The 50,696-nt window shown below is 43.6% G+C and overlaps 3 protein-coding genes across 3 annotated transcripts; 2 read left to right on the top strand and 1 right to left on the bottom strand.

Moving 5' to 3' along the window:
* Window positions 1-10,371: 10,371 nt before the first annotated feature.
* Window positions 10,372-14,923, top strand: LOC135557814 (N-alpha-acetyltransferase 30-like). The gene is made up of 4 exons (XM_064991446.1): window positions 10,372-11,436; window positions 12,512-12,635; window positions 12,806-12,861; window positions 13,172-14,923. Exons 1-4 carry the CDS (start codon window positions 10,579-10,581, stop codon window positions 13,307-13,309), a joined length of 1,176 nt encoding a protein of 391 aa, XP_064847518.1. The 5' UTR covers window positions 10,372-10,578; the 3' UTR covers window positions 13,310-14,923.
* A 6,748-nt stretch (window positions 14,924-21,671) lies between these two features.
* On the bottom strand, window positions 21,672-32,225 carry LOC135557812 (armadillo-like helical domain-containing protein 4). Its single transcript, XM_064991445.1, has 9 exons — window positions 32,036-32,225; window positions 28,802-28,869; window positions 27,158-28,356; window positions 24,734-25,096; window positions 24,402-24,557; window positions 24,155-24,298; window positions 23,951-23,982; window positions 23,518-23,670; window positions 21,672-23,230 (listed from the first exon to the last, which is right to left on the bottom strand). The coding sequence occupies exons 3-9, from the start codon at window positions 28,251-28,253 to the stop codon at window positions 23,156-23,158; spliced, it is 2,019 nt and encodes a 672-aa protein (XP_064847517.1). The 5' UTR covers window positions 28,254-28,356; window positions 28,802-28,869; window positions 32,036-32,225; the 3' UTR covers window positions 21,672-23,155.
* A 538-nt stretch (window positions 32,226-32,763) lies between these two features.
* On the top strand, window positions 32,764-49,412 carry LOC135557811 (actin-related protein 10-like). Its single transcript, XM_064991444.1, has 12 exons — window positions 32,764-32,935; window positions 33,337-33,409; window positions 43,296-43,378; window positions 43,540-43,648; window positions 44,092-44,267; window positions 44,506-44,585; window positions 45,466-45,501; window positions 45,712-45,791; window positions 45,973-46,046; window positions 46,452-46,533; window positions 48,045-48,246; window positions 48,379-49,412. The coding sequence occupies exons 1-12, from the start codon at window positions 32,859-32,861 to the stop codon at window positions 48,534-48,536; spliced, it is 1,230 nt and encodes a 409-aa protein (XP_064847516.1). The 5' UTR covers window positions 32,764-32,858; the 3' UTR covers window positions 48,537-49,412.
* Window positions 49,413-50,696: the final 1,284 nt, after the last annotated feature.

Raw genomic sequence — 50,696 nt, 5'->3', positions numbered from 1 at the left:
CTGCTTTTGTTCCGGTCCAACCCCCTAACTTTTCCCCCTTAATTAACCCAACAGAAACTAATTAAACCCAGCTCTTCTGGACCAGGCACCAAACAAAGGGAGCGAGGGAAGGAGGGATGAGAGTGGAGCGGAGGTAGAGAGAAAGCAGGGAGCAAGCCAAAGTAACAGACAGGAGTGGAGAAACGGAAACAGTGGTCCCACTGAGGCCCTGGCCCCTAAAAAAGACTGGAGAAAGGGAGGGTGAGAGAGAGCTGTAGGTTATTGTTTTCTGAGGAAAGGTGCAGGATGTTACACAGTTAGCCTAGAATGGAAAGAGGGATAGAGAGGCGAATAGAGAGGGAGAGAGGGAAGAAAAGAGAGAGGAGGGTGGGAGAGAGGGGGAGGAAAAGAGAGAGAAGGAGAGCGGGAGAGAGGGTTTGACAGAGAGAGGTGCTCAGGGTTTGAAAGGAGATGCATTTTTTCCTTTGGGAGAGCTAAGGTGTAGCAAAGGGATGGGAGGAGCGGAGTAAATGCACTTGGCAGTGGCTGGCGTCTCTAGGCAGAGGAGGCAGGCTTTCTCTGGAGGCTTTGTGTGAAACTCATTGTTTTTTAATTACTGTGTTCTGAACACACAGTTGCTTACAGAGTGGTGTGTGGAGAAGCTAATTTTCTGCAGCCCATTCAGCATGCAGCCATGCACGATTGGCCTCTTAAGAGCAGATGATTGCTTTGTTTGGGAGGGGGAGACACTGCATTTACGCCACCAATCTAACCCCTTACCTATACAGTCAGAATATGATGCAGCTTTTGCAAGGCAGGAGAGACGGAATAAGTGAGAGAGAGTGGAAAGATGGAGAAACAGTGAGACAGACAGATAGATAGAGATGGCGGATGGTAGTACTGGCTGTGACCCTGCTATAGAAGATATAGAAGGTAATTAAGAGCAGAATGTTGAAGTAGATGGGTCTGGAAAGGAGATTTAAGAGGGGAACTGATTGTGCATGTCTGATTCCAGCTCTTCAGAGAGTTCTCAGTCCCAAGGCTTATAGCTTTCAAAGGACTGGTTCTCTCTCTCTCTTTCTCTCTCTCGCTCTCTCTCTCTCTGTTTTCTTTTCTAAATCCAAACCACTTTATTCATACTTGTTACAGATACTAAGAAAGAGGGTCACTGTTTGCCTCGCTCAGATGCTTTCTCTGGTGAAATAGATTCAGCCTCTTGCGAGTTGAACTAAAGGTATGAAACGATAGACACGAATGAGAAATAACTTGTATATGTTTTTTTTTTTAATGTAAACATTTTGTTGGTAAGCCTGGCTTCCCTTGCCATGCAGGAATACACACCACTTTATAGGTTGAATGTCACTACACTTATGGTGTTTGTAATAGATGTCCCATTCCATTCAAATGGGGGGCACTAATCGGATGCTGGACTTATTTTAGAGTAGAAGAACGTATGCAGGTAACCTACTTAACCTACTTTTTTTAAGTGAATTGTTTGACAACCAGATGACAACATCATGACTGGTTGTGTTCATGACACATTAAAAGGTCATACATTTTTACAGTTAAATTACATGTCTTTACTATAAAACATTTCACACATAGGGAGGTCCCGTTGAAAAAGTTGAGACTCCCAAATGACATCATGAAGTGCTTTGAAAGACTAGTTAAGGATCATATCAACTCTACCTTCTCTGACACCCTAGACCCACTTCAATCTGTTTACCGCCCCAATAGATCCACAGATGATCGCAATCACACTGCACACCGCCCTATTCCATCTGTACAAGAGGAATACATATGTCAGAATGCTGTTCATTGACTATAGCTCAGCCTTCAACACCATAGTACCCTCCAAGCTCATCATTAAGCTCGGGGCCCTGGGTCTGAACCCCGCCCTGTGCAACTGGGTCCTGGACTTCCTGACTGGCCGCCCCAAGGGGGTGAAAGTAGGAAACAACACCTTTACTTCGCTAATCCTCAACACAGGGGCCCCATGCTCAGCCTCCTCCTGTACTCCCTGTTTATCCTGTCGGGCTGTATCAATGCCTGGTAAGGCAACTGCACTGCCCACAACTGCAGGGCTCTCCAGAGGGTGGTGCGGTCTGCCCAATGCATCACCGGGGGCACACTGCCTGCCCTCTAGTACACCTACAGCACCCGATGTCACAGGAAGGCAAAAAAGATCATCAAGGACATCCACCACCTGAGCCACGGCCTGACCACCACTCTATCATCCAGAAGGTGAGGTCAGAACAGGTGCATCAAAGCTGGGACCGATAGACTGAAAAACAGCTTATATCTCAAGGCCATCAGACTGTTCAATAACCATCACCAGACGACTACCACTCAACCCCTGCACCTTAGAGACTGCTACGATATAAAGTTGAAGTTTACAGAGTTTACATACACCTTTAGCCAAATACATTTAAACACAGTTTTTCACAATTCCTGACATTTAGTCCTAGTAAAAACTCCCTGTCTTAGGTCAGTTAGGATCACCACTTTATTTTAAGAATGTCAAATGTCAGAATAATAGTAGAGAGAATGATTTATTTCAGCTATAATTTCTTTCATCACATTCCCAGTGGGTCAGAAGTTTACATACACTCAATTAGTATTTGGTCGCATTGCCTGTAAATTGTTTAACTTGTGTCAAACATTTTGGGCAGCCTTCCACAAGCTTCCCACAACAAGTTGAGTGAATTTTGACCCATTCCTCCTGACAGAGCTGGTGTAACTGAGTCAGGTTTGTAGGCCACCTTGCTTGCACATGCTTTTTCAGTTCTGCCCACTAATTTTCTACGGGATTGAGGTCAGGGCTTTGTGATGGCCACTCCAATACCTTGACTTTGTTGTCCTTAAGCCATTTTTGCCACAACTTTGGAAGTATGCTTGGGGTCATTGTTCATTTGGAAGACTCATTTGCGACCAAGCTTTAACTTCCTGACTGATGTCTTGAGATGTTTCTTCAATATATCCACAATTTTTCCACCTCATGATGCCATCAATTTTGTGAAGTGCACCAGTCCCCCTGCAGCAAAGCACCCCCACAACAAGATGCTGCCACACCCATGCTTCATGGTTGGGATGGTGTTCTTCGGCTTGCAAGCATCCCCCTTTTTCCTCCAATCTTAACAATGGGCATTATGGCCAAACAGTTCTGTTTGTTTCATCAGACCAGAGGACATTTCTCCAAAAAGTATGACCTTTGTCCCCATGTGCAAACCGTAGTCTGGCTTTTTTAATGGCAGTTTCGGAGCAGTGGCTTCTTCCTTGCTGAGCGGCCTTTCAGGTTATGGCGTTATAGGACTCATTTTTACTGTGGATATAGATAATTTTGTACCTGATCCTCCAGCATCTTCACAAGGTCCTTTGCTGTTGTACTGGGATTGATTTGCACTTTTCGCACCAAAGTACGATCATCTCTAGGAGACAGAATACGTCTCCTTTCTGAGCGGTATGACAGTTGCGTGGTCCCATGGTGTTTATACTTGCGTACTATTGTTTGTACAGATGAAAGTGGTACCTTCAGGCATTTGGAAATTGCTCCCAAGGATGAACCAGACTTGTGGAGGTCCACAATTTTCTTTGAGGTCTTGAGTGATTTCTTTTGATTTTTCCATGATATCAAGCAAAGAAGCACTCAAATGATGTCAATTAGCCTATCAGAAGCTTCTAAAGCCATGACAAGATTTTCTGGAATTTTCCAAGCTGTTTAAAGGCGCAGTCAACTTAGTGTAAGTTAACTTCTGATCCAACGGAATTGTGATATAATTCATTGTAAGTGATATAATCTGTCTGCAAACAATTGTTGGAAAAATGACTTGTGTCATGCACAAAGTAGATGTCCTAACCGACTTGCCAAAACTATAGTTTGTTTTAACAAGAAATGTGTGGAGTGGTTGAAAATCGAGCTTTAATGACTCTAACCTAAGTGGATGTAGACTTCCAACTTCAACTGTATGTAACAATAATCCATCAGAAATGCAGCAATTTGCTTCAATAGCCTTTATTTGTTCTCTATCTTTGCATATAATAATTTACTTGTGAAAAACAAAAAGCTGAAACAAAACAAATTCCAGGGCTGCAATAATTGAAAAAACCCATCAACAACATGTATAGTAGAATCACTCATACTGTACGGTACTGTGAGTGTTCTAGTTCTCCCTCTCTCCTGCATTTGACCACAAGTTCTCATCAACATCACATCTTATATTTTCTCTGGGGAAGTATCATCTGGAATATCATATCCAACCCGGGAAGTCTTCAGGAGAAGTGTCTCCACACCTTGCATTCATGGCATCCAGTAAGGGCATCTGGTCATGTGGATGGTGTTCACTGCACTGCTGGAGCTAGAAACACAAGCATTTAGCTAGATACTACTGCACTGCTGGAGCTAGGAACACACACATTTAGCTAGATATTACTGCACTGCTGGAGCTAGGAACACACACATTTAGCTAGATACTACTTCACTGCTGGAGCTAGGAACACAAGCATCGAGTCAGATACTACTTCACTGCTAGAGCTAGGAACACACACATTTAGTTAGATACTACTGCACTGCTGGAGCTAGGAACACACGCATTTAGCTAGATACTACTGCACTGCTGGAGCTAGGAACACACGCATTTAGCTAGATACTACTGCACTGCTGGAGCTAGGAACACACACATTTAGCTAGATATTACTGCACTGCTGGAGCTAGGAACACACACATTTAGCTAGATACTACTTCACTGCTGGAGCTAGGAACACAAGCATCAAGTCAGATACTACTTCACTGCTAGAGCTAGGAACACACACATTTAGTTAGATACTACTGCACTGCTGGAGCTAGGAACACACGCATTTAGCTAGATATTACTGCACTGTTGGAGCTAGGAACACACGCATTTAGCTAGATATTACTGCACTGCTGGAGCTAGGAACACACGCATTTAGCTAGATACCACTGCACTGCTGGAGCTAGGAACACACACATTTAGCTAGATACTACTTCACTGCTGGAGCTAGGAACACAAGCATCGAGTCAGATACTACTTCACTGCTAGAGCTAGGAACACACACATTTAGTTAGATACTACTGCACTGCTGGAGCTAGGAACACACGCATTTAGCTAGATATTACTGCACTGTTGGAGCTAGGAACACACGCATTTAGCTAGATATTACTGCACTGCTGGAGCTAGGAACACACGCATTTAGCTAGATACCACTGCACTGCTGGAGCTAGGAACACACACATTTAGCTAGATACTACTTCACTGCTGGAGCTAGGAACACAAGCATGTAGTAAGATACCACTGCACTGCTGGAGCTAGGAACACACACATTTAGCTAGATGCTACTGCACTGCTGGAGCTAGGAACACAAGCATGTAGTAAGATACCACTGCACTGCTGGTGCTAGAAACACAAGCATTTAGCTAGATGCTACTGCACTGCTGGAGCTAGGAACACAAGCATGTAGTAAGATACCACTGCACTGCTGGAGCTAGGAACACACGCATTTAGCTAGATGCTACTGCACTGCTGGAGCTAGGAACACAAGCATGTAGTAAGATACCACTGCACTGCTGGAGCTAGGAACACACGCATTTAGCTAGATGCTACTGCACTGCTGGAGCTAGGAACACAAGCATGTAGTAAGATACCACTGCACTGCTGGAGCTAGAAACACAAGCATTTGGCTAGATTCTAGCTCCAGCAGTGAAGTAGTAACACACGCATTTGGCTAGATACTACTGCACTGCAGGAGCTAGGAACACACACATCTAGCTAGATACTACTGCACTGCAGGAGCTAGGAACACAAGCATGTAGTAAGATACTACTGCACTGCTGGAGCTAGAAACACACGCATTTAGCTAGATACTACTGCACTGCTGGAGCTAGGAACACACGCATTTAGCTAGATACTACTGCACTGCTGGAGCTAGGAACACAAGCATTTAGCTAGATACTACTGCACTGCTGGAGCTAGAAACACAAGCATGTAGTAAGATACTACTGCACTGCTGGAGCTAGAAACACACGCATTTGGCTAGATGTTACTGCACTGCTGGAGCTAGAAACACACGCATTTGGCTAGATATTACTGCACTGCTGGAGCTAGAAACACACGCATTTGGCTAGATACTACTGCACTGCTGGAGCTAGAAACACACGCATTTAGTTAGATACTACTGCACTGCTGGAGCTAGAAACACAGGCATTTAGCTAGATACTACAGCACTGCTGGAGCTAGGAACACAAGCATTTAGTTCATACTAATGCACTGCTGGAGCTAGGAACACAAGCATTTAGTTAGATACTACTGCACTGCTGTAGCCAGGAACACAAGCATTTAGTTAGATATTACAGCACTGCTGGAGCTAGGAACACAAGCATTGAGTTAGATACTACTGCACTGTTGGAGCTAGGAACACACACATTTCGCTACTCCCGCTATAACATCTGCTAAATGTGTACTGTGTATGTGACCAATAATATTTGATTAGATTTTAATTCACACTCTCGTAGGCACTTTCAAGTGAATTAGCTGCTGTTTGCTAATAGCTTTTCATTAAATCCTGACCTTGCATGCAATGACCGTAATTGGACTTTTTGAACAAGGAAAAGTACCAAACCTAAGCTGAAGAGGGAACGACAATACCTCTTCCCCTCAGGAGGCTGAAAAGATTTGGGATAGTCCCTCAGATCCTTTAAAATTCTACAACTGCACCATTGAGAGCATCTTGACTGGCTGCATCACCTCATAATATGTCAACTTCTTCGCATCCAACCGCAAGGCATCACTGGGACCGAACTCCATGTCATCCAGGACTTCTATAACAGGCAGTGTCAGGGAAAGGCCCTAAAAATTGTAAAACACTCCAGCCACCCAAGTCTGTTCTCTCTGCTACCGCACAACAAGCAGTACGGATGCACCAAGTCTGGAACCAACAGGACCCTGAACAGCTTCTACTCCCAAGCCATAAGACTGCTAAATGGGTGTTTAAATAGTTAACCAAATAGCTACCCGGAATATCTAAATTGACGCTATTTGCACTAACGTTTTTGACTCATCACATAAACTGCTGCTACTGTTTATTATCAGTCACTTTATTCCTAGTTATACAGTTGAAGTCGGAAGTTTACATACACTTAGATTGTCGTCATTAAAACTCGTTTTTCAACCACTCCACAAATTTCTTGCTAACAAACTATAGTTTTGGCAAGTCGGTTAGGACATCTACTTTGTGCATGACACAAGTCATTTTTTCAACAATTGTTTACAGACAGATTATTTCACTTACAATTCATTGTATCACAATTCCAGTGGGTCAGAAGTTCACAAACTCTAAGTTGACTGTGCCTTTAAACAGCTTGGAAAATTCCAGAAAATGTTGTCATGCCTTTAGTATCTTTTGATAGGCTAATTGACATAATTTGAGTCAATTGGAGGTGTACCTGTGGATGTATTTCAAGGCCTACCTTCAAACTCAATGCCACTTTGCTTGACATGGGAAAATCAAAAGAAATTATCCAATACCTCAGAAAAAACATTGTAGCCCTCCACAAGTCTGGTTCATCCTTGGGAGCAATTTCCAAATGCATTTTAATCTGTAAAATCAATAATATGCAAGAATAAACACCATGGGATCATGCAGTCGTCATACCGCTCAAGAAGGAGACTCGTTCTGTCTCCTAGAGATGAACGTACTTTGGTGTGAAAAGTGCAAATCAATCCCAGAACAACAGCAAAGGACCTTGTGAAGATGCTTGAGGAAACAGGTACAAAGGTATCTATATCCACAGTAAATTGAGTCCTATATCGACATAACCTGAAAGGCCGCTCATCAAGGAAGAAGCCAGTGCTCCAAAACTGCCATAAAATTGCCAGACTACGTTTTGCAACTGCACATGGGGACAAAGATCGTACTTTTTGGAGAAATGTCTCTGGTCTGATGAAACAAAAATAGAACTGTTTGGCCATAATGACCATTGTTTTGTTTGGAGGAAAAAGGGGAGGCTTGCAAGCCGAAGAACACCATCCCAACCGTGAAGCACGGGGGTGGCAGCATCTTGTTGTGGGGGTGCTTTGCTGCAGGAGGGACTGGTGAACTTCACAAAATAGATGACATCATCAGGGAGGAAAATTATGTGGATATATTGAAGCAACATCTCAAGACATCAGTCAGGAAGTTAAAGCTTGGTCGCAAATGGGTCTTGCAAATGGACAATGACCCCAAGCATACTTCCAAAGTTGTGGCAAAATGGCTTAAAGACAACAGAGTCAAGGTGTTGGAGTAGCTATCACAAACCCTGACCTCAATCCTATAGAGAATGTGTGGGCAAAACTGAAAAAGTGTGTGCGAGCAAGGAGGCCAACAAACCTGACTCCGTTACACCAGCTCTGTCAGGAGGAATGGGACAAAATTCACCCAACTTATTGTGGGAAGCTTGTGGAAGGCTACCTGAAACGTTTGACCCAAGTTAAACAATTTACAGGCAATGCGACCAAATACTAATTGAGTGTATGTAAACTTCTGACCCACTGGGAATGTGATGAAATAAATAATTCTCTCTACTATTATTCTGACGTTTCACATTCTTAAAATAAGGTGGTGATCCTAACTGAACTAAGACAGGACATTTTTACTTGGATTAAATGTCAGGAATTGTGAAAAACTGAGTTTAAATGTATTTGGCTACTGTGTATGTAAACTTCCAACTTCAACTGTATGTACATATCCATAGCCCCAGTACGTGGCTGCTGGAGAGATTGCTTCAGATAGGACTTGACAAAGTTATAGGGCAACACTGCCACCTTTCTATTTTAAAAGAGCACTACACAAACCAGTTAGTAAGTGCATGTGTGTGCCTGTACCAGAGTTGATGTCAACACAATCTAATTTCCATTCAATTCTAGAGTTGAATTATTTTCCTGCAGAGAATTCCATGTCCAATTCATCTGACAGGAATTCAGCTGAATGGAACTCTGGTTGTGTGTGTTTACATCATAATCTGGTGAACCCTTATCCAGCCTCTCCAGTTCATCTAATCCCTCCACCTGCTCAAACACCCAAACAGTCCAGGCCACACCCCCACCCCCTAAACACACATACGCCTCCCAGCTTCCCCCTTATTGCCCTCGGCTGGGAGTGCTCCATCCCCCTCTGATGCCCAGTTGGGCTCTGCCACCCCCTAACCGTGCTCCAGCTGGAGTGTGTACCCCGTTCCCTTTTACTACATCCACTCTGTGCCCCGTCTGCTGCCTAGCATTGCCAAGGTCTTCCCCGGTGTTAGGAGTCCAGCAGTGTGTGTATGCACATAGAGTCACTGTCTGTCAATGAAAATGATAAGTCGCTCTGGATAAGAGCGTCTGCTAAATGACTTAAATGTAAATGTAAATATTACAAGCAGTTGTGATTAGGGTTAACGCATTTGCAGAGATATTACTTTTGTTTATTATTTTTCACCTGTATATTATAGTACTCTCTCCGTTACACACTTGATCAGTGCTTGACTTTGGCAGGAGCTCACTGGAGCTGAGTACCGGCACCTCAAATGTTCTACTGCTTGAGCTCCTGATCTTCTTATTGAATATTAGCTCAAAGATATTATGGAGCAGCTCCTGCACTTAAATACTATATAAATGGTACAGGCACCCAAAATTAGCACCGGAACCTATTTTAGTCCAAGTCAAGCACTACATTTGACATTACTTCACCATTAGAGCCTAATGCATAATACTTGGGGAGAAACTGGACATTTGCACCATATTGCAATGTACATAACAGTAGCACCCTCTGCTGGCAAGAGAGTATTGGATCCGGAGATGGCCTGCGTAATTTATGAATTTGACTTAAAGGTGTGAAAGGGAATACATTTGTAAAACGTCAAAATTATAGATTTTTTATTTGGTCACTATTTACTTTGGTAATAGCCAGCCCATTCATAATTTTGATAGATTTACAGAGGTTTGAATTGTCTATTTATGCCTAAAACTGCGGTCTCTAGATACACCAAATAATGCACCGTCGATTAACTCAAATTCATTTGTGAGCTTCGCTGATGCTCGAGGAGGGAGAGACACAAAAAAGTTGTGCAAACCGCGCATAGATTATGCTTCTCATCACTGTCGTAAAGCGGCACCCGCTTTCAGGGTAGTCACTACTTATCACAGCCACAAATTCATAATTTTGTCTAAACCCCGCCTATTTCTACAATTTAGCTTCTTAAAATAAAATCTGAAACCTTAACCATACTGTTAACTGTATTCCTAAACCTAACCTTAAATGAATACCAAAAAGCAAAATTTTGTTTTCATTAATTTTTACGTTAAATCCAATTCTGACTTTGTGACTGTAGTAAGTAATGACAACCATCTTTCGGCTGCAATGGCGTTTGCTGCGACAGCACTTTCCGGCAGCGGGGAAACGGAGGAGAAAGCAACGACAGGCGTTGGAAGTAAAGACGAAATTGTTTCGGAAACCCTTGGATTTATACAAATATCGCCTAAGTGAAGTGAGCTTTGTTTATAAACCCGTTGACGAAATTATATTTAGAGGTTTTTTTTCTAACGTGCGTTGCCCCCTTGATGAGGTGGGATGGCTGCAGTGCCGACTGGGCCTAGCAGCGCATTGCCAGCATCCCCGGCTGAAATTTCTCCCTTCCCCGGGGAAGGGGAGCAGCCCGGCTGCGGTTGGGAGGGCTCTGTAACACGACAGGAGCAGCGGGTCAGCGAGGACAAACGGCCAAGTAAGAAAAAACAGAAAAACATGCTATCGCATGCTAACCCGGCTGCGCTACACCTCAAAACGCAGGCCCAACAGGAACAGCAGCTGAACGGGTTGGTCAGTCCATCTGAAGACGGTGAGATCTACAACCACACAACGGAAAACCGATCCGACAATCCGAGACCGTCCATGGAGCTCTGTGACAGCAGCAGTTTTGGAGACGACCCGAGTGACAAAAATAATAGCGACCATTGCTGGCAACATGAGGACCACAGTCCGTGTTCGAAAGGCAGCCACCACCCTCACTTGAACAACAATGGCATGAACGGTATGTTGACTATCACAAGAACTGAGGCTTTCCAAAGCCACACTGTAACCGGACACAGCCCCGGTGGTAACGTTAGGAAAAGGGAATGTGACCCCACAGAAGCCCCTCGACCACCGAGCCAGCCACCCCCAGACTGCGAAGGCCTTGGCGAGCACCGGGCTGGAGTAGAAAGTGAACCCGAAGTCATACACCAGCCGCCGGTGTCAGAATTAGCGAGGCTGGATCTGAACTGTTCGCCTGACCGAGAAGCGGAAGAGAGCCAGGGGATTCATTATGTCCGCTACGAGTCCGAGTTACAGATGCCAGGAATCATGAGGTTAATCACCAAGGACTTGTCTGAGCCGTATTCCATTTATACCTATAGGTACTTCATCCACAACTGGCCTCAGCTCTGCTTTCTGGTGAGTATGACATAGCACTATCTAGTAAAACACCTTCTTGACTTGGTTTTGGTTCGTGAACATTAGCAAAATTAAAAGAGGCCAGTAGCTTCTGGGGCAACAACGCGAGTTTGTTGGGGGTGTTGGGGGTGTTGCCACTGACCCTAAGAGGCCAGTAGCTTCTGGGGCAACAACGCGAGTTTGTTGGGAGTGTTGGGGGTGTTGCCACTGACCCTAAGAGGCCAGTATTGTCTCTTACCACCGTTTTGATTTAGGCCTAGATACTGTTACAGTGTCTGCTTCAATTGTTTTTTTCCTATCTTTCTGTATAGCAGACCTGCTCATTTGATGTTCCTAAAGTTCTAGGTAAAGGGTAGGCTTCTCTTTAGGTAGATCCAGACAATAACACACACTTATTCCTCCCTGTTGTCTTGTCTGACAGTGAAACTATTTTTTAAGTTGGGCTAAAAGGGTTGGTTAGTCTTGGTGTGACTGCTAGTGTAGACTTGTTCACTATGTCTATATTTAATCATCTGGAGGTGTCACATAGATACAGTTGAACATGAAGTGGCATGTACATGCGCTTGCACACCACACACACACACACACACACACACACACACAAATAAACCCCCTTTGACAGCCTAACCCTAGCATAGTGTTGCAACCTCTGAGGCTTGCTGACTGTGAAACACTTGCAAGTGTCAAGTTTTTTACATTTATAGTCTTGATAATTAATTTGGTATTTTGAGGTGAACTGGGCTAATACAAAACAAGTTGTGTCCACAAATTCAATGAGGTCCTTGCTGTTGATCTGTCTCCCTTTCCATAACGGAATGAGCCATTCATCATTGTAACCATGATACTTACTATTCAATATGATTTCTTAGTCTACTGCCCTCAGTGACCTATAGGAAGGAGGAAGTGCTATGTGCAGTGTAATCAAACTAGAGTTCAGGGTAGATGTGTTCTTGATGCTCATTGGCTAGAAGCATTGGGTTTTGTTTACTCCTTGGCTATGTCTGGTCTTAAGAAGGCTTCAAAAGCTTTAGGTTGGACACAGCACTAACATGACTCACTGTTTATTCATTTCCAGGCCATGGTGGAGCAGGAGTGTGTGGGGGCCATTGTCTGTAAGCTGGACATGCACAAGAAGATGTTTCGTCGTGGCTACATCGCCATGCTGGCTGTAGACTCAAAACACCGGAGGAAAAGCATTGGTGAGAACCAGCATGCTCTCTCATTTTCTCATGACGACCAATCACGTTTTATTAATAGCCCTTTTTGCAAAAAAATGTTTGATCTCAAAGTAGTTCCATTTTCTTTACCTCCACAAACTTCTATGCGTACCTTCCTGCTGAATTGATTTTCTGTTGCCTGTATGTTGCAGGTACTAACCTGGTGAAGAAGGCCATCTATGCCATGGTGGAGGGGGATTGTGATGAGGTAAGCGGACTGGTACTGTCTGTCTGATGGTGACGTCCGAAGGCCCTGTTGTCCCTCTGGGGCCTTCACTCAGCTAGTGGCCCTGACTGTACTTGGCCTGAGGTATTAACCACATATTATATATCCACACTAGGTGGACTCTAGTATAGAAAATTAAGTGCTCTAGTGAATAACATGGGGATATAATATAACAATATGATCTTATGACAAACCCCCACAAAATGATACAAAGACTACTTGTATTGCTTCAGCTCTGACAAGCAGTATCTCTCCCCTCTCTCCTTTCTCTCTCTCTCTTGCTCACTCCTAGGTGGTTCTGGAGACTGAGATCACTAACAAGTCAGCTCTAAAGTTGTATGAGAACCTTGGTTTTGTCCGAGACAAGCGGCTCTTCAGATATTACCTGAACGGTGTGGACGCACTGAGGCTCAAACTGTGGCTCCGCTAGAGAGAGGAGAAGGAGCATGACAGGTGCTGCCCTCTTACTGAAGCAGCTCCAGTCTCACTCTCAACCCTGCCCTGGTCCCTTGTCTCACACGTGTGTGTGTGTGTGTGTGTGTGTGTGTGTGTGTGTGTACATACACATACATACACACACCCATATATATACAGTTATACACATACACCCACGCACAGTCATACACCCATATGCACACACACATCGTCATACACCCACAAGCATAGATTCACCTACATTTGCATATACATAGACACACGCACATGCACACTACTCATACACAGTACACACACAGTACATACAACCCTCCCTTTTTGATCCTTGACATCTTGGCAAACAGCTCAAGGCTAAACTGGACAGACAGACAGAAATCCCACAATGTTTTAATGAAGAGGCCCTTGCCCTGTTAGCTGTAGGATCCTGTGAGAGGGGGAAGGAAGAGGAGTGTGTGATGTGGTCTGGTGACCTTTAACCTCAGAACATTGCCCTCCCCCTTCCAACGGAGCAGTATCTAAGGCATGATGTCGAGGGTGAACCCACAAACCCCCGGAGGGCGATGCATCACGCAAAATCACCCACTGGAACACAGGAAAACAGAAGAAGAATAAAAACACAGGGTGAAAATAAGGAAGAAGGTGGGAAAACGACAGATTCGAAGGAAATATTTGTGGAGTTTATTTTTTGTGTATATTTTTTAATCTCATTCAACAGGGGGTTGGAAAAGCTATTGTGTTTGTGAGAGTGTGTGTTTTCCCTAGGGGTTTGGAAAATGAAGTGTTTAGGTTATTGTGTACATGTGTAAGGGATGTGAAGTAATGTAGTGGATGGGTGTATGCGCACGCATGCTTGGTGGGAATCATGAGTTGTGTGTGTTAGTGTGCTTTTCTCCCCCTGTCTGTGTTTTCATTAACCCTACGTTGTGAGATGAACACGCCAGCTGCTTGCTGCTCAGTTTTCACCCCGTGCCCCAGACCAAGAGCTGGAGCCTGTAAAGATATGCATGCATTTATTTTAACAAGAGTGGTGGTATGAGTGATGAGTGTGTGTTGATTAACACTCTGAACATTGCCCAGTTCCAAACAGACCCATAGTCCTAACTCCTAGGCACTTGTGTAGATCTGAAAGGTTTGGATAGGTGTAAGCAATATGGTGCAAATTCTTCCTGCCTGTCAGAGGGAAAGGTGGAGCTATTTCCATTTTAGTAATACCTATTCAATAATTTCAGATACACTTGGTAAGTGCTTAGAGGGGTGAGAATGAGGGGCCTATTTGAGATTGGGCACTTGTGTTGGCCCTTTTTGCAGATCAAAGCTAATTTTCCCAAAATGCACTGCCAGCCACTGGAACATTGCTCAAAAATCTCCTGAGAAAGAGAAATAATTATTGACATAGGAGAAGTTTGTTTGGGCTCGGAAACTATTACCCTATTGCAGGTTGTTCATTCAAATTCCTCCTAACTTGGAGACTATTTTTTCCAAGCACCCCTCTGTCTTTCAGTCATCACAGTTGTCTATGAATTAACAACATGCAGAGCACTGGAGTCCTGTTTCAGTATGGCAAAGTGTCAGGCTGGAGTAATAGTGTTATTAAATATGTTGGATTCCTGTTGGCTTCGCTCTGTGTGTGTGTTTGAGTCAGTGTGTTGATCTTTGGTTGACCTCTGGTGAAGGAGGGCAAAGGTATTGTTTGCAGTTTACTTATTTCCTGTTTGCTCTGAGTTTATTTAGATTGTGTATTATACACTCGTACACTCACTCCCCTTAGTGGCCAAGCCTAGAGTGCACTTTCCACGGGCCCTACTCTGATGCAGCACACACTCCGGTAACATTTGAGAGCTCCTCTGTCTGGGAAAGACAGACACACCAGGCAGTTCCTATCTACTCCAATCATGGCAAAGAAAATGTGTTTGTGGCTGCTTTTTGTCTAAAAAAATTAATTAAAAAAATATAATTTTCTTTTTCAGAGTAAATTAACAAAGGTCGGCTGTGTTTGTTTTGACTGATGGTGTAAAATCGGTTATTTCAGGCTCCAAATAACCCTGAAGTATAGTAAAGACACAGGGACACCAGGAGCTAGGTATAGAAGGTGGTGGTAGTAGTAGTAATAATGGTGGTTGAAGTGGTGATGGTAGTAGTAATGGTGGGTGGTAGTAGTAGTAATAATGGTGGTTGAAGTGGTGATGGTAGTAGTAATGGTGGGTGGTAGTAGTAGTAATAATGGTGGTTGAAGTGGTGGTGGTGGTAGTAATGGTGGGTGGTAGTAGTAGTAATAATGGTGGTAGTAGTAGTAATGACGGTGGTGGTGGTAGTAGTAGTAATGGCGGTGGTGGTAGTAGTAGTAATGACGGTGGTGGTAGTGGTGGTGGTAGTAGTAGTAATGGTGGTGGTAGTAGTAGTAATGATGATGGTGGTGGTGGTGGTGGTAGTAGTAATAATGGCGGTGGTGGTGGTAGTAGTAATAATGGTGGTGGTCGTGGTAGTAGTAATAATGGTGGTGGTGGTAGTAGTAGTGATGACGGTGGTGGTAGTAGTAATGATGATGGTGGTGGTAGTAGTAGTAGTAATGGCGGTGGTGGTGGTAGTAGTAATGGCGGTGGTGGTGTTAGTAGTAATGGTGGTGGTGGTGGTAGTAGTAATGGTGGTGGTGGTGGTAGTAGTAGTAGTAGTAGTAATGATGATGGTGGTAGTAGTAATGGCGATGGTGGTTGTAGTAATGGCGGTGGTGGTGGTTGTAGTAATGGCGGTGGTGGTAGTAGTAGTAATGGCGGTGGTGGTGGTAGTTATGGCAGTGGTGGAAGTAATGCTGGTGGTGGTGGTAGTAGTAATACTGGTGGTGGTAGTAGTAGTAATAGTGTTGGTGGTAGTAGTAGTAATAGTGGTGGTGGTGGTGATAGTAGTAATAGTGGTGGTGGTGGTGGTAGTAGTAATGACGGTGGTGGTGGTAGTAGTAGTAATGACGGTGGTGGTGGTGGTAGTAGTAGTAATGACGGTGGTGGTGGTGGTGGTAGTAGTAGTAGTGACGGTGGTGGTGGTAGTAGTAGTAATGACGGTGGTGGTAGTAGTAGTAATGACGGTGGTGGTAGTAGTAGTAATGACGGTGGTGGTGGTAGTAGTAATGGTGGTGGTGGTGGTAGTAGTAATGACGGTGGTGGTGGTGGTAGTAATGACGGTGGTGGTGGTGGTGGTAGTAATGACGGTGGTGGTGGTGGTGGTGGTAGTAGTAGTAATGACGGTGGTGGTGGTAGTAGTAGTAATGACGGTGGTGGTGGTGGTGGTAGTAGTAATGACGGTAGTGGTAATGACGGTGGTGGTGGTGGTAGTGGTAATGACGGTGGTGGTGGTGGTGGTAGTAGTAATGACGGTGGTGGTAATGACGGTGGTGGTGGTAGTAGTAATGACGGTGGTGGTAGTAGTAATGACGGTGGTGGTGGTGGTAGTAGTAATGACGGTGGTGGTGGTAGTAGTAGTAATGACGGTGGTGGTGGTAGTAGTAGTAATGACGGTGGTGGTGGTAGTAGTAGTAATGACAGTGGTGGTGGTAGTAGTAGTAATGACGGTGGTGGTGGTAGTAGTAGTAATGACGGTGGTGGTGGTGGTAGTAGTAATGACGGTGGTGGTGGTGGTGGTAGTAGTAATGACGGTGGTGGTGGTGGTAGTAGTAATGACGGTGGTGGTGGTGGTAGTAGTAATGACGGTGGTGGTGGTGGTGGTAGTAATGACGGTGGTGGTGGTAGTAATGACGGTGGTGGTGGTGGTGGTAGTAATGACGGTGGTAGTAATGACGGTGGTGGTGGTGGTAGTAATGACGGTGGTGGTGGTAGTAGTAGTAATGACGGTGGTGGTGGTAGTAGTAGTAATGACGGTGGTGGTGGTAGTAGTAGTAATGACGGTGGTGGTGGTGGTGGTGGTGGTGGTAGTAGTAGTAATGACGGTAGTAGTAGTAGTAATGACGGTGGTGGTGGTGGTGGTGGTAGTAGTAGTAATGACGGTGGTGGTAGTAGTAGTAATGACGGTGGTGGTGGTAGTAGTAATGACGGTGGTGGTGGTGGTGGTAGTAGTAGTAATGACGGTGGTGGTGGTGGTGGTAGTAGTAGTAATGACGGTGGTGGTGGTGGTGGTAGTAGTAGTAATGACGGTGGTGGTGGTGGTGGTAGTAGTAGTAATGACGGTGGTGGTGGTGGTGGTAGTAGTAGTAATGACGGTGGTGGTGGTGGTGGTGGTAGTAGTAGTAATGACGGTGGTGGTGGTGGTGGTGGTGGTAGTAGTAGTAATGACGGTGGTGGTGGTGGTGGTAGTAGTAGTAATGACGGTGGTGGTGGTGGTGGTAGTAGTAATGACGGTGGTGGTAGTAATTACGGTGGTGGTGGTGGTAGTAATTACGGTGGTGGTGGTGGTAGTAATTACGGTGGTGGTGGTAGTAGTAATGACGGTGGTGGTGGTAGTAGTAATGACGGTGGTGGTGGTAGTAGTAATGACGGTGGTGGTAGTGGTAGTAGTAGTAATGACGGTGGTGGTAGAAGTAGTAATTACGTTGGTGGTGGTGGTAGTAGTAGTAATGACGGTGGTGGTGGTAGTAGTAGTAATGACGGTGGTGGTGGTAGTAGTAGTAATGACGGTGGTGGTGGTAGTAGTAGTAATGACGGTGGTGGTGGTAGTAGTAAAGACGGTGGGGTGGTAGTAGTAGTAATGACGGTGGGGTGGTAGTAGTAGTAATGACGGTGGGGTGGTGGTAGTAGTAATGACGGTGGGGGTGGTAGTAGTAGTAATGCCGGTGGTGGTGGTGGTGGTGGTAGTAGTAATGACGGTGGTGGTGGTGGTAGTAGTAATGACGGTGGTGGTGGTGGTGGTAGTAGTAATGACGGTGGTGGTAGTAGTAGTAGTAATGACGGTGGTGGTGGTAGTAGTAGTAATGACGGTGGTGGTGGTGGTGGTAGTAGTAGTAATGACGGTGGTGGTAGTAGTAATGACGGTGGTGGTGGTAGTAGTAATGACGGTGGTGGTGGTAGTAGTAATTACGGTGGTGGTGGTAGTAGTAATTACGGTGGTGGTGGTAGTAGTAATGACGGTGGTGGTGGTAGTAGTAATGACGGTGGTGGTGGTAGTAGTAATGACGGTGGTGGTGGTAGTAGTAATGACGGTGGTGGTGGTAGTAGTAATGACGGTGGTGGTGGTAGTAGTAGTAATGACGGTGGTGGTAGTGGTAGTAGTAGTAATGACGGTGGTGGTAGTGGTAGTAGTAGTAATGACGGTGGTGGTAGTAGTAGTAATGACGGTGGTGGTAGTAGTAGTAATTACGGTGGTGGTGGTGGTAGTAGTAGTAATGACGGTAGTGGTAGTAGTAGTAATGACGGTGGTGGTAGTAGTAGTAATGACGGTGGTGGTGGTAGTAGTAGTAATGACGGTGGTGGTGGTAGTAGTAGTAATGACGGTGGTGGTGGTAGTAGTAGTAATGACGGTGGTGGTGGTGGTGGTAGTAGTAATGACGGTGGGGTGGTAGTAGTAGTAATGACGGTGGTGGTGGTAGTAGTAATGACGGTGGTGGTGGTAGTAGTAATGACGGTGGTGGTGGTAGTAGTAGTAGTAATGACGGTGGTGGTAGTAGTAGTAATGACGGTGGTGGTGGAGGTGGTTGTAGTATTAATGGTGGTGGTGGTGGTAGTAGTATTAATAATGGTGGTGGTGGTAGTAGTAATGGCGGTGGTGGTGGTAGTAGTAATGGCGGTGGTGGTGGTGGTAGTAGTTGTAATGGCGGTGGTGGTGGTGGTAGTAGTTGTAATGGCGGTGGTGGTGGTAGTAGTAATGGCTGTGGTGGTGGTGGTAGTAGTAATAATGGTGGTGGTGGTAGTAGTAATGGTGGTGGTAGTAGTAATTACGGTGGTGGTGGTGGTAGTAGTAATGACGGTGGTGGTAGTATTAGTAATGACGGTGGTGGTGGTAATAGTAGTAGTAGTAGTAGTAATAATAATGGTGGTGGTGGTGGTAGTAGTAGTAATGGCGGTGGTAGTAGTAGTAGTAATAATGGCGGTGGTAGTAGTAGTAATGACGGTCGTGGTAGTAGTAATGACGGTGGTAGTAGTAGTAATAATGGTGGTGGTAGTAGTAATGACGGTGGTGGTGGTAGTAGTAGTAATGGCGGTGGTGGTTGTAGTAGTAATAATGGCAGTGGTAGTAGTAATAATGGCGGTGGTAGTGGTGGTGGTAGTAGTAGTAATGACGGTGGTGGTGGTAGTAGTAGTAATGACGGTGGTGGTGGTGGTAGTAGTAGTAATGGCGGTGGTGGTGGTAGTAGTATTAATGGCGGTGGTGGTGGTAGTAGTAGTAATGGCGGTGGTGGTGGTGGTAGTAGTTACTAAAGATCTGCTCCTTGTCTAGCAGAGACACTAATGTACTGTACTTCTGAGCTGTGATGAAGTCCCATAGGCTGAGAGAGCAGCTATAAGAGGTGTACACTAGCATACACAACACATTATGGGCCAGGTTTACTCAGTGTCTGCATCTCTGTAAAATTTTAGCAGCTGTTATTTCAGAATTTGCAGCTTTAATAAAACAGATGCAAACAGTTGGGAGCTGTTACTCAACGTCTCTTCAATTCAACCGGCTGACATTGCAGAATAGGAAGTGGGAAGGGATGTCGACAGATACTTTACACACAGGCTGCTGTGTGGGTGGTTATAGTATGTGTGTGAGTGCGTTTGAAAACACCGATCAGATGACCTTTTGTTTGTTTTATTGACGATTTGTATACAGAGTGTTTGCGCTCTATTCATTTGACATCTGAGGGCATCTTTTTTTGTGTATTGTGTTTTTGGAGGGATTGATTAGTTGGGTTTTTTGTTTATTTTCTCTGCTATTTTATTTTCACCCATCCAAACTATTAGGACTAGAATAATAATGAAGGATTGGGCAGCAACGATGTCATCAGAGATCCGGAAGCACAGATGGGAGCTAGGCTAGCTTTTCCAAAGCCATACTGCTTTGAACTGTTCCAATGGCACTCTGTTCCATTCACTGGGAAGACTTCCATTTGGCTCCCTGTGAAGATACACTTCCTGTTGAATCTTGACTCTTTCTGACATCACTCTGATCCTGCTTCAGTCTAGAGGTGTGAGGGGGCTCCTGTCCCATTTCAAATTAAATTGGTCTTTGTTTTGGTCTAACCCGCTTTCCTCATTCTCATATAACGTCTTTATTTGTCCCCTAGTTTTTAAAAGTGTGAACCCCTGGCGGTGCCAGTAGGGACCATGGACATTATTGCCTGCCATGTTAGGCTCGACAGCTCCTTTTGACCATCTACACCAGAGGTCTGTTCATGAGGGTGTCCTGTTAGATATAAATCTTTCTAGCTGCATTGTTCTTAACTTTGCACCTCATTGAATGCACCCCAGTTGAAGGGCTTCCTCGTCAGTCTGTTTGTGGCCAGAGTCTGGTGTGATTTCAAAAGACATCTATTTAATGTATATCTATGGCTCTGGTTTGTTTTGACAAAGGAGTGAGCTAAAGAAGAAACAGACTGGCATCCAGGTTAGCTGATACCTTCCCATCCCTTGTGGCTTCAAAGTAAGTCAATGAATGGTCTTCACTACAGAGAAATCAAAAGTTGTCTTGCCATTTCAGAGTTTAGGGTCTAAGAACATGACAAGACTACTTAAACTGGTCTTAGAGGGCCACCATCGCACTGGTTGCCTAGCTACCATTCACCCCAGAGACCAACCACTCTTCTCCCATCTTGTACGAGAGGAAGAGTTGTCAAGCTTTTTATTAGATATTCCAGTTGGTTTCTTGCTCTGGCTAGAATTTTCTATTTTGGTACACCGATCTAGGATCAGTTTACCCTGTCCAAATCCTAACCTTCACCATTACGGGTGGGGGATGCAAACTGACCTTAGCTCAGTGGGCATCTACTCTCTTCTTACCACTCCACTTGGGGACCCCACACACTGTGCCCCCCCCCCCCAGGACCAGCTAAAGGGGGTCTCTGTTTTTTGTAGTGACTAGCCCTGGACCCCTGTGATCTGTAAGGTGAGGTAAGGGACAAGAGAATTTTTGCATGTCAGAGTTTTGTTCCCCTGCCCCTCTGTCTCTTTGATTTCAATCTGTCCAACAATATCTTTTATTTAATGTGGGAATAGTACACAGAAATAAATTATTAGTTTTTTTTAATGCTGTAAGGTGGATTGGTTGACTCTTGGTTGTCTGATGGTTATCTTGGTTCCAAAGCAAGCAAATGGCACATCTGAAAGAGTGCAGTATTTTACATTGTATCATGTGATTCATTCATGATTAGGCATTTTGTCTTCCAACTGTGTTTAGCAATAGAAACAAAAATAGTGAACCCTTCCCACAAACAGAGATCCTTCTGGGTAAGAGAGAGCTTTATTGGTAACACTGCACATTTGGTATCTATAGAAAGAAAGCCTGAAATGTGGCCGTCATTTTATAGAAGAGCCCGTACATTACATTATTATTGCATATTCACAGGCAATGTATCTCAAGCAACCTACCAGGGGATGGTCACGCAAAATGTGACACATTTCAAACTTGATTGACTACAGTACAATGCAAGATTACTCAATTACATTGATTTAGACTTTACAAAACACCTTTAATATTTAGTGTTAAAATGCAGACACTAGATGCATCAACCACAGAAATGAATAAATATATACATTTGGATCACAACGGCATCAACCAGGGGGAATGGAAACCTTTGTCAACATTAAGTGCGTACACTAGCAGCAAGCGTCCTGTTTCTCCTTAGCGTTTTGGCTTTCACTTCAGTTCTTTCAGGTCCCAGTGCAAAATAAGAAAAGTGGATTGTTAGGCAATTAGGAGAAACAACAGTACAGAAGAGAGTGGTTGAGTGAAAATACAAGTAGTCTCCCTTTAAAAAATCCCTCAGCATGGCTATGGGATGTAATAATTCTGAATAACTTGGACTTTCTGTAGAGTAGGCTATTCAATAGTAAATGATATGGAGATGATTAAATAAGTATTAGCCTGGTATATACATTCATAAAAGAGGTTGCCTGCCACGCACTGGAGGAAAAACATTGTCAGGAGGAGCAACAATAGAATGATCAGTTTCCTGTAACTACACACAGAGAGAGCTGGTTTCCTGCTGAATGCTTTTAAAGGAGGATGATATTCATTTGGCCTTAAACAGTCGACAAGGCTGAATCAAGCAATGGCTGTCTATGAAAGTATCTACAGTCCATTAATGCACACTGGTGTTGACAGCTTATGTTTTTTTCAGTGTCTGTGATGTGTTATGAACTCAATAGTGTGTGACAATCTTACTCCAGTAACCGTGAGTGCATCTCTATAGCCTGTAGTGGCTTCATTTCTGAAGTGGCTTCCTAAATGTAGGAAAGGAGACAAGAAGAGGAAGCCACTTCAGACTATTGAAATGCACTCCTCGTCAGCTACATAAACAGAGATCCTATTAAATGGATTCTGCTCTAGCCTTTTTATTACATAGAGAGTAATTGAAAAAGAGGCTTCAGCACACGGTCATTCTTGTATGCTCTACACACTGTTGGTTTAAAGGCTCAAACACATTGTGGATCATACAAGAATGTCAATAGCCTGGAGTTTATTTTTCAAATATTGTATTGTTTTCCCTCTATGCACCTGTAACTACATAGGTGTTAAAATGTTCAACCCTGTTTTACATGTCAAATACCCACCCGTCTTGTTGGTTAGACAGTCAAATACTCTCTGATGAATTATATCCAATCGGCCAATCACTGTGGAGATGTGGTAGTCATGGAGATATGATGATGACGACGACGACGCGGGCCGAGTCTCATCAGTTACAGGCACAACGCTGTGGGCAGGATCAGAACTCGTCCTCAGAGCTGTCAGCCAATAGCATGGCTTGGTCCTGGCCGTTGCTGCTTGGCTCCCTGGGTTGCTGGAGACAAGACGGCAAATACCAAAAGTCAGGACATTCATTACATGGAGTTAAAGGTTGTATAAAGCTCAATAAGTCCAAAGTCTCTTCCATCTCCTTTCATCTGCACTGATGTGAAAGAAACTGTCCAATGTCTTTAAATCAGTACAGATGAAGGTGTGGAGATGAGGAAGCCACTTTAAACTACTGGTTAATGACAAATTCTTAGTTAATGGCAATTTCTACCACAAGCTGATATATGCATCCTTTAGGAATAGTGTAACGCTAGTGAGCATATTCTTATTAACCTCAGTGTGCCTGGCCTTCCTCCTACGCTGGTGTTTGAAGCTGTTCCTCCTCTTACGGTGTATCATCCTGATGCTGTAGAGGGCCCCAACGATGAGCAGGGCCCCCATGATGCCAATGCCCACCGGGGCCAACATCCCAGACACATACCCTGCCTGTAGGGAGAGGGAACAGGGGTGAGGGACAGATGTGAACGATAGGGGTGTGTGAGGGACGAGCAAGGAGAAGAAACTAGCCACACACAGGAAATACAGACCACTCGTAGACCAGAGTGTCTTAGAGACAACTCTTCCAGTTTATGTTTTTTGACTAATTTAAGGGTAATAGGGGTCAATATTATCTCTGCTACATAACCAAACAGCCTAAAGGACCACACTTTCTAAAAGTATAATGAGGATAGTGGGGTTCTGTCATGACCATTAATGGCGATCTTACCTTTTCTCTGATCAGTTCCACCCAGCTACGCACTGAAAAAAAGGGAGGAATAGTGGCTTTGAAGCACATTGAACCCACACAAGATTGTCACCCACTATTTCAATTACACTTCTTTCCTAATTGAAAATATCTCATATTTGATGGCCACAAAGAACCAAAGTTAGTTTTATGTGTGCATGCATTCGTGTGTGTGTCTCCTCTCACTCAGGCCTTGATTGCGCTGCACCCAGACAGGAGGCGGGGGGATGAGGCCGTAGGGAGGTGGAGTGGGGGCTGGGATAGGGGTCTCCTTCTGTTCCTCTTGGCTGTCCTCTGTGTTCTCATCCTCCTCATCCTCCTCTGGCTCCTCTACAGGAAGAAAAGAAGGACAACAGCTGATTCAACTTCCTTTCAATTTGAATTGTGAACTTTCATCTTGTAAACAATGTGTGTGTGTTAGTGTGACTCCTACCTTCAGACTCCAGTTCCTCCAGACCTGTTTTGACCACAGGCAGATTGGTTGTCTTGGTGACCGTTGTCATGTTGATCTGCTGGGAGGCGATGCTTGTAGGGTTGGGTTTGGATGTGGGCGGGGTTTCCTCTGGGTTCTGTATGGTCTCACTACCACCTAAATATAACCATCACGGCTGGATCATTATAGTGAAGTATAACATCAACATCTAGTCCTTAGATACTACTGTAGAAACTTCTAGATCTAAACGGATGAGTGTAAGCAACATGGTGAAAAGATGAAGAGGACGAATGGAATAATGAAGAGGAAGATTAATAAGAAAGAAGTCTCACCTGGCTGTTCTGTCTCTGAAGGGGGAGGGTCTATGGGTGGACCAGAAGGACAGATAGGCTCAGAGATCTCAGCCCCGGATGTCTGCCATGGCGACGTCCAATCTGGTAGCACCAGTGGTGGGACACGGGATGGCCCCGTGTCACCTGTGTCCACCTGGTCGAACTCCACCTCTGACAGTAGCATCCCCGTGGTAGACATGGAGACAGACAGCTGTGAGTTGCCGGGCGCGAGAACGGCTGTCGCTACCCCCGCCCCTTCAGGTGTGACATCATCAAAAGGCTCGAAGATGAGAGGGAGGTCCTCCGATGACATTGTGCCCTCTGTGGACGCGTCCTGCAAGGGAGGGGCACTGGCATCCACGGCTGTTTGTAAAATACACACACACCGACAGATGTTGGTTCAGGACTCACTGATGGTCCATAGGCAATTCGTATTGGCTCAGTGACTGCTAGATATCAGCCTGTGACTAGAAACATGATGGTATGTACTGGTGAAGAGAGAGGAGTTTTAGACCCACAGCTCTGCTTCCAGTTCTCAACTACATTCTAACTGCTCTGCTCACACACAAAAAAAGGTATAAATCCAATATAACATAACCATGGAAGGGTTCCACCATATGGTGCAGCTTTCTGGGACAGGTTATTCTTGTAATTGTTGATGAAGATTCAATCAAAATGTTTATTTCTGCATCTCTTTCAGTCATGATTGTTTGCCTGTTCAGTCATGTTTGTTTGCCTGTTTGGCCCTATCCGGGGGTATCATCGGATGGGGCCACAGTGTCTCCTGAACCCTCCTGTCTCAGCCTCCAGTATTTATGCTGCAATAGTTTATGTGTCGGGGGACTAGGGTCAGTCTGTTATATCTGGAGTACTTCTCCTATCTTATCCGGTGTCCTGTGTGAATTTAAGTATGCTCTTTCTAATTCAAATTCTTTCTCTTTCTTTCTCTCTCTCGGAGGACCAGAACCCTTGGACCATACCTCAGGACTACCTGGCATGATGACTCCTTCCTGTCCCCAGTCCACCTGGCCGTGCGGCTGCTCCAGTTTCAACTGTTCTGCCTGCGGCTATGGAACCCTGACCTGTTCACCGGACGTGCTACCTGTCCCGGACCTGCTGTTTTCAACTCTCTAGAGACAGCAGGAGCGGTAGAGATACTCTTAATGATCGGCTATGAAAAGCCAACTGACATTTACTCCTGAGGTGCTGACTTGCTGCACCCTCGACAACTACTGTGATTATTATTATTTGACCATGCTGGTCATTTATGAACATTTGAACATCTTGGCCATGTTCTGTTATAGTCTCCACCCGGCACAGCCAGAAGAGGACTGGCCACCCCTCATAGCCTGGTTCCTCTCGAGGTTTCTTCCTAGGTTTTGGTGTTTCAAGGGAATTTTTCCTAGCCACCGTGCTTCTACACCTGCATTGCTTGCTGTTTGGGGTTTTAGGCTGGGTTTCTGTACAGAACTTTGAGATATCAGCTGATGTAAGAAGGACTATATAAATACATTTGATTTGATTTGATTAAGTTTTTTTTTTGCCATCTTGAAAAGGGTGTTCCAAAAAGAAAATCCTTACTTCTACATACGACTCAAGGTAGCCTGGTTTCCCTTGTAGGGAAGCTTCATGTCCCCAAAGAGAAGCTGGAACACACACACACAAATATACACACATACGTATATGTACATACACGCACACGTCCCTGATGGATGCTAACAGGCTGCCTGTAGCGCTAACAGACAATCCTTAGAGGGACGCCAGACAGGCAGGAACAGTCAGGAACACATATTGGCTCAGATAGACTCCTCTATTCTACTGCATCACACAGTAATAAACTGCCTGGCTGGCCCTGCCAGTGCCTAGGTCTTTACTGTTCCTCTCTGATGGAGGGAGGGAGACAGAGATAAAGGATGAGTGAATTCCCCAGACTAGTATAACAGTCCCTGTCATTGCTGTCTCCTGGCAGTCATGTGAGGTTTATTTCCACCGTCAGAAATAGAAAGTAATTAGACTGCTTCCCTGGAACCCTGCCTGCTAAGGTTCAAAGTGAAGCGTGGAAAACCAAGCATTCACCCCCCCCCCACCATCCCCCCCGATCATCAAAGGAGATCTCTGCAGCTAGACATGCCACTTTCATTTCCCTTCCCTTTTTAATGAAACCTATTGAAACCCAGCGAAAGGCAGACAGGCAACCCGTGTAATGGAATTCTATGGTGTGACACAACAACAGCTAGAGCAGCACCTTACCTTGTTGTGAGGCAGAGCAAGTGTGTTGGTGTGTGCATGTGCAAAAACTCAACATAGAATGTGGCCCTCAAGTGCATCTGTAGAGTAGACTCACTTCAGGTGGCTGAGATCCCAGTGGCTGTCTCTAACATATCCAGTATGTACTCATTGGACCATAGCATACTGCATACTCACCCCCATTTTGCTGTAGTGGTTCAGTCCAGAGGCTGTCAGGGTCATCCTGTCTGGAGGATCCTGTCAGGGCTGGTCCAAGGTCGGGCAGGAGGGGTTCTGGGAGAGCAAACGCTGTCTCTCCATCTTGGGGGTGTGGAGATGCAGGGCCAGCGGCCTCCAGACCACTAGGGGGCAGCGATGAAGCGTCTCTGCTGGATCTCCATACTGACGGAGGGATCGAGGTCAATGGGGAGTTTGTAAGGATACTATGGAGAGATGAGGAGCTCGATCTGGTCGTCTCTGTCTCCTGCCCCAGAAAAGGAGCTCCGAGGTCGGGCAAGCTCTCTCTGAGTTCCCCTTCCTTTCCTCCTTGGAGATCTGGCCTCTCTTCCAGGATGAGGTCTCTTCTATCCCCATCAAGGTGCGTCCCTGTCTGGCTATCTGGTTCTGGGGCTCTGGCTGCTGTGGAAGCACCATGTAGAGCAGTTCTGGGTGTTTTCATGGCCACTGTCATCCCTTGCCTCTCTCCTAGGGAAGCTATCATGGCGACAGTAGGTACATCCTCCATAGGATCTTCTTCGGGCCCAACTTTCATCTCTTTGTCTGTGGAGAGTTCTGGAGCTTCTACAGGCAGTCTGTGAGTCTCCTTCCCCCCAGAGAAGCTCTCAGAGGCAACCCCTGTCTCTGCCTCCCTCTCGTGGCTCTTAGCCCCTCCTGGTCCAGATATACCCTCATGACTGTCCACGTTTCGTGCCTGCGTCACCGGTTCTATCCCCCCTGGTTTGCGTCCCATCACATCAGGGCCATTGCCTCCCCCTGCTCCAACATTCTCTGATAGGTCAGTCCAGCTGCCAGTCATGTGTTCTGCCATCCCATAGGACAGTCTGCCGGGATCAGAGGGCCCAGATTGGACACTTGTTGATGTCACACTGACAGGTGTTGCTGGTGTTACACACAGCTCTCCCTCCATTGGCTCCCCAGCTTGTCCATCACAGCTACTGTCTTGTGAGGCGGGTGCATAGTCGTGGAGGGGCGGGACTGGGGTGCTGTAGACGCAGAGACAGACCCCTACCAATAGGAGGTAATGGAGAGTTGCAGGGAAGAGCATCTTTCCCATCTCTCACCACAAAGTAAACATGGAGACGTAGAGAAGGGTCGCAGTGGCTAGAATGGGGTGGTCAGATGACGGGGGCAGGTATGGAGATGGTATGGCGATTCAGCTGAGGAAAGAATTTCACCACTTATTTATTGCTGAACTCTAACCTAAGATAACTGAGGATTATATTAGCTTTTGTGTAAGCCTTTCCTTTGATGTTGCAGTCTGGCAGTTTTGTGGAAAATGTGGACTTTTGAGCCCTCTCTCTAGTTGTTGTACTTCTACTCCATTCCTCTCCACACACACACACACACACACACACACACACACACACACACACACACACAGTGTTAATTTTGTGACTATTTTTATACAGTATTACATTTACTCTAGTCATTTTGACTAAAATATAATTAAGTCTTAATCACATTTTGTCATTTGAATAGTGACTTAGTTATTGTCAAAATGATAACAACAGTGGGCCATTTCAGTCCACTAAATGCCCTTTCATTGTAGTCACATCACATTTGTTTTGCGTCATTAACCCTGCAGGAGTATTCAACTCTTACCCTACAAGGTCCAGAGCCTGCCGGATAATGAATTGCGCCCACCTAGTGTTCCAGGTCTAAATCATTCCCTGATTAGATGGGAATAATGAAAAAAGTTGAGTTAGAGGGATAAAGTAGCAAAATATGCACAAAAATACATAGCCTTGTACTACCAACATGTTTTTTTTTTAATAACATCCTATTCTCTTCCCAACAGCAGAAAAATGACAAACATACAGTATATAAGAATATATAAGAATTATCTGTCCATGTAAATTCTCAAGCACAGAGAGACAGAGAGAGAGAGAGATAGAGAGAGGGACAAAGAGTGGGACATAGAGAGACAGAAAGAGAGAGAAAGAAAGAGAGAAAGTATTGGCAATTATTGGTTGCACATCCGTCACTCGGTCGTGTCATTGCCATTGTCATCCACGTTTCACTGACACCGCAGCCACATTGGTGTCCAACACTAGAACGGGGCTAATGACTTTAAATGGGAGCTAATGACTGTTTCGCCCAGTGATGTGGTCGAGTCACTCATTTTTGAGTCCGAATCGAGTCCCAAGTCCCCTGTGCGCGAATCCAAGTCCGAGTCACCAATGGTCGGATCACGAGTCCCTATAGCTAAAGTCCGAGTTCCTATGTGTACAGTAGTCCTGATCCAAGTGCTCAAGTCTGAGTCACTTGGTCCACATTAACGCAAAATACATTTTGGTTAGTTCTACAAAACATATTTCTATCTGAACGTTCCAAAACGTTAAGTCCTGCTGAATGCACCCTAGGTTGTTAGCTATAGCTAGCTAATGAGGTAAAATGACTGAACAAGATGTAGCCTAAACAAATGGTTAATGGTCCGGTCCGCAAGTAGCCTAGTTTTAGAATTGGCCTGCAATATGCTTTATGAATGTCAAATGCGGCCCACCAATACACGATAGAAAGAAAAAAACGTAGCGCCTGGCAATGAAATGCAGTGGAGAAAGTGAGAGGGTTGAATGAGATTACAAATTGAAAGACAGCCTTCTTTTCTATACTCAATGGAGAGAAAAACATAGCTACACTGTTGTTTTACTATTAAACTCAATGCTGCTATTGATTTTAATTTCATAAGGCAGCTTGTGTTTCTTAACCAGGCAAAGGGTAGCTAACGAGAAGGCTGGTGGGTGACTGGTTAGCTATGTGGAAGTAAGAGGGTAATTTGCGCGATGTGTATAAACCAAGGCGGAGCCTGTCTGTCTGTCTGCCCACACTCATTGCTTGCTCCCCCGCAGCTCACCAGCTGATGTGGGCTGTGTGTGCTGGGTATGGTGCATCCTTCCCACTGCTGAACAGAACTGCGTGTGCATCTGTGCTGCTAATATTAAATATGTTATCACTGAAAAGCTCTCAATTTCTCCAAAAACTCTTGTCCAGTCCACTTAGTAGTCAGGTCACAGAGATAATTTTGTCTCGTCTCGTTTTAGTCTACTGAAAGTAAAAATAATTTATGTTTAGTTATAGTTTTTTTCCAGGTCTATTTAGTCAGTTATAGTCTCGGCAATTGCTACTGAAAAACAAGTGTTTGACAAATATTTGTGTCACCATTTTTGTTGACGAAATTAACACTGACACACACACACACACACACACACACACACACACACACACACACACACACACACACACACACACACACACACACACACACACACACACACACACACAGTCAGTACAGCCTGACACAGCAGACCCTTGCATTGTACTTTTAAAATAACTATAAATAGCAGGTTATCTCCAGAATGACTCAGTCCTGTTCAGTTGGACTCTGCATATTTTTAGATAATAACACGTTTCAGTTAGTGCACTTTCATATAAAATGTACCATACAAATAGATAATACCATTATAATAACAGAAAGAACACTTTCAAATATCAAGTGAGGAAGCACAAATACTTTGGTAATCTGCAAAGGGCATTATTCTTGGCAAATGGAGTTGACTTGTAAACAGAGAATTCTGTTCCCATTGGGTTACCTGGAAGACACCCTGCTTCCCTCAGGTTCCCTGTGTTGCTGCAGTGTGTCAGCAGCCTGGTCTCATAGACAAGACGTAACAAAGTAAATGTAAATCCAGTTCAGTCAAATTACTATATGTTACGTTTGGTATGGTTACATAAGACAAAAAGTTACTTAAGGCAAAAACTAAAGGTAGGTGGTTGGTCGGAGTGGGCGTGGGCTTATAATCCAAAAGTCTAGCAACAAAAAGGTTGTGTGTCAAATCTCATCACTGCCAACTTCAGCATTTTAGACAATTAGCACATTTTCAATTAGCACAATTAGCACAACTTACTACTTTTTAGCTACTTTGTAACTACTTAGCATGTTAGCTAACCTTTCCCCTGACTTTAACCATTTTAGCTAACCCTTCCCGTAACCTTAACCTAGCTCCTAACCCTAAGTTTAACACTAAACCTTAACCCCAACCCCTAGTCTAGCTAATGTTAGCCACCTAGCATATTCCTAACATATCATACCACTTGTAATTTGTAACATATACTAAATGGATTACAGCCATCTAAAAATGAATACATACCATACAAAACAAAACATATCATACTAAATGGAGTGTCTGATTTACGTACACAATAATACAAAAGGCTCTGAGAGCAGGTTGGTGTCAGACGTCAGACAGGTGTTTCACAGACATCAACGTCAAAACCTGACACACACACACACACACACATTTGACATTCTAGTAACATGTGTGCTTATCCAGAGCGACTTCCAGTTAGTGCATTGTACACACACACACACACACACACGCACCTTCTTACTCTAACAAACACTACCGACCCCAGCTGACCATCGCTAATCAATGTACACATGAGCCATGAGAGCCGCCTGCTGCTTGACACCCACAATACCAGTTATGAACCAATTATGAGGATTAAAATAGACCTCCATCCGGTAAACAAACATCATCATCCAGACCCACACCACGCCACGCCGCTGTGGCGCAGGCATAAACCGCTTTAGTGTACAGATTCAATGCCAAGAGATCGAAGTAGCCTAGTCTTCTAGTGCATTCAAATCCGTGTATTCATATGTGCGTGTGTGACTATGCCACATAGGCTACAGTAGAGACGGCGCTTCTCATCTTAGAATCCTGTCATGAACCATATTGTTCTATCAATATATCATGTTTTACATTTTAAACAAATGGGTTATGTTAGATGAAAAGTCATTCAAAAAATATGCACTGTATAATGCATTGTCCTTACCTGCCGGAGTCGTAGACGGGAATGATGTTCACCTCATTGCACAGTGCGGTAAATATTTCTCCCCAGCCTTTCCTTTAAATAACGGGTGTATATTACAACTGTACCAATATCATATCAATAAGCTGCCAATATCGATCCGGAAGCAAGCTTAAGGAATAGCCTAGTTTTTATTAATGTGCTGATCACACAATGTAGGCTACGCTTCGGAGTGCGTGTGCATGCGCGCGCCTCAACTGGCAGAGTGCCTCGATCTGCTCTGTGATTGAGCGCGTGTAGAGATATGATTTATGAAGAACATTCAGTAATATTTTATGTCCAATGCGTTGCATAACAGGCCATTGTTTTAGTGTGGGGAAATGTTTTCAAATTCTATTTGAACCTCAGATTTTGTTTTTCCCGAGGCGGTGCTGAATGGACAGCTCCAAACGCCGAATTTCTCTCCTTTCATCCTTTCATGTCAACTCTTCAACGATCTATAAGAACATGAAATTGATTGCATAAAATATTGCCCAAAAAATGTCATGTGCTTTATAGATCGTTCAAATTCTCAGTCCATATCTGGTGTGTAAAAATGACTTATATAAATGTTTGGATATGACTAGTATAGACCGTGATGTATTTTTATTTTGCGTTTGATTTATAACATACAAGTATAATTGCATAAACTATTTTACAGCAGGGACAAACTATTTTTAATCAGGCGAGTTCCCCAGACGTTATTCCTCAAACTGAAAGAAAGGACCCTGCCAAACCCAGCAGGAAATCATTTATTTGCGTTTGCATGTTGTATATTGGAAACGATTAAGTAAATATAAAATATAAAATGCCCTTGTTTGAAGGGTTGGGGAGTGGAGGGGAAAAAACTGCAGTCGTCATTGATTTAGGAGCAGCCTACACAAAGTAAGTATTTAACTATCTAGATATGTCGTTAGCTAGCAGAGCTAACGTTTACATGCTAACAACATTGGCCACTACCAGTAACACATGTTAAGTACTGAACATCAGAGATGTAAGCAAATATAAAGCGACTATCCAATGTTTAAATCACGTCATAGTTGGTCACAATGTGTTAAATATGTGTTTTTCTGAAAAAGGGCTCGCGATATTAACGAAAGCTAGCTGGCTAATGTTAGGGATGGAACAGCAGCAGTCGAGTGCCTGGGCTGGGGAAGACCATATGAGAATCGGACACACTCAGTCCCTTTACTCATTAAATATACATTCATTGGCATTGAGTACTGTCTGACAATTGTCAATGATTTCACTCATCACAAACTAAATGGTTTTGTATGATGATGCAGGTGTGGCTTTGCTGGAGAAACGGGGCCCAGGTTCATCATTCCTAGTGAGATACAGAAGCCGGGACAACAGCAGGTGAGTGAGTTAGTGAGCGAATTAATGAATGACAAGTGCTCTTTAACTTATGGACAGGCATTATTGAAAACGACTCTCTGTGTGTGTGTGTGTGTGTGTGTGTGTGTGTGTGTGTGTGTGTGTGTGTGTGTGTGTGTGTGTGTGTGTGTGTGTGTGTGTGTGTGTGTGTGTGAGAGAGAGAGAGAGAAATAATGACTCGTGCTCTTTAAAGTGGAACTGACAGCGTTATAACTACTTTTCAGATATGAAACAAACAGACAATCATAATATCAGTATAATGGCAAAGTCAGTCATAATGTGCTAATAGGCTCGTGTATCTATTATCTATGTATCAAGATAATAACACGGAGCATACCGTTAGCTAGCTAGCTTGCTGCTCGGAGGATATCATGTCATTGAAGGGGTGGGTGAGTGACTTCTCACACTCATTGTTTTTTGGTGGCTATACACAGCTAGAGATGCAGGTGTCATTTTGTTAGCTAGCAAGAACCTGAACCACTGTATTATACAGTTATCATATCTCTTGCGTTCACAAATTCACTCTGGCTAGCTACTCCAATTTCAGAGCACTCTCACCTGTGTGCCAGAGCACAGAATAACTGTTTAATTTACAAACATGCAACATCTGCTGAGTCACGAACGCTCTAGATTTAGTATTTTTTAGGGTCCCCATAGCTGATGCTTTTGCAACAGCTAACTCTTCCTGGGGTCCACATGAAACATGACATAATACATAGTAGGGAACATTATTACTCAAGGACTGAAATACATACATTTAAAATGTTACACAGCCTACATATCAGTACATACACACAATATCTAGGTCTAATGCATAGTACAGTGCAAATTACAATATATATATATATATAAAATGTGTCTCTTCAGTCCCCTTTGTGCAGTAAGGTGTTATTTTATCTGTTTTTTTAAACTGGTTTTATTGCTAATATATATATTACTTTTTCCCCCCACATTTTCATACAGTACATTTATATTTTCCAATGGGGCTATACATTTGGGTGAGTTTTTTTCTCTCACCTGAGTAGCCTCATTTCACTGCCAAAAAGAAAATTAAACCATCTAGTGTTCAGTGAAATAACAACACAATGTCAAATACAGGGGGCCTAGTCAAATAATTAACATCCAATCACCTCAACCGTTACTCTCTCGCGGTAATTCCACTAACGGTCCGTATGTAGCCAAAAGTAGCTGCTGCTCATTCCAAAAATGGATAAATGTTTTTTTTTAAGTACTGTTTTACCAGCAGTACTTCACCTGTCGACGACACATTGTTCTGCTTCCACGAGCACATCCAATGCTAGCATCAGTAATTCTATGTTTGTTGTTAGGCCAGCTAGCATGGACACTGACAGTTGTGAATCTGATGCAGCCGAAGAGCTACTGCCCCCGGGAAAGCAGCAAAAGACAGGGACATTGGACCATCGAAGAGGCGCAAATATGATGAGAACTATATTGATTTGGGGTTCACTTATATTGGGAGTAGTGCCTTTCCTCAGCCACAGTGTGTTATATGTGCAAAAGTGCTATCTCACAACTTGATGAAACCTTCACACTTGTGCAGACATTTAAAACAAAACATGCCAATTTGGAAAATTGGCCACAGGATTTTTTGAGCAAGAATTAAAACGACTTTCGAGTTCTAAGACATGTATAAAAGCAACCGATACCATTAATAAGAAGGGGCTAGAAGCGTCTTATATGGTGAGCTACCGAGTGGCTGGGACAGTCAAGTCCCATACTATTGTGGAGGACTTAATTATCCCTGCTGCTGGGGGAAAAGGCCCAAAAAACGAATGCCTTCATCAAACCACACTGTTTCATGACGCATCAGTGACATGGCAGGAGATGTTTTGAAACAATTACTGCTTTGCATACAAGCCAGTGATTTCTATGTGTTACAGCTGGATGAGTCAACAGACGTAGCAGGCCTGGCACAGCTCCTGGTATATGTCTGTTACGTTTATGGGGGGTCAATTAAGGAAGTTATCCGCTTCTGCAAACCACTGGAAGTCAGGACAACAGGAGAGGATATTTTTAAAGTACTGGACAGCTTTGTGACACCAGATGGACTTTGGTGATAAAGATGTGTTGGTATCTGTACTGATTGCGCAAAAGCCATGACAGGGAGACATAGTGGAGTGGTAACGTGCATGCAAGCAGTTGCTCCCGACGCCACTTGGTACACTTCAGCATCCATCGAGATGGTGTGGACAGCGAATGATGTGGACAGCGACCATGTAACCCTTTTACAACATACAGAAGTACACTGGTTATCAAGGGGCCAAAGTATTGACACATTATTTATTTTAAATTGAGAGACAAGCTTGAATTTATCTTTACTGACCATAATTTTCACTTGTCTGACCGCTTGCATGATGATGAGTTTCTCTCACGACTGGCCTATCTGGGTGATGTTATTTCTCACCTGAATGATCTGAATCTAGGATTACAGGGACTCTCCCAAACTGTATTCAATGTGTGAGACAAACTTGAGGCTATGATTGAGAAGTTGGAGCTCTTCTGTATGCATTAAGAAGGACAACACACAGGTCTTTCCATCATTGTATATTTTTTTGTGTGCAAATTAACTCAAGCTTATAGACAATGTCAAATGTGATATAGCGAAGTACCTGAGTTGGGTGCCCAATTAATATTTTTTATTTTTATTTAACCTTTATTTAACCAGGTAAGCTAGTTGAGAACAAGTTCTCATTTGCAACTGCGACCTGGCCAAGATAAAGCATAGCAATTCGACACATACAACAACACAGAGTTACACATGGAATAAACAAAACATACAGTTAATAATACAGTAGAAAAAAATAAAACAAAAAGTATATATACAGTGAGTGCGAATGAGGTAAGATAAGGGAGCTAAGGCAATGAATAGGCCATGGTGGCAAAGTAATTGCAATATAGCAATTAAACACTGGAATGGTAGATGTGCAGAAGATGCATGTGCAAGTAGAGATACTGGGGTAAAAAGGAGCAAGATAAATAAAATACTGTATGGGGATGAGGTAGATAGATGGGCTGTTTACAGATGGGGCTATGTACAGGTGCAGTGATCTGTGAGCTGCTCTGACAGCTGGTGCTTAAAGCTAGTGAGGGAGATATGAATCTCCAGCTTCAGTGATTTTTGCAGTTCGTATCAGTCAATGGCAGCAGAGAACTGTAAGAAAAGGCCACCAAAGGAGGAATTGACTTTGGGGGTGACCAGTGAGCTATACAGTGCCTTGCGAAAGTATTCGGCCCCCTTGAACTTTGCAACCTTTTGCCACATTTTTTGCCACATTTCAGTTGAGGGATTCCAGATCCGAAGTAAATAGAAATACTTCAGAGAAAAAAAAACAGATCCATACCACATTGGGTGAGGCGGGTTGCAGGAGAGTATTTAGAAGTTGAGGTTTAGGAAAATATTTTTAAAAGATAAGCAAAGAAAAAGATATACACAAGGGACACGACAGGATAAAGACAAAGACGTCTGACTGCTACACCATCTTGGAATGAGCCAGATACTTTCCCGAAATGGATGACACAAACAACTGGATTCATTATCCCTATCATGCCCTGCCTCCAGTCCACTTATTGATATCTGAACAAGAGAGCCTCATCAAAATTGCAACAAGTGGTTCTGTGAAAATTGAATTTAATCAGAAGCCACTGCCAGATTTCTGGATTGGGTTGCGATTAGAGTATCCTGCCTTGGCAAGTCGGCTGTTAAGACACTGATGCCCTTTACAACCATGTACCTATATGAGAGTGGATTCTCAGCCCTCATAAGCATGAAAACTAAATACATGCACAGACTGTGTGTGGAAAATGACTCTCTCCAATACCACCCAACATTGCAGAGTTATGTGCATCCTTTCAAGCACACCCTTCTCATTCATCTGTGGTGAATTATTCACAATTTTTGATGAACAAATAAGGTTTTATATGTAGGCTGGATAAATATAGAGCAAAAGTATTGATTATTATTATTTGTGCCCTGGTCCTATAGGAGCTCTTTGCCATTTCCCACGAGCCGGGTTGTGACAAACTCACACTCATTCTTATGTTTAATACATGTATCGTATAGTGTGTGTGTGGCAGGCTTACAATGATGGCAAAAAACAACATTTGAGAGTGCGGTGAACCTGGTGCTAGAGGGGGTACGCAGCTGGAGGTTGAATATTTGAAGGGGTACGGGACTATAAAAGGTTTGGAAACCACTGTTCTAGACCAACTGCAATTGACCTATGTCCTACTTTGCCTCACATGACCACACAGCTGGGCAGTAGTCCAGTTACGACAAAGCTAGATCCTGTAGAACCTGTCTGGTCGACTGAGCAACGCCCTATCATGGACAGACCTCTTCCCGTTTTAGCAACCATTTGAGTCTATATGTTTTTACCATGAGAGCTTGCTATCTCGGGTTACACCCAGTAGTTTAGTCTCCTCAACTTGCTCAATAGCCACATTTTTCAATAATAGATCTAAACAAAGTTTAGCGTTGAGCGAGTGATTTGTCACAAAAATGATGCTTTTAGTTAAAATATTTAGCACCAGCCTATTGCTAGTTACCCATTCTTAAACTGACTGAAGCTCTATGTTAAGGTTCTCAGTTATTCATTTTACTTTTGCAGCCAATGCGTATACTGTTGAGTCGTCAGCGTACATAGACATACAGGCTTTATTCAAGGTCAGTGGAAGGTCATTTGTAAAAACAGCAAACAATAATGGTCCTATCCGGCTGCCCTGCGGTACACACATTCAACTGAATTTGCATGAGAGAGGTTTCCGTTCACGAAAACCCCTCTGTATTCTATTAGATAGGTAACTCTCAATCCATAATAAGGTAGAGGATCCAAATCCATAACAGCAACAAAAAAAAAGTCAGCAATCGGTTATTATCAATGCCATCAAAAGCTGCACTGTAGTCTAACAAAACAGCTCCCACAACATTCTTACTATCAATTTCTTTCAGGAAATCAGTCATTTGTGTCAGTTCCATTAACCATTAAAGGGAGCTCTGCTATTCAAGGGCACACACTTCTTTTAGGCTTAAATTGAAGATGTGGCAAACAGGAGTCCCAATGTACTCCGCTACCAACCTCAGCAATTTACCATCCAGGTTGTCGGTACCAGGTGGTTTGTCCTTATTTATATATAGCAAAAAAAAATTCACCTCTTCCACACCCACATTGTGGAACTCCAAACTACAGTGCTTGTCTTTCATTATTTGATCCATTATGCATGAAATGAAGGCTCAGCATTTGTTGTTTGAATGTCATACTAATATTGTCAACAAAAAAGTTATTAAAGTGATTAAAGGGTTTTGTTATGAAAAAGCCATCTGCTTGTGCTTCAACACCTGCATTGCTTGCTGTTTGGGGTTTTAGGCTGGGTTTCTGTACAGCACTTTGAGATGTCAGCAGATGTACGAAGGGCTATATAAATACATTTGATTTGATCTGCCTCAATGCAGGATGCAGTTGTGTTTGCTTTTTTTGCCTAGAATTTCATTTACAGTACTCCAGAGCTTCTTACTATCATACTTATGATTTATCTGTGTTCTATAGTATAGTTTCTTTTTGTTTAATTTAGTTAATTTAATTTCTCAATTTACTGTATGTTTTCAAGTCTGCTGTGTTGTCAGACTTATCTGCTATTCCCTTCGCCTCATCCCTCTCCGCCATACAGTTTTTCAATTCATCATCCATCCATGGGGATTTGGCAGTTCTAACAGTCAGTTTGTTGATGGGAGCCTATCAGTAACCAGAAGAAGCAGTTTCATAAATTCTTAAAGTGCAGTGTCCAGATGTTCCTCATTACACAAATCAGACCAACAAATATATTTCACATCTTCCACATAGGAATCATTGAAAATCCTCTTGTATGATTGTTTATACACAATTTTAGATCTCGTCTTTGGAACTTTGTTTTTTGTAGATATGGCTATTATATTATGATCACTACATCTGATGGGTGTGGATACAACGTTAGAGCAGATTTCTGCAACATTAGTAAAGACCTGATCAATGCACATTTATGATTTAGGTAGGTTGACTGATGACTTGAACCAGATTGCAGTCTGGTTAGCGATTGGAGATTATTTTTGAGTGGACAGCTTGATGACAACCAGTCAATATTTAGGACACCCAGAAAATACACCTCTCTTATGATATCACAAACATTATCCAACATTTCACACACCAAGTCCAAATACTGACTTGTAGCACTTGGTGGTCTATAGCAACTTCCTACGAGAATAGGCTTTAGGTGAGGCACATGAACCTGTTGCCATATTGTTTCCACATCATCTGACATGAGATCCTCTCTCAGCCTAACATGAAAACACTCTCATCAGCTCTGCTAGGTCGAGTAAAATGGTCAGTGTGGCGTTCTCTCATTTGTGTCTGGAAGTAGCTAGCTAGCCAACTTTAGCCAATTAACTTGTGTGCTTGGTTGGGACAAGGCAGCTGCAGAAGGACGAGTAGGCTGCAATTCCCCATCGTTTATCAGTGCAATTTTCATGGCCAACTAGCAGTAAAAGTTGAGAGGGTTTATTTAATGTGCCTTCGTTAGATTTGAGCTCATCTTGCTCTGGCTAGCATTAGTTGTTGGTGTGCATAACTGAGGGAGAGAGCCTACATTTTCATGGTGGTTTGATCAATAGGACTGTAAAGTTTCCAAATGTAATAGAACTCCTGTGGTATTTATACTTGCAGAAAACCATTCGGGTGCATTGTGGCTTTTGGCGAATGCATTCTACTGATCTGAAGTCGCGCTGTTAGAACTGCCTGCAAACATCCAGTTCAAAGTGAATGATGGCAGGCTTGTGTGGCAAATGACTTTTGCATAAAGGCCTACTGTAGCTTTGATTGCCTATGGTGCACCAGTCTGCATAGAGTCTCGTCCTGGACGAGACGGATGTTTAATTTAGTGCAGGGTCTATTAATTGTCCAAACGCATGGCTGCTTTTACAAGTGCCTTATACAACATTCCCAAAACGAGCATATCTAAGCAGTTGCTTGTCAGAATCTTTTTATTTATTTTTATGTATATCTTTTTTTTTTAAGGTGTCATGCTGCCTTGAATGACAGATTTTAATAAGATTTAATGTTTCTAAAATGCTGTCAGTTCCATTTTAAGTTTGGACAGGCAGTATGGTCCAGAATATGTGAGCGGAGCAGAGCGATCCCAATTTGATTGGAGCGCTGCGCAAGATTCCCAAAAGCTGAGCGTCGGCCTTCTCACCCGCTCCAATTTTGCCCCAGTATCGCTCACTTCACTAGCTCATGCCATGCCCAGCCCAGCATGCATTTTTAGTCTACTTATGTGCTGCTGTAGATAACTGTCATTATAGCAAATTATTAATAAACAAAAAATCTGATCTCTTAAACGTTTTGTTCATTTTTGTTCTGTTATCTGTATACAATAGGCCATCATTGATTTTGATCCCAATAGGCCTGGAATATTCCCACGTTCAAGGAGCTCTCCGTTTTGATTGGATTATTTTGCCTAAAAACCTTTAGGCCTGCCTATAGACAAGTAAAAATAAGTCTGCATCTACCTGGCAAGAGTGGCCAAAGGGGTGTTTAGCATCCCCAGTGGCTTTGCCAGTGTAGAGAGGATATTCTCCGCTGCTGGCCTGCTCTCCAAGCACCATTGCATGAACCTAAAGCCACAGACTGGACAAACTCTGTCACGTCTGCTCGCGCTCCCCCTTTCTTGCGCTCGAGGTCGCCAGGCTGCTAATCATTACGCACACCTCCTGTCACCATCGTTACGCACATCAGTGCTGCCTTTGGGTAAAACAACCCATGGTTACCTTGATTACCCCATTGGCTCATAGCAAAAATTTGACATTTTTCAAACAACATTTTCTTATTGTCTGCTTGTTTAAGTCCATTACAAAACTACATTAAAGAAAAGTACAACATGTCTAAAGATTTCTTGGTGGCAGGCAATGTTGAAAAGTATTCTCACTACTTAGAAAAACCTAATATTGTAGGTCTTCCCTCATGCCTCTTTTCATGTAGATTAGCCACTTGAATGTTAGCTAGCTACCAATCAGAACATCGTTAAGATAGCCAAGTCCAACAACACAAACAAACCGACTATAATGCTACAAGTAGTGAGTGGAGTTAGACCTTACTACACAAGTTGAATGTCTTACCTGTGATTAAATGTTTGCACACACATAGCTGTGTGTAGCCTACTTGGACACCGGGTCCCCATAATTTCGCACTCTTACACACTGAATAGCCTGAAGCCACAGGGCGCTTCTCGCAGGCTCCATTTCCCTACATGGCAGCATTGTGAACCGTAGGTTGGGATTTTTGACCAGGTTACATATACAGCGCCTTCGGAAAGTATTCAGACCACTTTACTTTTTCCACATTTTGTTACGTTACAGCCTTATTCTAAAATGTATTAAATTGTTTATTTTCCTCAATCAATCATCCATAATGACAAAGCAAAATGTTTTTAGAAATGATTGCTAATTTGGTTCAAGTCCGGGCTCTGGCTGGGCCACTCAAGGACATTCGGAGACTTGTCCCGAAGCCACTCCTGTGTTGTCTCGGCTGTGTGCTTAGGATTGTTGTCCTGTTGGAACCGTCGCCTCCAGTCTGAGGTCCTGAGCGCTCAGGAGCAGGTTTTCATCAAGGATCTCTCTGTACTTTGCTCTGTTAATCTTTTCCTCGATTCTGACTTGTCTCCCAGTCCCTGCCGCTGAAAAACATCCCCACAGCAGGATGCTGCAACCACCATGCTTCACTGTAGGGATAGTGCCAGGTTTCCTTCAGATGTGATACTTGGCATTCATGCCAAAGAATTTGTTGGTTTCGTAAGACCAGAGAATCTTGTTTCTCATGGTCAGAGTCTTTAGGTGCCTTTTGGCAAACTCCAAGCAAGCTGTCATGTGCCTTTTACTGACTAGTGGCTTCCGTCTGGCCACTCAACCATAAAGGCCTGATTGGTGGAGTGCTGCAGAGATGGTTGTCCTTCAGGAAGGTTCTCCCATCACCACAGAGGAACTCTAGAATGCTGTCAGGGTTCTTGGTCACCTCCCTAAGGCCCTTCTCGCCCGATTGCTCAGTTTGGCTCTAGGAAGAGTCTGTGGTTCCGATCTTCTTTCATATAAGAATGATGGAGGCCACTGTGTTCTTGAGGACCTTCAATGCTGCAGACATTTTTTGGTACCCTTCCCCAGGTCTGTGCCTCAACACAATCCTGTCTCGAAGCTCTACGGACAATTCCTTCAACCTTATGGCTTAGTTTCTGCTCTGACATGCACTGTCAACTGTGGAACCTAATATAGACAGGTGTGTGTGCCTTTTCAAATCATGTCCAATCAATTGAATTTACCACAGGTGGACACCATGTTGTAGAAACAGCTCAAGGATAATCAATGGAAACAGGATGCACCTGAGCTCAATTTCGAGTCTCATAGCAAAGGGTGTGAATACTTATGTAAATAAGGTATTTCAGTTTTTTTCTACATTTGCAAACATTTCTAAAAACCTGTTCTTCGCTTTGTCATTATGGTGTATTGTGTGTAAATTGATGAATTCATTTGATTTGATCCATTTTATAATGAGGCTGAAACGTAACAAAATGTGGGAAAAGTCTGAATGCTTTCCAAAGGCACTGAACAACACAGCAGCTTTTCGGCATGTTTTGTTATTTCTGTATAATAAAATAATTGACAAAGTTGGCTCTTTTACAATGGGGGTCAATGGGAAAGAATAATATTTTTTTCCCCAATTTGTGCTCATGGTTGAGGGGAATTCCTTCATATGACATGAATACCGACTCAAAGTATTGAAATGGACAGCCTCATCTATAACCAGTTCTGTCGGTGTGTCTTTTCTCACAGTCTATCAAAGTGGTTCAGTACAACATCAACACAGAGGAACTCTACTCCAACCTCAAGGAGTTCATCCACACGCTCTACTTCAGGTAAGGAGCTTTTGACAAAGCTAGTAGTGTGTGTAATGACTGACACATCAGTGGCAATAACATTAAAGCAACCATGGGAGTCAGCCATTTTGGAGATGCACCCCAGGCCATAATAACATGAATGATTGAATGTCTGTCTACTACCTTTCTGTCCTGCCCAGGCATCTGCTAGTGAACCCCCGTGACAGGAGAGTGCTGATCATCGAGTCCATCCTCTGTCCCTCCCACTTCAGAGAAACCCTCACCAAAGTCTTCTTCAAACAGTTTGAGGTACTGAGACCAGCTGGACCAATGATCTATGTCTATGGGTGCATTGACACATGCAGCCCAATTCTGATCTCTTTTTTTTCACTAATTGTTATTTTGACCAATTAGATCAGCTCTGAAAAATATCTGATGTGAAAAGATCTAATGTGATTGGTCAAAACCAATTATTGGAAAAAATATCAGAAATGGGCTGCCTTTGTAAACTCAGCCTCTTATGTGTAGAACCACTTTACCTGGTACGAAAATGCTATCCCCTTCTCCTAACCCAAACTAGATGGGTGTACGCTAAATGGTGTATGCAATGCTCCCCTAAGCCAATAGGGAGGCTCGATGGAGCCATCTCCATAGTGCTCACACCTGACAGTAGTTGGAACACAAGGGGGCATGGATTTGATATTTTCAGATCAGGCAATGGATGTTTAGGAGGATGCCTCTGTGTTTCCCAGGTGCCCTCAGTGCTGTTTGCTCCTAGTCACCTCATGTCCATCATGTCTCTGGGCATCAACTCAGGCCTGGTGATGGACTGTGGCTACACTGAGACACTGGTGCTGCCTGTGTATGAGTGCATTCCCATCCTGTCAGCCTGGGAAGCCCTGCCGTTGGGTGGCAAGGCCATTCATAAGTAAGTTGTGTGCATGTGTTTGAGATGGTGTAATTATGTAAAGATGTTGCCGTGTGTGCTACTTTTCTTGTGTCACGTACTGAACTTCAGGGAAACAACATTTTGTTCACCTCTTGAGAGCTGTGTGTTTCAAGCCCCAGTTTCTTGACTACTGAAAGAATCAAGTGTATCAATGTGTGTGCTTTCAGGGGTACTTGCCCCCTTTGTTCTAAGTGGCTGTGTGTGTTCTAACCCTCAGGGAGTTGGATGGGCTCCTGGTGGAACAGTGTACAGTAGACTCAGACTCCAGTACTGGACAGAGTCTACCTACAGTCATTGGTAAGACCCACAACATCAGAAACCTACTTGTCAAAAACATAAGGAACTTACCGTACAACTCAAGCAGTGCTTTGTCATTGTATAAACTGTCTCAGCCGTCCCATGGATCCTCTTGTTTTCTTGCTGTGGCTATATCATGCTTTGTGAATAGCTGTTGTTGGCAATCTTGTTAATTGATTTTCCTAATTAGCTTCATAATGATGCTGGTGTTCTATTGTTATATGTAGAGGAAGGAAGGAATTTATAATTGCTCTCTCTGGGTGAATCAATCATGCAACATTTTGTATTCAGAAGTCGTTGCTATAGCCTGATGTGAAAGAAAGGAAGGACCTGCTCCGTCTTTTTTGAATTATATATATATGAAGAGCAGCAGTTGCTCACTAGCTAGCTGATGTAGGGCTAGGCAGGCCTGATGGGCATAAATCATTTAAACAGGCATAACATAGACCATCTCTCTCTCTGCACTACTGAACCACACCACTACAGTACCACGGCATAACTGAGTGCACTATTACAGTCAAATGACTGATGTAGCCTATGTAATTAATGGCATGAGACTGTATGCAAACACTAAACTGTAGCAAACGTATCCAAGGGAAGCAAAAAAAGTATGTATAACTATTGGGACAAGTAAACTGCTCTGAACTTATCAAGACTTGATATAATCTCCTTTCTTAAATTTCTCCATACTTTCTCAACCAATGAGTGCACCTCTGGTGTCCTCTCCTTGTCTCGGACACACACCATTTGACTACAATGAGACACAATCATTTATTACAGTAATAGAACCATTGACGTGAAAGGAAGGGCTCTATGTGAGGGAGGATAAGTGGGTCATTGGTAAATAGATCTCACTTTTCGTCCTGTATTTTGTTCCCAGGCTCCATCCCAGAGGACGTTGTGGAAGATATCAAGGGTATGTTCAAAAGAAACTGAAACCACTTGTTTTTATTGCCTTTATTACAGACAATGCTGGGATTCCAGTTTAGCAGCTAAAGTAAATGGATTTAGCTACAAAAGGCAGCTAAAGCTAATTCATTTTTAAAAAGACATCTTCGCCCCATTCATGTATGTTGGCGGTAGCATACTCTCATAGACCCTCTTGTTTGTGTTGTTTCTTGTCCAGTCAGGACCTGTTTTGTCAGTGACCTAAAGAGAGGCCTGAAGATCCAGGAGGCCAAGTTTAACCTAGAGGGCACGGCTGAGGTCAGTGACCTTTAACCCCCAACTGGGCAGTCAGTCATTTCTATATTTGCATTGTCTGGTATATTCAAGCAGTAGCTATTGCTGTGTTCTTCCAGTAAATGCCATTTGTTAAAGTTAGTTTGGTGAGTATTATAGTCCAGTGCATGTGAGACCCTTGCATCCATGTTCTTCCACCTTATAGCGACCAACACCACCCCCTGATGTTGATTACCCATTGGATGGGGAGAAGATTCTGCATATCAAGGGAACAATCAGGTAGCTGTTTATTATATATATCTTCTCAGCTGAAATGTGATACAATTACAAAACACAGCCAAAGGGGTTGTGTTTACTGATGTAATCTGTGTCCATTTCATTCATGTCCAGAACATTTCAAACCTAGATATTTGGTTCTGTGTCTCCTCTTTAATATCTGGGTCACCTTCTTCTATTATTGAATCTGGGTTGTCTCTGCAAGGTTTTCATCATGTCTGTCTGTATGCTCTTCTCAGGGGCGGCTAATGAACCTATAATTGCTCCTTGGGGCCACAAAAACGTTTATCAAATTGAATTGAAATCAAGACTGTCTTTTTGCCAACTTATTGCAGGGACTCTTGATTGATGTATTGGTTCTGTATTGTAGGGACTCTTGAGTGACGTGTGGGTTGTTGTGTTTTGAAGGGACTCGGTGATGGAGATGCTGTTTGAGCAGGACAATGAGGAGAAGAGTGTGGCAACTCTAGTGCTTGACACTCTGGTCAAGGTAACATTAGTTTTTATAATTGAAAAATACCATGTATTAATCTGGGGTTTCTTTCTGCTCAAACCGCAAGAGATGAGATGCTGCCAAAATGGGTACGGAATTCATGTTACTTCGTCAGTAATTACTAGACGATGTTTTGTTCGCAACGACCTTTCATCAGACATCTGCGTCTTCTAATTAAAATCGTCAGCTATTTCATAATTCCTTTTTCCATTTTGTAATGACGAACACATTTCACCAACACGTACGGGGAGAGACTTTAACCCCGTTACCATAGCAACAGTCCCAGCCTCCCGGGACTCTCCAGTTCACTGAGGTGAAATTGTCTCGGTTCCTTCTCGATTTGCCTGAAGACCCGATGTTGAATTGCATAGAATTCTACTTTGGGCGGAAACTAGCATTTGTATCAGGAAAGTTTCCTCTCACGACCTCTACAAGCCAGAATGCTGAATAAAATGATACTTTACTGGTTGTCTGTGTAGTTGGTCCTTTTGCAGGTAGGAATGTGAGACAAAATATCCACAGAGTAATATTATCAACCCGACCTTCAGTATGCTGGTCTGTATATCGTTTGTATTTCTGTTTTTATTTTCAATACTGATGCAGTTCGCACGTGACAAACATGTGCACAATATGATTGAGCCTAACTGAACGGCAAACACTTCCAGCTGATTGCAACAACAAAAAAGTGCTTCGGTTGACTACATTCGGCTATTGTGCATCATATGCAATGCGTCAGCATAATGGATATACAAGTGAAAGAACCTACTGGTTCCGTAGAAAGTCGGGTAAACAATTTCCTGTGGATACCCCATCTCCACCTCCTACCGCCAAAATGACCAACAGCATGTACAGCTGGTAAAGTTAGTGTACATATCATTTTATTCAACATTCTGCCTTGTAGACGCTATTGCATATTTTTGCCATGGGAACAGTCTGATGTTTAGGCAACTTCTCAACGAGTCGGATCAGACCAATGACAGACCATTCATCTTAATAGGCAGAGCAGCTTCCATGACGCTTTGTGCTTTGTGCTGCACTCTGTAAGCACAGTACCATAAGCACTCATTGGTATTTTGTGGACAAGTGTGACAGGCAGTGTAGTAAGCTTGTAAACAGTCCACTTCTCTACCGTGTAGGGTCAGTCAATGAGATTTTTCCTGAGAGACCAGCACTGTGGACGAATAGGTTTCTGTGGATGAACAGGTCCCACCCAGTCCTTAAGGAGTTTTTTCTTGCCCCTGTCGCCTCTACTTGGCACCGGTTGCTGTGAACCACTTAACAAGTACAACTGATTTAGTAAATTAAACAAATCTGAATGACTGATACATTTCTTCTGATCACATGTTTTTTTTGTTGGTCTTATTAAATCCTTATTTCTGTCCCATAGACAGTGTTAAGCAGCTTGGGAGTTTAAGCCCAGTTTACTGTTAATCTTGTGAAAAGTACATTTGAGAAAATATGAAAGATTGATACATATTGATGTGTTTCTATCTGATGAACCCCCTCAGTGTCCCATTGACACTCGTAAGGCGCTATCTGAAAACCTGATCATTATCGGGGGCACAGCCATGCTGCCTGGCTTCCTGCACCGGCTCCTGGCTGAGATACGCCTCCTGGTGGACAAACCCAAGTATCGCGGCACCCTGGCCACCAAGAGCTTCAGGCTGCACAGTCCTCCAGCCAAACTCAACTGCACCGCATGGCTCGGAGGTGAGAGACAGAGTACTCTGATAACCAACCTTGTCCTTGGACTCTGTATGGATCAGTTGGGGGTGGTAATGCAGGTAGGTATAAACCAGCTTTGAATAACCCTGTGTCTCCTGCTTTCCTCTCCCTGTGTAGGAGCGATCTTTGGAGCACTGCAAGACATCCTGGGTAGTCGTTCTGTGTCGCGCGACTACTACAACCAGACAGGCCGTATCCCCGACTGGTGCTGTCTCAGCTCCCCGCTGCCAGAATCAGTCTATGATGCAGGGAAGACCTCCCCCCACCACTCATGAAGAGAGCCTTCTCCACAGAGAAATAAACCACCAGACACTATTGTCTACCCCTGGTCTGCGTCTGCAGTGCCACCCTAAACCAAAAATAGTGCACTATATAAGGAGGCACCACTAAAACTCACTCCAGATGTAACTTGAACTTATCAGACATTATGGGTGTGTCTCAAGTCTATTGCGGTTTCCTCTACTCATGCCCTTCCCCTGATCTGTAAGGCGAGGGAGCCACTTTAGACTACAGATGCTCCCAGCATCTCAACCCCCAGGTGGCTGTGGATTGTGGGGGTTTTAGTTCTATCAGTCTTTATGTGCCTGTTCTGTAAGACTCCTGCCACACTGTGTTCCAGATTCTGCTCACTATTGCTAACTAGATGTTTTGTCTAAGGATTGCACTGGTACAGTAGTCAGCATTTGAATTGAGAGTACTGTGCTGGGGTCAGGGAGAGCAAGTTCTGGGTCCAGATCGTTGTACACAAGGTGGTCTTGAACAGAGTTGTGGCCATGTGTTGACTATCCCCTTGAGGCAGAAGCGTGGATTTGACTCGGTTTTCCAGCTGAACTGAGGCTTGTCATATTAAAACACTCTTGAGCTGTATATAGAAACTGTCAGTAAGAAAGTGTACTGCATTTCAACCAGATAAATTGTAGTTCAACCAATTTAAATTGCAGTTCAATTTTGATATTTGGCTGTCAAGTTTCTCTTTATGTAGTTCTTGTGAATGCTACCCCCAGGCATTCCTTTTCAGCTAATATGTAGTGTTTTTATTTATTTTTTATTTGCCATGTAAAACATTGTAATATCAGTTTCAATCTCCCCAGAGCTCTTATCCTGTAATGCATCAACTCAAATAGCGCTAAATAAACATTCCCGCTGTTGCATGTTGTCGTTTCTGTCTTGTCTGCCCCGTCTCTCATGAGGCTTATTTCTCACTCTCCAGAGCCTTTAAGTGATGTTTCACACAGATATGCCCACTACTAGAAAGCATACTATAGCATACTGGCTGAATAATGTTCACTCCATGAGACAGCAGTCAGGAGGATTGTTTGAAGATGGTTTATGGGTATTTCCCAGCACTGTCACTTTCAAAGTAATGAACACCAGGCCAAATAATCACCAGTTGTATCATGCTTATAAGAAATAACAGGCTGAGCAGCACACACAGATCTCTGAAGTAATCTCTTTTCCAACAGTCACTGGCTGCTCTGGTATGGAGTGCTATGAGTGACACATGAAATAAAGAAAAGATGCCCGCACACTAATGAATGCTCAAGTTGTTTTATTGTGCAACACTGACAAAGGTCTGTGTCATTTTGGGTTGTAACATGAGCTTTGAGAAGTGTGCGGGTATTCTCTTTTATTTTTTAAACCAGTACCTGCAAATCATTTAATGTGTGCACACTATGTTTAAAACATGATTTATCATCCATTTCTGGCATGAATAAAATACTGCAGTCAGAACTGGAATAAATTAAATGTGGCTGTATTTGATTCAAGGTCTTCTATATTCCTGGGTCCATATCAACTTTCACACACACATTCCCCAATCCCACAATGACCTGTAATCATACAGCTGAGATCACCATATACCTGTGATTGACTGTATCCTTAAATCAACCCTGAATGAACCTGTATGATCTGGCCTGGTCCCAGTCTAGTGGATTATGGATCCAATATGGACATTGGTAGGCAATTCTGGCTGGCCGGGCAGGTAGGTTTTGAGTACAACATGTATCGCCCACAAGGAGGCGCCATAGTGAAACCAAAGTGTGCCTCAGAGGTCACAAATCATATACTGTTTTGGCGGTTGTTACTGTGTGTCTGTCTGGGAACTGGTGTGGCGTCATTACCCAAAATGCAGCTGGGCCCAGAGACTGGGAAATCTGATATAGCTCAGAGTCCAATCCCCAGTTTGACTTAATCTCTGCCTGTACACGCACACACCAATTGCACACACACACACAAAACCCCCACCGTCACTGTCTCCCTCACTCTCTTTAGGCTTCCTCGGAGCTATCTCTGTTGGGGTCTCCCCTGCAGCCCCACAGGACCACCTACTTATGTATGTTAGTGGCAGTGAACCCAGCATGACATCACTGAGCCAGACCACACAACAGTCACACTGCTGTTCTCTTCCTGAGCCTCTCCATGTTGGGAGAAAGTAC

This window comes from Oncorhynchus masou, chromosome 16, assembly GCF_036934945.1.
Source record: "Oncorhynchus masou masou isolate Uvic2021 chromosome 16, UVic_Omas_1.1, whole genome shotgun sequence".
Classification (NCBI taxonomy): domain Eukaryota; kingdom Metazoa; phylum Chordata; class Actinopteri; order Salmoniformes; family Salmonidae; genus Oncorhynchus; species Oncorhynchus masou.
This window is presented reverse-complemented; position numbering and strand designations above follow the sequence as displayed.

Bases quoted from the DNA above. Each gene is read 5' to 3' on its own strand.
- LOC135557811 (XM_064991444.1), top strand. From the start codon at position 32,859: ATGCCCTTGTTTGAAGGGTTGGGGAGTGGAGGGGAAAAAACTGCAGTC. The intron at 43,379-43,539 runs GTAAGGAGCTTT...TGTCCTGCCCAG, and splicing joins ATCCACACGCTCTACTTCAG to GCATCTGCTAGTGAACCCCC. The intron at 48,247-48,378 runs GTGAGAGACAGA...CTCCCTGTGTAG, and splicing joins CTGCACCGCATGGCTCGGAG to GAGCGATCTTTGGAGCACTG.
- LOC135557814 (XM_064991446.1), top strand. From the start codon at position 10,579: ATGGCTGCAGTGCCGACTGGGCCTAGCAGCGCATTGCCAGCATCCCCG. The intron at 11,437-12,511 runs GTGAGTATGACA...ATTCATTTCCAG, and splicing joins GGCCTCAGCTCTGCTTTCTG to GCCATGGTGGAGCAGGAGTG. The intron at 12,862-13,171 runs GTAAGCGGACTG...GCTCACTCCTAG, and splicing joins TGGAGGGGGATTGTGATGAG to GTGGTTCTGGAGACTGAGAT.
- LOC135557812 (XM_064991445.1), bottom strand. From the start codon at position 28,253: ATGGGAAAGATGCTCTTCCCTGCAACTCTCCATTACCTCCTATTGGTA. The intron at 24,299-24,401 runs GTAGGAGTCACA...TTCTTCCTGTAG, and splicing joins GGAGGAACTGGAGTCTGAAG to AGGAGCCAGAGGAGGATGAG. The intron at 23,671-23,950 runs GTAAGATCGCCA...CTCTCCCTACAG, and splicing joins TGGAACTGATCAGAGAAAAG to GCAGGGTATGTGTCTGGGAT.